Source organism: Chiloscyllium punctatum, chromosome 36 (assembly GCF_047496795.1).
Source record: "Chiloscyllium punctatum isolate Juve2018m chromosome 36, sChiPun1.3, whole genome shotgun sequence".
Lineage (NCBI taxonomy): Eukaryota > Metazoa > Chordata > Chondrichthyes > Orectolobiformes > Hemiscylliidae > Chiloscyllium > Chiloscyllium punctatum.
In genome coordinates this window covers 61,286,602-61,348,991 of record NC_092774.1, presented here as the reverse complement: position 1 = coordinate 61,348,991, position 62,390 = coordinate 61,286,602, and the positions used below count along the sequence as shown (strand labels likewise).

Sequence of the window (62,390 nt, the reverse complement as noted above, 5' to 3'; positions counted from 1 at the left end):
CTTACATCAGGACCAGTAGTCAGAGACACGTACAGCATGGAAACAGACCCTTCGGTCCAACTTGTCCATGCTGACCTGATATCCTATATTAATCTAGTCCCATTTGACAACACCTGACCCACATACTCTGGCAGCTCATTTCATATAAGTGCCACCCTCTGCAGGAAGATGTCGTCCCTTTTTATATTATTCGCCTCTCACCCTAAACCTATGCCCTCTAGTTCTGGACTCCCCCAGCCCAGGGAAAAGACCTTGTCTATTACCCTGTCCATGCCCCTCATGATTTTGTAACCGCTATTAGGTCACTTCTCTGCCTCCGATGCTCCAGTGAAAACAACCCCACGTTATTCAGCCGCTCCCTGCAGCTCAAACCCTCCAACCCCCAGCAACATTCATGTAAATCTTTTCTCATAGATAAGTCACTCTTTAAGTAATGAAGAAGGGTTAATACCCAAAACGCTGACTACTCCACATCCTGGTGCTGCCTGGCTTGCTGTATTCTCCCAACCCCCGGCTTGCCAACCTCGGGTTGCAATATGTAGTGGCTCAGTGGTTACACCTGCAGCCTCACAGTGCCAGGGACCCAGGTTTTATTCCAGCCTTGGGTGGCAGTCTGTGAGGAGTGTGCACATTCTCCCAATGTCTGCGTGGGTTTTCTCTGGGTGGTCCTGTTTTCTTCCATAAACCAAAGATGTGCAGGTCTTGTGGATTGGCCATGCTTAATTGCCCATAGAGTTAGGTACATTAGTCAGAGGGAAATGGGTCTGGATGGGTTACACTTCGGAGGGTCGGTGTGGACTTGTTTGGACAAATGGCCTGTTTCCACACTGTAGCTAATCTCATCCAATACTTTTGTTACGACCGAATGGCAGAGAAGGCCAAACTTCTTCTCCGATGGTTTTGCGGTCTTAGGTTTCTCTGGATCATTTCATTGGCAATGTGCAGTCCCGGGCTCAATGAGCAACAGTGTCCACTGAAGGCAAAGTTCATAGAATCATAGCACACCCACAATGTGGAAAAACAGGTCCTTCAGCCGAACACATCTGCACTGATCTTCCGAAGACTAACCCACTCAGATCCATTTTCCTACCCTCCATAAATTGCACACAGAACCCCAAGGGTGGAATTATTCTTGAGTTCCTGGTGCCATGAGGCAGCAGTGCTAACCCTGAGCTACCTTGGGGTTGAGTTTGTGGGGTGTAGGGGAGGCAATTGCATTCCAGCAGAAAACAATAACAGCCCACCTACTCTCCCACTGCACCCACTGTCAGAACTGGCAGCAGATTCAGTCCTGGGGGGTGACCGAAGGCAGCGTCACTGGTGGGATCTGATTGCTGGGAGCGCTGGTGCCCCCGCTAGTACTTCGGCAAGTTGCAGGAAAACATGAACCTCTTCCCACACTCGGACCAGCTGAAGGGTCTCTCCCCAGGGTGGACACACTGGTGCTTCAGCAGGGCGGAGGAATTGCTGAAGGCCTTCCCACACTTAGGGCAGCAGAATGGCCTCCCCTCCTCCGCCACTTTCCCCCCCCCCTCTAACCCCCGTGTGGTCCAGCTGGTGATTCAGCAGTGTGGAGGAGTGGGTAAAAACCTTCCCACATTCGGGGCAGGAGAACGGCTTCTCCCGGTGTGGATAGACTGGTGCCTCAGCAGGGCCGAGGAATTGCTGAAGGCCTTCCTGCACATAGGGCAACTGAACGACCTCTCTACCATTTGGACACACCAATGGGCCAGTACGTCGGAGGAAAGAGCAATGCCCCTCCTGCAGTTGGGGCAGAAGAACGGCCTCTCAGTGTGGACCCACTGGTGTCTCAACAGGTGGGAAGAACTGCTGAAGGCCATCTCGCACTTGGGGTCGGAGAACAGCCTTCCCCGGTGTGGACCAACTGGTCCGTCAGCAGGGCAGAGGAATCACTGAAGGCCTTCCCACACTCAGGGCAGCAGAAGGGCCTCTTCCCCTCTGTGGACCCATTGGTGCTTCAGAACCCTTTCAAATTTCACAATATCCTTCTGATTGGATGGACACCAGAATTGCACACAATATTCTAAAAGTGGTCTCACCAATGTCCTGCGCAGCCACAGCATAACTGCGCAACTCCAATTCAGGCAGCATCCAAGCAGCTTCGAAATCGACGTTTCGGGCAAAAGACCTTCGTCAGGAATAAAGGCAGTGAGCCTGAAGCATGGAGAGATAAGCTTATCTCTCCATGCTTCAGGCTCACTGCCTTTATTCCTGACGAAGGGCTTTTGCCCGAAACGTCGATTTCGAAGCTACTTGGATGCTGCCTGAACTGCTGTGCTCTTCCAGCACCACTAATCCAGAATCTGGTTTCCAGCATCTGCAGTCATTATTTTTACCTTCCCAACTCTAATACTCAGTCAGAGGATTGGGAACGCTTTCAAAACCCACAAAAAAACAAACAGGAAAGAATGGAGGGACAAACCGGATTTTTGAGAGTGAGCTTGGAAGCATCACTGGGAAATCGGCGGAATGGGTTTATTGGGGATGCGTTCTCCTTAAATACACTATATACGTATTTCTCTTGTGGTCTTCGTAGCTTTTCTGTGCTGCAGTGTGTAGTGGCTCGTTGAAATAATGTCCTGATGCAGGTTCGTTTGTGGGTGTTGGGATGATTGCTTCTGTGGTTAAGTATTTGGTTTGTGTGTGTTGTTTTTATGTAGATGCTAGTTTGAAGTTCCCCATTGACTGTTCGCTCTACTGTGACATCTAAGAATGCAGTTTATTGTTGTTCTCCTCTGTTTCAAACTAGGAGGCCCCCTCAGGCCATAGTCTCACTACTTGGAGCACCAATATACAGACTAGTCAAAGGCCTCCACTGAGGACTAAAACACCAAGTCGAAGATTTATGCTACTCCATTTACTCCATCCAAGAATTCCCGAACACCAAAGACACGAAGATAGAAGAGGATGGAATAATGTTGTCCTCTGACATAACAGCCCTGTTCACATCCATTAACATCAACGTGGCCAAAGAAAACTGAAGACACTACTCGAAGAACTAATGACAAAAACACAGAACCAACTTCAGCAGCAAAGATAGCACTGTCAACCTCGTGGAACTGTGCCTTACCACCCACTTCATATTCAGGAGCAAGCACTACAAACAAATCAACGAAATACCCATGAAACACTTCTGTCATCAAAAAATGAAACAAATTAGAGGAAACCTACAACACCATCAACAATCTCCAGGCGACTGACTGTGTGGAGTTTGCACGTTCTCCCCGTGTCTGCGTGGGTTTCCTCCGGGTGCTCCGGTTTCCTCCCACAATCCAAAGATGTGCAGGTCAGGTGAATTGGCCATGCTAAATTGCCCGTAGTGTTAGGTAAGGGGTAGATGTAGATGTAGATGTAGATGTAGGGGTATGGGTGGGTTACGCATCGGCGGGGCGGTGTGGACTTGTTGGGCCGAAGGGTCTGTTTCCACACTGTAAGTAATCTAATCTAATCTAATCCTGGCATAAAATTCACAAAAGAGGAGAACAACAACAAAGTGCCATTCTGGATGTCACAGTAGAGCGAACAGTCAATGATAAATTCAAAACAGCCTCTGCAGGAAAGCAACACACGTGAACCAAGTACTTAGCTACAGAAATAATCATTCCGACACATACAAACAAATCTGAACGAGGGCACTATTTCAACGAACCTCAACGCAGTGCAGCACCCAGTGACGACGAAGACCAAGAAGTAACTCGACAGCGCATTTAAGGAGAATAGGCAGCCAAAAAAACACACTGCAAATTGCTTCTTTGACCGGGAATCGAACCCAGGCCGCAGCGGGGAAAGCGCCGAATCCTAACCACTAGACCACCAGGGAGACGGTCGCGACGTTTGACAGCTCTACTGAAAATTGCTTCCCAGCCCGGAAATCGAACCCGTGTCACGGTCGTTAGAAGGCTTCCACAAAAGTTGTTTCTTGTATCCATTGCTCCCGATGCGGTCTCCTCTACATTGGGGAGACTGGAGCCCCGTCGCAGAGTCAAGTCACAGCGTTTGAGGGAGCATTTCCAGGACACCTGCAACAATCAACCCCATCGCCCTGTGGCCCAACATTTCAACCTCCCCTCCCACTCTGCCAGGGACATGCAGGTCCTGGGCCTCCTCCATCGCCCCTCCCTCCCCACCCGATGTCTGGGGGAAGAACGCCCCAACTTCTGCCTCGGATACATTCAACCCCAGGACATCAATGTGGACTGCACCAGTTTCCTCATTTCCCTTCCCCCCACCTTACCTGAGTTCCAACCTTCCAGCTCAGCGCTGTCCTCAGGACCTGTCAATCTCCCTTTCCACCTATCCGCTCCACCCTCCTCTCTGACCTGTCACCTACGTCCCCAACCCCATTCACCTATTGTACTCTTTGCTACCTTTGGCCCAGCACCCCTCAATTTATCTCGCCACCCCGGAAGCGTCCTGCCTCTATTCCTGATGAAGGACTTTTGCCCTAAACGTCGATTTTCTTGCTCCTCGGAAGCTGTCTGACCTGCTGTGCTTTTCTAGCACCACTCTGATCTAAACTCTGGTTTCCAGCATCTACAGTCCTCACTTTTGCCTACCCAATAAACCCAGTGTGCCGATTTCACGTCATCAAACTGACACAAGTAGACACAACGTCTGCAGAAACCCTAGCACATGACTTTACATTAAAGAAATCTGGGAAATGGTGTCCAGACAAATCAACCCTCTCAGCATCGTGGTAGCCCACAAACCGACCAACACACTTAAACAGCGGCGAATGAACCTGAAATACCCGATACAAACAACCAGCAAACGAATGTTATTTACAAAATACCATACAAGGAAATATATGCATGAACTCTGCCACACAGGTCTCTGTGGCAAGAAATGCTGGGATGAGATAAGGAAGATTTTTTTCAGCCAAAACGAATCGGCACTGACTGAACAGCCGTTTAAAATCAAGGCTGTCAGCCCAGGATGGAAGATCCGAAGGGATGGACAGTTTTCTTATTTCCTGAAGATTTACAAAGCTGAGACTGGGTTTTGGTGTTTGTTTCCTTTCCTTTCCCAAGAGCCGCAGTGGTTGGGGCGGTGGGTTGGGGAAAGTGAAATGTGCCCGTGAGCAGCGTGTGGGGCTATTTCAGCTTCCCCTCCTCTGACAGCGCTGTGACTTGACTCTGATGTTCTCAGGGACACTTACTGACGCGAGACAATGAAAAGAGTCTCGTTCCTGCAGATCAGGAATTCAAACAATATGTCGGCTTCAGGACAATGAGAAAGATGAATTGGGGTGTGTGAAGAAGCTGTGAGCTGCATTTCAAACAGGTAGGTGGAGTCAGATGCGTCATCCATTGCGCCCCTGGCAATGTGCGGACCTGACGCCGCCATGGGTCAGAGTTCTGAGATTAACACGGACATGCGCAGCAATGGGAACATTCACAAGAGGAACAGCCAAAGATAATCACCGTCACTGCTTCCCTTCCATAGTCCCAACTTTGTGAAGCAGTATCTTTCACTGGCAAATAAAACACATTAATCCTCAGGTGCCTGCTTAACTTCGATCAGGACTTCACGCCCCTCACTGTTCTAGTCTCACTTCCAAACTCTTGGCTCATCACCTCAAAAGCAACTCTGTGGGTATCTGCTTGTTCCACCCTGACAGGCAGTGGGCTACAGATTCCCGACCAGTCCCAATGTGATTGTAATACTTCAACCCCTCCACTGATTTGCATTTTTAAAAAAACCGTGGAGCAATCTCCCTTTCTTTCTGACGACAGTTCTCAACTGTAGTCGGCAGGGTTCACACCTGCGTGGGGAAACCGCAATTGATTTCATGTCCATCGCATTCACCACTTCGGCCCACCAAAACAGAATCACACTGACAGCTTCATTTCCGAGGTCTCTCTGCCTGTGGAGCTGAGAAAGAGTGAATCATTGCAGAGTTTGTTTGAATCCAATCACTTCACAGGTTTCGAAAGGGTTAAATATCTGCAAATGGCGAGTCTCGGTGTTTTATCCCGAAAGATGAAATGGACGTTCAGTCAAAAACAGAAATTGCAGGAGCAACTCAGCAGGTCAGGCAGCATCTGTGGAAAGAGAATCAGAGACAACATTTCAGAACTCGTTTTTTTCCTCATCCAAGTACAGCCAAACCTGCTGAGTTTTTCCAGTAGTTTCTCTTTCTGTCTCGGATTCTCAGCATCCGCAGTTCTTTACGTTAGAAACACAATCAATTCAGAAACCCCTTTGTGCTGCCTCAGTGGAAAAGATTTCCGTTTGGGAAACATTTTCCTGAAACCATTAAAAACGTGCACTTTCGCAGCCAAGAAAGCGGTAGGAGCGAGAACAAGAAACACTCCGTCCCTGAGTGGTCTCTAACCACCAACCTTTCGATTAACAGCCGAACGCGCTGACCAATTGCGCCACAGAGACAGGTCCAAGAGCTGCCCGCACAGTGTCTTTGAGGAACCTACTAATCAATTCATAATTCAACCTGCCCCGCCCAAAATTACCATTGTCTTCTATCAGTTTTACTTTTCCATAATAAAGCCTTTGACATTCATTATGGAGACATGGGGACAGCCTGATCCCACCATCTGCAGGCACATCCATGTCACGAGGAACGAGCTCTCCGACACCGGGGCCATCGCCCTCCGAGCCTTTCAGTGTTTTGCCTCTTCCCGAATTTTCTCATTGGCCCCGAGCCGAGAAGGGGTTTGAATTCCTGATGTGCAGAGAATTCTTTCAATGTCTCGGGTCAGTTCATGTCCCGAGAATATCAGAGTCAATCAGCCTCTTAAACAAGGGGACAGTGTCTGGACTGTCTCTGCTCAGTCCGTCAGTTCATCCTTCATTCTCCTCTAATTCCACTTCCCAAAAAGTTTCGAAAGATTCACAAAGCTGGAGACTGGGATTTATGTTTTACCTCCTGAACATTTTTCCACCTGCTAACTGACGATATTTTGCCAAAACCTCTTCCCCATTGTAACATTTGCATCATGTCCAGGGATGAGGAATTTCCATTTTGTGGAGATATTCCCAAGTTTGGGAATGTTCTCTTTGGAGCAAAGAAGGTTAACTGGAGATTTCCAGAGGCTGTTGTCAATGATGGGAGAAGACGTGGTGGGAATGGGCAGATTAATGATCAGAAGAACCTATTGCCACTGACTAGGTTCATTTCCCAGAGGACAGGGATTGAAGTTCTTTAATGGAAAGCAGCATATGTGTCGAACAAACACAGGGAATACTGCAGAAAGCCAAGGGGTCGAGCAGCATCTGTGGAAAGGTAAACAGAGCCGACGTTTTGAGTGGTGCTACGGTTTTTGTTCAGAACTCAGTCTTTTACCTCTTCCCGAAGTTGGTCCAGGTCTGTGTCTCAATTGACAAACACATGGCAAGTGCAGTGCCGCAATGTGAAGTTATAAACATTGCTATTTACAAAAAAAGCAGTGCATTGTTTAAATGGTGATATATTGGAATGTGGAGAAAGTGAGGACTAGAGGTGAAAGTCGAAAAATGTGGCATTGGAAAAGCACAACAGGTCAGGCAGCATCTGAGGAGCAGGACAGGGAACGTTTCAGGCACAAGCCCTTCATCAGGAATGATGTATGGATGTACTAAGGGGTCTCAGAGTCCCTCCACACCAGTCAATACCAGTTGTCGGGCAGATGCAGCAGTCAATGAGCAAGGCAAGTGGTATATTACGAAGAGGAATTGAGTTCAGAAGTGGGGTCATTGAACATATTTAAGGCTAAGTTCATCTGAGTTTTGAACAACAAAGAAGTGGATGGTTATGGGGGAGGTAAGAAAATGGTTTTAAGACCAGTGCAGGTCAGTCACAGGGTCAGACAGCACTGAACAGACCCTTCATCCAACTAGTCCATGCTGAGTATGTTCTCAAACTAAACTCGCCCCACCTACCAGTGTTTGGCCCATAACCCTTCCATCTTTCCTATTCATGTACTTATCCAAATGTCTTTTGAACGTCGTAACTATACGTGTATAAAATCATGAGGGGCATGGATAGGATAAATAGACAGAATCTTTTCCCTGGGGTGGGTGAGTCCAGAACGAGAGGACATGGGTTTCGCGTTAGAGGGGAAAGATACAAAAGAGATCTAAGGGGCAACTTTTTCACGCAGAGGATGGTACGTTTATTGAATGATCTGCCAGATGAAGTGGTGAAGGCTAATACGATTGCAACATTTGAAAGGCATTTGGATAGGTTTTGTGAATCGGAAGGGTTTGGAGGGATATGGGGCCGTGTGCTGTCAGGTGGGACTCGATTGGGTTGGGATAGTTGGTCGGCATGGACAAGTTGGACCAAACAGTCTGTTTCTGTGCTGTACATCTCGATCTCAATGTTGAACATACTCTGTGACCTGGCCTCCACAGTTTTCTGTGACAGTAGATTCCATAGATTCAGCAATTTCTGGCTCAAGAAATTTCTCCTAATCTCCATTCTCCCTTTATGCTGAGGCTATGCCCATGGGTGTTAGTTTCTCCTCCCAATGAAAACATCTTCCCAATGTCCACTCTGTCCAGACCGTTCAACGTTCTGTACGTTTCAGTTAGAACCCCCTTGAATGTGGGCCTGTTAATCAGCATGAACCAAACCCTTCAGGATGAGGACAGCAGGGATTGGATTCAACAAAGTGAGAATGGAGGGTGAGAGTGTGGGATGGAGATTTTCAGCTTTTAGGGAATAAGAGAGGAAAGAAAGTTTAATATAAATTATAGTTGATCAGATGAGCCGATGGGCCAAGTAGTAGTGGATGGAGTTTAATTTAGACAAATATGAGCTGTTGCATTTTGATGAGGCAACTCAGGGAAGGACCAATGTGGTTAATGGTAAATTAATGGAATTCTGTGCTCAAGGAAGCAGTAGAGGCAGCTTCATTAAGACACTGTTGGATGGGTTTTTTTGCGTGGCAAGGGAATTAAGGGTAGTTGGGATTTATGCAATTAGGAGGAGCTGAGACGATTGATCGATCCGCCATGATTTTAATGAATGGCGGGCCAAATGGGCTACTCCTTCTGTTACTTTGAAACGACACCCTGCGTTTCCCATGGCCAACCCACCTAACCTGCACGTCCCTGGACACTGGGCAATTTAGCATGGCCAGTCCAAATCAAGGCCAGTGAGCAATGTAGTGATGTGGAAACCAAACACCAGAGAATGAGAGAAAGGGACAAGGAGAATAAATGTACTAGCAATCAAAACTGGATTCTCACCATCACAAAAAATAAAACTATAAGCTGCATTGTAAAAAAAAGCGAATTAATTGACTGCACACATTGAAGAGAATAATTATGATCTGAGACTCCTTACAGAGATATGGCTTCAGAATGACAAGGATTGGATCCAGAATTTTGAGGGGATACGTGGCATTCAATTCGAGTGAGAGGCTCAGTAAAGATAGAGGGTGGGCACTGCTAATCAAAGCACTGATAACATGGTAGTCCGGTGTCAGCTCGGATTTCAGGTCCTGATTTCTCTGTCCTCTTCTCCCTGTTCCCACAGAGTAAGATGTTGTCTGTTCTCAGCTCAGCTGGCTTTCTGCTGAAACTTTGAACCCCTTTTACACCTTCCAGAGCAATGAAACATTCAGTTCATCAAGGTGTAATCCAAAATATTCTCAGCCTGACAACCATCCAGACTGAGAGAGTCATCGGAGCAGGGAATAAAACAAGAAAAATGAAACAAAATTAGACATAAATGCACATTTGTTGCTTAAAGTGTGTTCATTAGATAGTAAACCAGAATTAGGGGTCTCCCAGGATTCTTATCATCCCGCCCCTTGAGGAATTCTCTCTCCCTAACAACATTTACATCAACAGAAATAAAGCATCTGTTATCAAATAGACATAGATAGATACAGCACGGAAATAGACTTTTTGATCCAACCCATCCATGCTGACAAGATGTCCTATATAAATCTAGTGTCCCATTTGCCAGCATTTGGCCCATATCCCTCCAAACCTATCCTATTCACACACCCATCCAGATGCCCTTTAAATGTTGTAATTGTACCAGCTTCCACCACGTCCTTGAGCCTATTTACCCTATCCATGCCCCTCATGATTTTATAAATGTCCATAAGATCACCCCTCAGCCTCCGACACTCCAGGGAAGCAGCCCCATCGTATTCAGGCTCTCCTTATACCACAAACCCTCCAACCCTGGCGACATCCTTGTCAATCTTTTCTGCACAGTTTCAAGTCTCACAACGTTGTTCCTATCCAACAGTGGGGAGACCAGAATCGAATGCAATAATCCAAAAGTGGGCGAACCAATGTCCTGTACAGCTACAACATGACCTTCCAACTCCTATACCCAATGCATTCAATGAGCCAAATGGCTTATTTCTGCACTGCAGCGATTTAACGATTTGATTTTGTACTAGAGTCAATTGCAGTCACTGTCTCTGGTTTATGGTGTGTCAGGGTGGGATCACTGGTACCAGAATTGCATGCAATACTCCAGTCGCAACATGACCTCACGACTCCTGCACCCAGTGCATTGACCAATAAGGTCAGGCATATCAAACACATTCTTCACTATTCTGTCTATGTGCGACTCCCCTTTCAAGGAACTATGAACTTACGATCGAATCATACAGCATGATCATGGACTTTTGGTCCAACCAGTTCATGCCAACCATAATCTCAAACTAATTCAGTCTCTCCTGCCTGCTGTTGGCCTGTATCCCTCCAAACCTTTCCTATTCATGTACTAAAACAAATGTATTTTTGTACCCGCATCCATTGCTTCCTGAGGAGGTTCATTCCACACATCAACCACTCTCTGTGTAAAATTAGTATTTGAATGGCAAGGATGAAGTTGAATTGAAATGGTTCATTAAAATAAACAGCTTCTACCAAACCCCCTACAGCAGGTATGGCAGCAACTCCAACTCTGGAGTCTCTCAAATCGGTATTTCCATGGAGTGGAGGGGAGAGTAAAGTGTTGGATTCACAGAGGTGGGCGTCTTCTGAGAGTGTAAAGCTAAAATTAAACCCCGTGCTTTGCTTGAACTCAAACCGCATTGACGTGGAGGAGAGCGAAAGGAGTTTGAAAAGTGTCCTCCCCTCCCCATGTGCCTCATCTGCAGGGCAGCGCAGTCGCAGTGCGACCCCCCCTCCCCCCATTGTGGACGTCACAATGTGGAGGTAGCCCTGTCAATTTCAGAGAGAAACTCCATCCCTCTGGGCAACATCTGGGAGCAAAACAATGTCTCCCCTTTTCCATTCCTCATCCTGGGAGGGGGAGAGAGAGAGGCGTGGGGGTGGGGGTGGGTGTGGAGTGAGGTGGAGACTGTTCATTTGTAGCAACTGGAGTGACTCCATGGAGGGACCAGGCTCTCCAAAGGTGCTCAGATGCTCTCTGTCCCTCTCAAAGGTATTTTCCTTGTGTATTCCCTCAGTTTGGCACCCAAAGAGTTTGTACCCGGAAAAGGTTACTTCTTTCCTCATGCTCAGAATTATAAGGGTAGTTTCTCTTGGAACTGAGCAGTATTTAAGGGATTGGCACATTGATTTCAAATGTAGACATATATTGCTTCATATGGTGTATATCTAATATTGTTGGCTATTATAAAATCTTTGTGGCTATAATTGTTCACCTTCTAATGCAGTAATACAGTCACGTTCTATATTTCTTGTCTTTTTTTATTTACTTGGACAGCAGGAAGTCATTCATTAACTTCACTGACTTTCTTTTCCCAAGCAGCCTTGACATTTCATTATCATATTCTTGTTTCAGCTCCATTTCCAGCACCTTTGTCGATAGCTTGTTCCAGGTTATTGCGATCTAAATTAAGTTTTCCTCTATACACACTTAAGGCTATCTTGTTGCATGAGGGTTTTCCGTGTCCTGCATAATATATGGCCAGCACTCATCTAGTGATCGACAGGAATTGCCACCGATGTCATATTCATTTAACAGTACTGACAGTGATCACTCAATTTGTGATTTTTTTTTGCAGGAAGACATGCAGAAAGAAATCTGAAAACAAATGATACATTATTTTCTGACAGAGCCACTTGAATCAATGGGGCTGAATATCAGCAGCCATTCAATTCGAGAAGAAATGTTTACTTTTGTCTGTATGAGAGATTTTGAACACTGGTATGGCAGGAATAAGACTGAGACACCCGAGTGAGGGAGATTGAGTACGCTGTCTGTGAAAAATGTGTCAAACAATTTACTCAGCTTGGGGGATCAAAATCTCACCCTCACAGTCGGGAGAGACGATGTATCCATTCTGTTTTTAATGTCAAACCCAGCACGACACAAAGAATGCTCCCCTCATGGGGAAACCATGGAAACATGGGGACTGTGGGAAAGGGCTCCCTTCCCCATTGGAGCTAGACACCCACAGATGCGTTCTCACTGGGGAGAAGCCGTTCTCCTGCTCAGTATGCGGGAAGGGATTCAGTTGGCTGTGCAGACTGCAGACACACCAACGAGTTCACACCAGGGAGAGGCCGTTCATCTGCCGCCATTGTGGGAAATGATTCATTCAGTCGTTCCACCTGCAGATACACCAGCAGGTACACACCAGAGAGAGGCTATTCACCTGCTCTCTGTATGGGCAGCGATTCATCGATGCATCCCACCTCCTGAAACACCAGTGGGTTCACATGGGGGAGAGGCCATTCACCTGCTCTGAGTGCAGGAAGGGATTTGTCGATTCTTACACCCTGCTGACCCACCAGCAGATCCACATCGGAGAGACGCCGTTCACCTGCCCGAAGTGCGAGACTGCAAAATGTGCAGTCATGTGGGCAACTTGTGGAGGCACCAGCCGATCCATGCAAGGGAGAGGCCATTCACATGCTTTGTGTGCGGGAAGGGGTTCAGTCAGACATCTACACTGCAATCGACATAAGGGTCCATATCATGGAGAGGGCGTTCATCTGCTATCAGTGTGGAAAGTGCTTCACCCGCTCCTCCCACCAGCGAGTTCTGGAATTTTTTGAGGATGTAGCTCTGAAGATGGACAAGGGAGATCCAGTGGACATAGTCTACCTGGACTTTCAGAAAGCCTTGGATGAAGTCCCACATAGGAAATGATTCATTCAGTCCCACACAGTGAGCAAAATTAGGGCGCATGGTATTGGGGCCAAAGTACTGACTTGGATTGAAAATTGGTTGGCTGACAGGAAACAAAGAGTAGTGATAAATGGCTCCCTTTCGGAATGGCAGGCAGTGACCAGTTGGGTACCGCAGGGATCAGTGCTGTGAACGCAGCTTTTTACAATATACATTAATGATATAGAAGATGGTATTAATAGTAATATTAGCAAATTTGCTGATGATACAAAGCTGGGTGGCAGGATGAAATGTGAGGAGGATGTTAGGAGATTAAAGGGTGACCTAGACAGGTTAGGTGAGTGGACAGATGCATGGCAGATGCAGTTTAATATGGATAAATATATGGTTATCCACTTTAGTGGCAAGAACATGAAGGCAGATTACTACCTAAATGGAGTCAAGTTAGGTAAAGGGGCAGTACAAAGAGATCTGGGCTTTCTGGTACACCAGTCAAAGAAGGCAAGCATGCAGGTACAGTAAGTAGTGAAGAAAGCCAATAGCATAGTGGCCTGGAATATTGTGTGCAGTTCTGGTCTCCAAATTTGAGGAAAGACATCCTGGCTATTGAGGGAGTGCAGCGTAGGTTCACGAGGTCAATTCCTTGAATGGCGAGACTATCTTATGTTGAAAGATTGAAGCGACTGGGCTTGTATACCCTTGCGTTGAGAAGACTGAGAGGGGATCTGATTGAGACATATAAGATTATTAAAGGATTGGACACTCTGGAGGCAGGAAACATGTTTCCACTGATGGGTGAGTCCCGAACCAGAGGACACAGCTTAAAAATAAGGGGTAGGCCATTTAGGACAATGTTGAGGAGAACCTTCTTCACCAGAGAGTGGTAGGTGTGTGGAATGCTCTGCCCCAGAAGGCAGTGGAGGCCCAGTCTTTGTATTCGTTTAAGAAAGAGTTGGATAGAGCTCTCAAGGATTGTGGAATCAAGGGTTATGGAGATAAAGCAGGAACAGGATACTGATTGAGGATGATCAGCCATGATTATAATGAATGGTCGCGTAGGCTCAAAGGGCAGAATGACCTACTCTTGTACATATTGTTTATTGTCTATTGAGTTCATGTGCCATTGCAGGGGGATTGAAGGAGCGACGGCTGAGTGCCATTATCGACTGAACTATCAACCCAGTTCCGGGAATTCCCGGGGTTTGAATCACGCCAAGGCAGATGGTGGGATTGGAATCCGGTCAGAAATTTGGAGTTCTGAATCTAAGAATGAAACCAGTTTTGGGGGGAGAAACTGCCATCTAATTCACTCATGTCCCTTTTAGGAAAGGAAACTGCCATTGTGGGAAAGGATTCACTCAGTCATCTCAACTGCATCCTTTGTCCGGTCTGGCCTACACCTGACTCCAGACCCACAGCAGCATGGTTGACTCTTGACTGCCCCCCTCCATGGCAAATGAGTGGGAGTAACTTAAATGGATACAGTGTGTGGGTTGAAATTGCTGAGTGAGACAATACTTCCTTCAGCTTAAGGCTCTCCCAAGGACCAATTATAAAGGGACAACTCGGTGCTGACTAACAGTAAAGCAAGTGGAGTTGGGAGGAGTATGTGAGCTTTGAGCTGTTTTTAAAAAAACGCTTCTTTTCATACACATTTTTTTGCTGGGGAGATCTGAAGCTGTAACAAAGTTAGGTGACAATAAAGGTTACTTGAACTTAACCCCAGTCTCAGACTGTCAGTGAAACCTATGAGATCCAATAGGTTTTTGTTTTAAAGCTGCTCAATTCTTTCAACCTCTTGCACTAAGTTTCAGAAGGAGCAGTGAATGAGTAGCTAATATCGCTAGAAATTGTAAAGTTTTCATCTCTGCAGGTATTGCATCGTTTCATTCACATTGTAAGGTTTACTGGCAGCACCTGGAAGTGTGGGATGTATTCACGAGAAACAAATTTAAAAATCATTCAACACCAGGTTATAGTCCAACATGTTGATTTGGAAGCACTAACTTTCGGAACACTGCTCCTTCATCAGGTGTTTGTGGAGCAGGATCATTGGAGAATCTATAGCAAAAGATCGCAGGTTTATGCAACAGAAATGATGATATAGAACAAACTCAGATTGTTGTGAAGTCTTTCATCTTTTAGAATGGGATGCAGGTTTTGGTTCATTAATATGTAAATCCCAGAACTTGTTTGAAGACACATTCTCGAGACAACTTAAGGTTTGTATCCCAATCTTGATTAGGAATTTATAAAATCTCACATGGATTGACTGCCTGTAGATTGTATTTGGCTCAAAAAGCGCACAATGTATCTGCAAATACAAATCACACCAAAGCCTTATATGTAAGTGTGCATGCATGAGAGTATGTGTGAGTGTGTGCGTGCTGGATAAAGTGTGTGAGTGATAAGAGGATCATACTGTTCTGGCTGAGATATTGAGAGACCCTGGTGTACGTAATTACGAATGCAATTATTTTGGTCACAGAATTGGACAATCATTTTGCAACAAAGTGATCTACTTTGATAAGGAGGTAGTGTTCATTTCTAGGGTAAGTGAACAGTTTGTAGATCAGGGAGATGAAGTTCCAGACACTTGGGAAGGGCTAGAAATGAATTTGATAAATAAGACAAAGAACTGTGGATGCTGGGAATCTGAAACAAAAACTGAGAACACTGGAAAATCTCAGCAGGACTGGAAGCATCTGTGGAGAGAAAGCAGAGTTAAACTTTCGAGTCCAACAACTCCTCTTCAGGATTCTGAAACAGCTTGTGAGAACCCCTGAAGTCATCTGCCCAGCTCTAAGACCATAATACACAGGAGCAGGATGAAGCCATTTGGTTCATCGAGTCTGCTCCACCAGTCGATCATGGCTGATATATTTCTCCATCCCATTCTGCTGCCTTCTCCTCATAACCCTTGACCCCTTACTAATCAAGAACCTATCTCTGTCTTAAATGCCCTCAATGACTTGGCATCCTCAACCCTTCTCCTATTGGAAACATCATCTCCACGCCCACACTATCCAGTCAGAGAGTAGCACAGCGCTGCCTGATCCACTGTGATCTCCAGCATTTGTTGTTTTCAGGAAGGATTCCAGCATCTACAACAACGCGCTTTTAAATTTTGTACCCAGTTGGTTAGCTCTCCCTGGATCCCGTGAGATTTAACCTTACTCAACAATCCACTGTGCTGAACAATTAACAAAGTTCCCAGCCCCCACCTCTTTCTGCACACATGGGCAGCACGATGGATCAGTGGTTCGCTCTGCTGCCTTACAGCGACAGGGAACGGCTTTCGATTCCAGCCTTGGGGCGACTGTCTGTGTGGAGTTTGCATATTCTCCCTGCCGTGTCTGCTGGGTTTCCTCCAGGTGCTCTGGTTTCCTCCCAAAATCTAAAGATGTGCAGTTTCGGGAGAAGTGGCCAGACTAAATGGGCCCAGAGTGTGCAGTAAGTGTAGTGGAATGGGATAGGGGAATGTGTCAACATGGGTTACGCATTGGATGGTCGATGTGGACTTGTTGGGCTGAATGGCGTGTTTCCACATTGCAGGAATTCTACGTGGCATTCCCCCAACTCCAGAGTCTCAGCACTCTTGGCTTTTCCCATGGACAGTGTGGGGGAGGGAAACAATGTTTTACACGGGAGTAAGGTTCCGTGAGTGTGAAGCTAAAAGTAAACGCAGTGCATTGCTTGAGTTGTTTTCCCCGGTATACCAGAGGCTGAGGGGTAATCTTACAGACGTTTATAGAATCATGAGGGGCATGGATAGGATAAATAGACAAGGTCATTTCCCTGTGATGGGAAAAGTCCAGAACAGGACGATATTATGTTTGGGGTGAGGGAGGCAAGTGTAAGGAATGATCTGCCGGAGGAAGTGGTGGATGTAGGTCCAATTATAACATTTAAAAGGCATCTGGATGAGTATATGAATAGGAAGAGTTCAGAGGGATATGGTCAAGTGCTGGTAAATGAGACGAGATTAATTTAGGCTATCTGGTCGGCATGGATGAGTTGGACTGAAGGACCTGTTTCTGTGCTGTGTATCTCTGTGACCCTGGCTTGCCTGGAATGTTTGCCCTGCCTGTATGTTCAGTTTCTGTCTGGTGTCGGTGACAATGCCTTGATATCACATTTCCTCCATCTCCCCACTTCCACCTCCCCAGCTGTTAACCATTTCGTGTCTGGTCGTTTCTCAAGAAGCTGCATTGAAGGTTCATCCTGAATTGCCACTTTGTTTGGTTCCCAAAATCAGACTTACTCACTCCTCGATGTCGTGAAAGATACTAACTCTCAGGTGGAGGTATCCAAAATTCAGAGGTGTCTATCTTGATGTTTTCAGTTTTCGGTCTCTGTAAGATCCTGTATCAGGACCGTCGGGAGGATTAGTTTGAGCGGAGTGAGAATAGAGGGGTGAGAAGGGGTGGGATGGTGCTTTCAATTTTGTCGAAAAAGAAAAGAATGTTCTGCAGAAAGTAGAATGGCTTGTTTGGAATTTCTAACCTGGACTGACAGTAATGACCTTTGTAATCTCTTTTTACAGATTATTTGAAGATCTGAAGATGGACGTTTCAATATCAATAGATGAAGAGCTTTGCCTGAAACATTGACTCTGCTGCTCCTCAGATGCTGCCTGATCTGCTGTGGTTTGACTCTGACTCTCCAGCATTTGCAGTCCTCAATTTCACGTCAATGTCTGGCAGTCACTGAATCCATTGGGACGATAACAATTTTCGACTATGATTCTGTGAGAAGGAACCAAGCTTTTTGGTTCCTCTTTCAGTACGTTTTCAGTATCAGTGAGACTGGAAGAGAGACCTGACTGTTGCAGCACTCTGATTGTGGAGCCAGTAAAAGCTATACGGACTGGGAAGAGGAATTCACGGCAGGGAGGTGCTGTACACGCGTTTGTGTGCAGCTGAAGCTTCGGTCATGGAGAAACCCAAGGAATCCCGTCCCGTGGAGAAACCATGAATATGTGGGAACTGTGGGAAAGGCTTCCGTTTCCCATCTGAACTGGAGACTCATGGGCGCAGTAACACCGGGGTGAGACTGTTCTCCTGCCCTGAGTGCGGGATGACCTTCAGCAATTCCTCTGTACTGCAGAGGCACCAGGGGGTCCACACAGGCGAGAGGCCATTCTCCTGCCCCGAATGCGGGAAGGCCTTCAGCTATTCCTCCTTCCGACTGACCCACCGCCGGGTCCACATATTAGAGAAGCCCTTCAGCTGCTCTAAGTACGGGAAGGCCTTCAACGATACCTCTGCCCTGCTGAACCACCAGCGGGTCCACACCGGGGAGAGCCCGTTCTCCTGCCTCAAATGTGGGAAGGGCTTTAGCCAGGCATCCCACCTTCGGGTCCATACGGGGGAGAGGCCCTTCCCCTGCCCAGAGTGGGGGAAGGCCTTCAGCAATTCCTTCCACCTGCTGAGGCACAGGTGGGGCCATACCGGGGAGAGGCCGTTCACCTGCCCCGAGTGGAAGCGGAGGTTCTCATCATTCTGCACCTTGCAGAAGCACCAGCGGACACACCAGTGCTCCCAACAATCTGTTTCTGCTGGTGAAACTGCTGTGGGTCACTGCGAGGACTGAAACCCTGCACATTCTGACAGTGCTTATAATGGGAGAGTCAGTCGGATTTTTTTGTTTTATGCTGTCGTGCTCCACCACCCCTGCAACTTTGCTTCCAGTGGGAGCTGCTGCTCATTGAGACCAGGCGCTGTTCTCTTCAGTTTTTTTTGTCCAGTTAAACAATTATTGACTCTGACTAGGAACAAGCTCCAGTCTGTAATAAATAGCTGAATACTCCAGGGTGTCCATTCGCATTCATCAGTGACTTAGAAATTAAATTTATGGTTATGTGCCTGTGAAGAACTCATCATTGAAGGATTGCCCAACGGCTTGGCAAGCCATTGTTGGAAACTGTTTGCTTGAATTGATAATTTTAAAAATTCTCTTCCTTAATTTACCCTTCAAGTTTCTGCCTCTGAGATGGTGGAGGACTTGATCAAAGGGATTAAATCATTGCTATTAACTGGATTATCTTGTTTAACTTTGCCTGAGTAAATTTGTGGTATTCGTAATTGTTTGTTTTTGTTTAAATTATAATTCTGGTGTGCAAGATCTGTTCATCAAGTGTGGTTCTCTTGATGAAACTGCTGTGGGTAACTCCCAGTACTGAGCCCCTGTGATTTCTGACAGTGTGTGTGAAGTGGGAGAGTCAGTGGGCTTTTTTGTTTTATGCCCTTGCCCCACCTAGCCCCGCCGCCAACTGATTCCATTGGGCGTTGCTGCTTGTTGAGCCCAGGAGCTGTTCTCTCGAGATTCTACTGTCCAGTTAAAGAATTGTTGGCTCTTTCTGGGAATGAGTCCCAGCCTGTAAAAAAATGGCTGAATACTTTGGGGTGTCTATTCACATTCAGTAGTGACTTTTAAATTAGATTTACAGTTACGTGTCTGTGAAACAGTCATAGTCCAACGATTGCACAAAGGTTTGGCAATATATTGTTGGAAACTGTTTGCTTGAATTGGTAAGTTAAAAATTTTTTTTGCTTAATTTTCCACTTAAGTTTCAGTCTCTGAGATGGTGGGGTACTTGATCAAAGGGTTTGAATCATTGCTATTAATTAGATTATCTTCTTTAACTTTGCCCTAGAAAATTTGCCATAGTTATAATTGTTGGTTTTTGTTTAAATTATAATGTTGATGTGCAACATCTGTTCTTCATCAAGTCAGGTTCAGAACAGTTGAGAAATTGAGGGATATTGCATGTTTTAATTTCACTGTGTTGTGAATCTAGTGGCAGTGACAGTCATTTGTATTGGGTTGATTTCCCTTAGTTGTAGTGTCTTCCACCCCAACTATTCACTATGGTAGTGAGTTCCGCAGTCTCACCACACTCTGAGGTTTTTCATGAAATCCTTAGTAGAGAATTGTAAGGGGAAATGTTGACGAGGGCAGAATATCGGGTCTTAACTGCAAAAGCCAGGAAGACATTCGACAAAGTAAAATCATGACTATGTAGGGACAAATAAGGAACTTTGACAGCAATGAAGAGGTCACACGTCAGAGTTCAAGATAATGGTCGTGACAAAAAGAAAAAGTACTCTGCAGATATTGGATATTGTAATTAAGCAAGTTTCTAGATGCTGCAGTTGGTTGAATACGATAAGGTAAAAGATGAAATAACCAAAACTACGAATGTAATTTGATGTCGGTCACCAGAAAACAAGTGTATTCTGTTGATTGATATAGGCCAATTGCATGCAAGTAGGCCATTCAGGCCATCGAGTCAACATTGACTGACCATCCTACCCAGACCCAGTTCGTTACCCAATCCCTGTAACCCTGCATCTCCCATGGTCAGTCTACCCTCAACTGCACGTCCTTTGGACTGTGAAGGAGGCCAGAGCACCAGAGGAAACCCACGCAGACACAAGGGGAGAATGTGCAAACTCCACACAGACAGTCGGCCCGAAGGTGGGATCAAATCAAGGTCACTGATGCCGTGAGGCAGCAGTGCTAACCACCGCGCCACCACCACATGCTGCTCTTTAAAGAAGTGAATTTCAAAGACTCGAGAACACTTGTGAGAAAAACAAAACTTTCCTATCTTAAATGAGAGACTAGTCTCTGGCTAGAATTGAGTTGACATTACATTTACATTAAGTCCTCTCCAGATGATATACAGCTCCATCGGATCATCTGTTTCTTCTAAACTCAAACTGATACAAGCCCAGCCTGACATCCCCTTGTCCCCGCTTATAAGTTGAGTAAATGAGCGACCCTCGACCTCACTGGCATGACAAAGGATGCCCTCAATCCAAGTTGATCTTAACTGTCTAACCTCTTGACCCCCACGCCACAATGTGGTCAGCCGCAACTCAGCCCTGAACGAGAGCAGAGGAACTGAATACACACCAGTGAGGTGGATATTGCATTCCCAGAGAATATTGTTCAAGTGTGAATTTTGTTCAGCTCACATTCGGATCACTGCAGGGACTATGACTCCTGTAATTTAAATGTCTTTGATCCCAATAACAGTCTAGTTTTGTTGTACATTTTGTGTGTTTTATCTGTGTTTCACCACATGATTTTATGTTGCTGTCATTCCCATTGGGATGTGTGAATTCAGTACCAGATAATACTTCAGTTCTGAATTTTCCTTGAGGATTGTGTAGGACGTACTAAGTGTCAGTCAGATTGGAAGAAGGTCTACTGTTTATTTAAGCCTTTGCTGTCCTTCTCCTGGGACTGTATGAATGGGGAAGTGTAGAGGAAGTTTTACTCTGTATCTAACCCAATGCAGTTTCTGTCTTGGCAGTGTTTGTTGGGGACAGTGTTGAGGTAGCTTCACTTGAAATTTAAGAGTAGAGGAAGCTTTATTCTGATTGTCATCCCATGCTGTCCTTGTCCTGGGAGGTTTAGATGGCATCTATAATTGAAGTGAATGCAGACTTGGCTGTGGGAGTGGAGGGTACTTCTACCTGAGCACACCCATCTTTAAGATTACTGTGCTGATCAAGACAATCTCAGACACCTTTATTCACTTTTCCAACCAACCACAGGGTGGTTAAGGATGGGTATAAATGCTAGCATTGCCAGCGATACCCACACCCCATGCATGAATAAATACTTTATGTTTAAAAGTTACATTCACGTTCCAAACCCTCTAATGTATGATTACTTACATGGAAAATTCCTGTCTGCTAGAATTTCATTTTAAAACATAGGATTGTGTCAACCATGTAGAAATATAACAAGAACAACAAATGGAGAAGTTAACAGGTAATGAGCAGGACCAGAATGCTGAGTCAGCCTGACCCCGAAGGCTGAGAGAGTTCTCCGAGATGTTGAAGTTACACCAGTGCCTTTTACTCTTGCAGCTTCCCCAAAAGTTTGTCCCTGATGTAAGATCATTCAATGACCCGAAGTATGAACTGTTTTATCTCCATAGCTGGTGCCAGACTTGCTGAGTAATTCCAACCCTTCTGCTCTTCCCTTTTATGGGATTTGAGCTTCCCTAAGTCAATGTAATGAAGAACTGCAGATGCTGGAGATCTGAAAAACAAAAGTGCATCAAATGCTGGAGAAACTCAATAGGACTGGCAGCACATGTGGATAGAGAAGCAGAGTTAGCATTTCAAGTGCTGTGACCCTTCTTCACAACTGTTCTGGACTCAGGCCAGGATATTGTCTTTGTTTCTTTCTCTCTCTCTCCACCGGTGTTGCCAGACTGGCTGAGTTTCTCCAGCAATTTCTGTTATGACACTTTCATAAGGTTGATGTTTGTTATCCATCCCGAAGTGCAAGGTATCTTGCTTGTGCCAATTCAGAGGGCAGTTTAAGAGTCAACCACATTGCTGTGGGGCTGGAGTCACATGTAAGACTGACCATGCAAGGATGGCAGTTTCCCTCCTGAAAGGACATTGGTGAACATGGGATTTATGACAATTGTCGTCAGTGCCATCGATACCATACTGAGACTAACTTTGTGTTCCCCATTTATGATTTGAATTATTCACATCTCACCTCTTGCTGTGGTGGGATTTGAACTCATGTTCCCTGGATTACTCATCCTGTGACATTATGACTACACTGTTGTTTCCCATTCTTTGCTATTTTGTGTTTGCTGTGCACGTCTTTGTCCTCTGATGTTTGGGAAATTGAACCTGTTTAAAAGATTGCCCTAAACCTGTACCTTTGACCTAATCTTTGGTCACCTGTCCTAATCTGTGCTCCGGTCTTGTGATTTTTAAAGGAATTCTCATTATGTTCATTTGAAGCACTTTGAGATAGTTAACTGTACCACAGGTATTATTTGATTGCTGCTTGTGTCCCTATCTTAATATCTGAAAGTACAGGGTCATATTTTAAATGTAGAAGACAAAAATGAGGATGATTTCTTTTCTTTCTGAGGGTTGTGTGTCTTCTTCAAAAGGCAGTGGATTCAAGATCATTAAGACAGAGGTAGATAGGTTCTTGATAACCAAGTGGATGAAAGATTGTCGGGGATGTGTTGGAATGTAGAGTTGAGGTTGAATTCAGATCAGCCATGATCTTATTGAATGTTGCAGCAAGCTCAAAGTGCCGATTGGCCTACTCCCGCCCCTTTTATGTTTGTATCAAGCAGTCTGTGTCTCCCCTCTTATAGCTATGAACTGGGTCATTCCTTTCCAATATTGCCCCTTGTAGACAGTTAATTTCACACCAGATGGCCCCCTATTAGGAGCAGGCACATTGTAGCAATTGCAGTATTTCTTGTGTTAATTTTGTTGCTTCTTACTCAGTGTTGCTGAGAATCTTCTAAATAAAAACCAAAACACTTGTATTATTATCGCACGAATGGAAGTGTAGGTTTGGATGTATCATTGTTGAATTAGCCATTCCCATCTTTTCCAGAATTCTGTGTTTAAAGCCCTCGAGTCTGGTTTCCACCCCTGAAACAGTTCTTATCAAGGTCATATGTGACATCCTTTGAAACGGTGATAGCGATAAACATTCCCTCGTCGACCTGCGGACAGCCTTGATCAGAGTTAATGACAGTACTGACCCTCTCCAGCATCACTCTATTCTCTGGGAGGGTCTGGTTTTAGCGTCTTCCATTCTGATTTGTTTTAACGTAGCTGCTGGTGTTGGCATCTATACTGATGATATCCAACTGTGCCTGAACACCACTTCTCTCCCGACTCCTCTATCATTCATAATTTACAAATAATTTCATCTGAATGCCTGCCCAATTTCCAGCATTGGATAACCGTAGACATTCCCTTAGTTAAATATTGTGAAGTGTGAAGCCATCGTTTTAGTCCCCAAGTTCGACCTGAGCCCCCGTCCCCCCCGCCCCCGTCCCCACCCCAGTAACTCTGTTGACATCCTTCATATCACTTGAAAACTAGGATCGATAGATTTTTGAAGAGTCGGGGGATGAACAGTTACAGGAAAAGGGCAGGAAAGTGAATGTGGGAATGCCAGATCACCCAGAATCCTACTGAATGGAGAAGCAGGTTCAAGGGTGCTGAATGGCATATTCCTGTTCCTATTTCTTATGGTTCCCGAGCCGTTACCTCTGATACAGAACACTGACTTCAGTGTGTGCCATTACTGAGAGTGCTGATGTTCCCTTGTGTAATATCAACAACTTAGCAGCTGCTAAAACCTCTTGCTCCTTTATTACCTCCAAAGACAATATGCCAATGTGTTCAGGGGAGGCTATGGCCGACTTTATTGTCACCAGACTATTCACCCAGGTAATGTTCCGGGGACTTGGATTCACAACCTGCCACGGCAGACGGTGGAATCTGAATTCAATATAAATCTGGAATTAAGAGTCTAATGATGAAATCGTTGTGGTTTGTTGTAAAAACTTATCTGGTTTCCTGCTGTCCGAACCTAGTCTGATCTACGTGTGATTCAGATCCACTGTCAGCTGGTGGAATCTTCACTGCACTTTCAATCAAAACCTCCACTATAACCTCCCTACTTTTATACTCCATTTAAAGGCCAATCTCCCTTCTGCCTTCCCTATTAGTCACTGTGCTCCCAGAAGCAGGATTGTGGATCAGTTTAAAGTAGGTTCTATATCTCTGATTACATCGGTACAAAAGGCAGTGAAGAAAGGTTTCAGCACACTGGCTTTCATCAGTTCGGGAATTGAGTAGAGAAGTTGGCAAGTTATGTTGCAGGAATACAGGACGTTGATGAGGCTGCACCTGGAATATTGTGATCAGGTTTGGTCCCCTTGGTGTTCTGACTTCTGACTTCTTCAACTCTGGGTTTGTGTTGAACTTGATGGGATACTTTGTCCAACTCAGCATGTTTAAACAGTATCTCTCAGAGGGATTCATCTGAAACTTTTCAGGAGGTGAGCTCAACAAGATTGAACTATTCAAAGTTACTTGGACTCTATTTAAAACTTACATCAGGACCAGTAGTCAGAGACACATACAGCATGGAAACAGACCCTTCGGTCCAACTTGTCCATGCTGACCTGATATCCTATATTAATCTAGTCCCAGTTGACAGCACCTGACCCATATACTCTGGCACCTTATTTCATATATGTACCACCCTCTGAATGAAGAAGTTGTCCCTTTAATATATTTCGCCTCTCACCCTAAACCTATGCCCTCTAGTTCTGGACTCCCCCATCCCAGGGAAAAGACCTTGTGTATTACCCTGTCCATGCCCCTCATGATTTTGTAACCTCTATTAAGTCACTCCTCTGCCTCCGATGCTCCAGTGAAAAGAGTCCCAGCCTATTCAGCCTCTCCCTGTAGCTCAAACCCTCCAACCCCCAGTAACATTCCTGTAAATCGTTTCTCATGGAGAAGTCAACGTTTCAGTTCTGAAGAAGGGTTAATACCCAAAACGCTGACTTCTCCACATCCTGGTGCTGCCTGGCTTGCTGTATTCGCCCAGCCTCCTGCTTGCCTACTTCGGGTTGCAATATGTAGTGGCTCAGTGTTTACCACTGCAGCGTCACAGCGCCAGGGACCCAGGATTGATTCCAGCCTTGGCTGACTGTCTGTTAGGAGTTTGCACATTGTCGCAGTGTCTGCGTGGGTTTTCACTGGGCGATCCTGTTTTCTTCCATAGTCCAAAGATGTTCAGGTCATGTCGATTGGTCATGCTTAATTGCCCATAGGGTTAGGTATATTAGTCAGAGGGAAATGGGTCTGGATGGGTTACTCTTCGGAGGGTCGATGTGGACTTGTTGGGACAAATGGCCTGGTTCCACACTGTAGCTAATCTCATCTGCACGACTTTGTCACTAACGAATGGCAGAGTCGACTCGACGGGCCGAATGGCCGAACTTCAGCTCCGATGGTCTTGCGGTCTTAGGTTTCTCTGGATCATTTCATTTGGCAATGCGCAGTCCCTGGCTCAATGAGCAGCAGCTTCCAATGAAAACAAAGCTCATATAATGGTTGAACTCCTCCAGAGTGGAAACAGGTCCTTCAGCCCAACACATCTGCACTGATTCTCCGAAGGGCAACCTACTCAGATCCATTTTCCTTACCTACATAAATTGCACACAGACCTCCAAGGGTAGAAGTATTCCTGGGTTCCTGGTGCCATGAGGCAGCAGTGCTAACCCTGAGCCACCATGAGGTTGTGGTTTCGGGGGGTGGGGGAGGCAATTGCAGTCCAGCAGAAAACGAAAACAGCCCACCTACTCTCCCACTGCACCCACTGTCAGATCTGGCAGGAGGTTCAGTCCTGGGGGATGACTAAAGGCAGCGTCACTGGTGGGATCTGATTGCTGGGAGCGCTGGTGCCCCCGCTGGTGCTTCCGCGAGTTGCAGGAAAACATGAACCTCTTCCCACACTCGGGCCAGCTGAAGGGCCTCTCCCCCGTGTGGACACACTGGTGCTTCAGCAGGGCGGAGGAATTGCTGAGGATTTCCAGCATTCAGGGCAGCCGAAAGGCCTCCCCCCTCCACCCCCCCATTCCCCCATGTGAACCAGCTGGTGCTTCAGCAGTGTGGAGGAGCGGGTAAAGCCCTTTCCACACTCGGGCAGGAGAAAGGCTTCTCCCCGGTGTGGACGGACTGGTGCATCAGCAGGGCTGAGGAATTGCTGAAGGCTTTCCTGCACTTAGGCAACTGAACGACCTCTCCCCCATGTGGACCCACCAATGGGCCAGCAGGTCGGAGGAAAGAGCAATGCCCTTCCTGCACTCGGGGCAGAAGAACGGCCCCTCCTCAGTGTGGACCCACTGGTGTCTCAGCAGGTGGGAAGAACTGCAGAAGGCCATCTCGCACTTGGGGCCGGAGAACAGCCTTCCCTGGTGTGGACCAACTGGTGCGTCAGCAGGACAGAGGAATCACTGAAGGCCTTCCCACACTCAGGGCAGCAGAAGGGCGTCTTCATCTCTGTGGACCAAGTGGTGCTTCAGAACCCTCTCAAATTTCACAATATCCGTGTGATAGGAGGGAGACCAGAATTGTACACAATATTCCAAAAGTGATCTAACCAATGTCCTGTACAGCCACAACATAACCTCCAAACTCCAATTCTCAGTCAGAGCTTTCAAAACCCACACAAAACAAACAGGAAAGGATGGAGGGATAAACCGAATTTTTGAGAGTCAGCTTGAAAGCATCAATGAGAAACCAGCGGACTGGGTTTATTGGGTAGCCGTTCTCCTTAAATACACTGTATACGTATTTCTCTTGTGCTCTTCGTAGTTTCTCTGTGCTGCAGTGTGTCGTGGCTCGTTGAAATAATGTCCTGATGCAGCTTCGTTTGTGGGTGTTGGGATGATTGCTTCTGTGGTTAAGTATTTGGTTTGTGTGTGTTGTTTTTCTGTAGATGCTAGTTTGAAGTTCCCCATTGACTGTTCGCTCTACTGTGACATCTAGGAATGGCACTTTGTTGTTGTTCTCCTCCCCTTCAAACCAGGAGCCCCCACTTAGACCATAGTCTCACGACTTGGAACACCAATATACAGACTTGTCAAAGGCCTACACTGAGGACTAAAACACCAAGTGGAAGATTCACTCCACTCCATTTACTCCATCCAAGAATTCCTGAACACCAAAGACACTAAGATAGAAGAGGATGGAATAATGTTGTCCTTTGATATAACAGCCCTGTTCAATCCATTAACATCAACGTGGCCAAAGAAAACTGAAGACACTACTCGAAGAACCAAAGACACAAACACAGCACCAACTTCATCAGCATAGATAACACTGTCAAGCTCGTGGATCTGTGCCTTATCACCCACTTCATATTCAATAACAAGCCCTACAAACAAATCAACGAAATACCCATGATACCACCGGCAACATCAGAATTCCTAGCAGAAGCAATAATGCAGAGACTCGAACAAATAGCCCTTCCAATGATCCAACCCAAACTTTGAGTCCCCTACAGCGATGACACATTTGTCATCAAAAAAATGAAACGAATTAGAGGAAACCTAGAACACCATCAACAATATCCTTACTGGCATAAATTTCACAAAAGAGAACAACAACAAAGTGCCATTTCTAGATGTCACAGTACAGCGAACAGTCAATGGTAAATTCAAAACAGCGTCTACAGGAAAACAACGCACGCGAACCAAGAACTTAACTACAGAAGCAATCACCACTACACATACAAACAAATCTGCATCAGGACATTATTTCAACGAGCCACTACACACTGCCGCACCCAGGAACTACGAAGACCAATAAAAAAACTCTACAGACCATTGTCGAAGAACGGGTAGCCCTTAAACCTCCTGAAAACAGCTTCCCTGACCGGGAATCGAACCCGGGCCGCGGCGGTGAGAGCGCCGAATCCTAACCATTAGACGACCGGGGAGATGAAGAGGTCGCCTGATAGCTCTACTAAAAATTACTTCCCTACCCGGAAATCGAATCCGGGCCGTGGTCGGTCGAAGGCTTTGTCATTTCTTTTATCCATTGCTCCCGATCCGGTCTCCTCTACATTGGGGAGACTGGAGAGTCCTCGCAGAGTCAAGTCACAGCGCTTGAGGGAACATCTCTAGGACACCGGCACCAATCAACCCCATCGCCCTATGGCCCAACATTTCAAACCCCCTCCCACTCTGCCGAGGACATGCAGTTCCTGGGCCTCCTCCATCGCCGCTCCCTCCCCACCCGATGCCTGGAGGATGAACGTCTCATCTTCCGCTTGGGGTAAATTCAACCCCAAGCCATCAATGTGAACTTCATCAGTTTCCTCATTTCCCCTCCACCTTACCTCAATTCCAACCTTCCAGCTCAGCGCTGTCCTCATGACCTCGCCGACCTGCCAATCTCCCTTCCCACCTATCCGCTCCATCCTCCTCTCTGATCTGTCACCTCCATCCCCATCCCCATTCACCTATTATACATTTTGCTACCTTCGGCCCAGCACACCCCACCCCCAATTTATCGCTCCACCCTGGAGAGGTCCTGCCTCTATTCCTGATGAAGGGCTTTTGCCCGAAACGTCGATTTTCCTGCTCCTCGGAAGCTGTCTGACCTGGTGTGCTTTTCCAGCATCAATCTGATCTAAACTCTGGTTTCCAGCATCTGCAGTCCTCACTTTTGCCTACCCAATAAACCCAATGTGCCGATTTCACATCAACATACTGACACAAGCAGACACAACGTCTGTAGAAACCCTAGCCACATTACTTTACATTAAAGACATCTGGGAAATGATGTCCAGACAACTCAACCCTCTCAGCATCATGGTAGCCCACAAATTTACCAACACATTTAAACAGCGGCTAATGAACCTGAAATACCCGATACAAACAACCGGAAAAGTTTCTTATTTACAAAATACCATACAAGGAAACATATACATGAACTCTGCCACACAGGTCTCTGTGGCAAGAAATGCTGGGATGAGATAAGGAATTTTTTTTTCAGCCAAAACGAATCGGCACTGACAGGACAGCCATTTAAAATCAACGCTGTCAGCCCAGGATGGAAGACCCGAAGGGATGGACAGTTTTCTTATTTCCTGAAGATTTACAAAGCTGAGACTGGGTTTTGGTGTTTGTTCCCTTTCCACTCCCAAGAGCCGCAGTGGTTGGGGTGGTGTGTTGGGGAAAGTGAAATGTGCCCGTGACCAGTGTGTGGGGTCTTTCAGCTTCCCCTCCTCTGACGGCGCTGTGACTTGACTCTGATGTTCTCAGGGACATTTACTGACACGAGACAGTGAAAAGATTCTCATTCCTGCACATTAGGAATTGTGCCAATACGCCGATTTCAGGACAATGAGGAAGATTAATTGGGATGTGTGAAGAAGCTGTGAGCTGCATTTGAAACAAGTAGGTGGAGTCAGATACGTCATCCATTGCCCCCATGGTCCTGAGAGTACCGAACGCCACCATGTTCAGAGCTCTGACGTTAACACGGACATGAGCAGCAATGGGAACATTCACAATGTGAACAACCAAAGATAATCACTGTCACAGATTCCCTTCCACAGGCCCAACTTTGTGAAGCAGTATCTTTCACTGGCAAAGGAAACACCCTTGTCTTCAGGTGCCTGCTTCATTTCGATCACGATTTCCGCTGATATCTGCTTGTTCCATCCTGACAGACAGTGGGTTGCAGATTCTCATCGTTACCAATGTGAGTGAAATATTTCCCAACTCCACTGATTTGAATCTTAAATAAGAAACCGGGGAACAGTCTCCCTATGTTTTTGACGACATTTCTCAACTGCAGTCGGCAGGGTTCACACCTGCGTGGGGAAACCGCAATGGATCTCAAGTCCATCGCATTAACCACTCGGTCCACCAGTACAGAACCACACTGACAGCTTCATTTCCCAGGTCTCTCTGCTTGTGGAGCTTAGAAAAAGTAAATCACTGCTGAGTTTTTTGAATCCATACACTTCACAGGTTTCGATACGGTTGAATATTTGCATTTGGCAAGTCTAGGTGTTTCATCCCGAAAGATGAAATGGGCTTTCAGTTAAAACAAAAACTGAAATTGCAGGAGCAACTCAGCAGGTCAGGCAGCATCTGTGGAAAGAGAAGAAGAGACAAGATTTCATACCTTCTTCTGAACTTTGCCTTCTCCCACAGGTACTACCAAACCTGCTGAGTTTCTCCAGCAGGTTCTCTTTCTGTCTCGGATTCTCAGTATCCGCACTCCTTGACGTTGGACATTGAATCAGTTCAGAAACCCCTTTGTATTTCCTCAGTGGAGACGATTTCCGTTTGGGAAACATTTTCCTGACCCAATTAAATAGACGCTACTTTGCAGCTAAGAAAGCAGTCGGAGTGAAATCACCTTGGGTGGTTTCAAAACACCAACCTTGCACTTAATAGCCAAGCACGCTGACAAAAAGCACCACAATGACAGGCATTTGGGTAGCGTCCACAATCTCTTCAAGGAAGCTAGTACTGAATTAATACGTAATTCAGTTTGCCGAGCCATCAGTTTTATTTTCCCATAATAAAGCCTGGGACATACATTGTGGAGACATAGGGACAGTCCGATCTCATCCTCTGCAGGCACATCCATGTCACTAGGAACTAGCTCTCCTACACTGGGGCCATCGCCTTCGAATCTTTCAGTGTTTTAGCCTGTTCCCGAGCTTTCGGATTGGCCCGGAGCCGAGAAGAGGTTTGAATGCCTGATGTGCAGGAACTGCAATTTCGCTGAAATTTGAAAACTTTCAACGTTCAAACTTTAACAACGTCCTCACTGAAATAATTTGCGAAAACCTGGAAGAAATTCTTCCAAACTTAGCTGGATCATTTCGGTTTGGAGGATCTTGATCTTAAATTAGAAAGAGGCTGTTGAATGTGGACATGTGTTCCCCACGTTAACTGAAAGTGGTTGGCCAATGCTTCCCGATGCAGGGCTGCCTGACCCACCGGGCGGTCTCTTTCCTAAACTGTTCCCGGCGCTTCCGGCCGCACCGTGAAGTCATAAGGCAAGCCCCCAGCGATGGCCTGCAGCTGTTGTGACTCAATAATGATGCTGGTCCGGGAAAATGATTATAAATCAGTTCATGGGTCACGTGGTACTGAATCATTCAACGGAACTTTCTTCAAACTTCAGGGATTTATATGTGGGAGGAGGTAAATGGGCAGGTGTTATACCTCAGTCCACTCTTTCTTCACTTTCATCATCTCCCATAGTCCCAATAGTCCCAAGGCATCCATCTCCCATTGTCCCAAGGCACTTTCCCCTGTAACCGCCAAATGTGTAACACTTGCCCATTTACCTGCTCCCTCTTGAATAACCAAGGACTCAAATATACCTGCCAGATGAAGCAGCACTTTACCAGTACTTTTGCCACAACCTAGTCTACTGCATTCACTGCTCGCACAGTGTCGTTTCTCCAATGTAGCATGAAGCATAAACTGGGTGACTCTTTGCAGAACATTTCGGCTCTGTCGCAAAAAAGGCCCTGACCTTCCGGATGCCTGCCACTTTAACACATCACCCTGTTCCCTGACCAACATCTCTGTCTCAGGTTTGCAGCAGTGTTCCAGCTCCAGATGGAAGAGCAACACCTCATTTTCCACTTGGAGCCCCTACTGCCCTCCGGTCTTCAATATCGAGTTCCATAACTTTAGGGCCTGAACTCCCCCATGTCTTTGACTCCTACCACACACACACAAACACACGACTCCGTGTTATCTCATAGTCTGCTGTGACATACTACTTATTGTTAGCTACTAACAGTCTCCATTAACAGTTGTTCACCCTCCCACGCAGATCGTTATTCACTCCTATGTCCTTCCTATTGGTCTCTCTCTGAGCTGACGGCAAACAGAGCAATGTACATTGGAGACTCTGAGGCAGCTGAAACTTTCTCAGAGTGAAATACATTCCAAATTGTTTCAAGAATTGCAAGCAGCAAAGAGTTTCCAGAACATTTGCTTGTCATTCTGTCTCCGGAGCACTGATGTTTGTCTCATCCACAGGAACTGGGCAATCTCCACTGGCGTATAATTAAACCATTTTGTTTCTACTTGCACGTTGTTGTGGAGGGAGGGCAGAGTCCATTCGCTCTTCTGCTGTCTCTCTCTCTCGCTGAAAGCCTTGGGGTGAGAGGTGTCAATTACGTTAATACGGGGATTATGAACAGCTTTGATTGTAAACTTGCTCCAAAGTTCTGTTTTCGGAAAGATAGAAAGATGCTGTGCTGGTGGGAGAGAATGGTTTCTCAGCTGGGTTATGGTCCCAACACGCACCCGTTGTGCCATTCTCCTGCATTGCACGTCAGCTTTTCCAGATAAGTCTTCAGCTTTTCATCTGGCGTGTGGCATGCACGTTTGAGAATGACGTCAGAAGAGGTTCACTGATGTCGTGTCATATGCTGTTGTGGAGACATATCGCCGATGTTGAAAAATAAACTGTCTAAATTCCCACATTCTGTTTTTCGATCTGTGATTTCACTCAGAATCAAAAATGTTCAAAACTCGCAAAGTTCAATCGTTAACAAAGTGCTCATAGGAACAATTAGCGAACATCGAGAAGAAATTCTTCCAAATTTACCTGGAGAATTTCGCTTTGAGGGGTTTTGAACTTTAAGTAAAAGGAATGGAAGTTTGCCTCGAGGCTGTTTAATGTGGAGATGTGTTCTCCATGTAAACTGGTCGTAGTTGACCATCCCAGTGCTTCCTGATGCAGGGCTGCCTGGCCCACAGTGAGGTTTACTCGTAGCAACTGGAGTGAATCCAGAGAGGGAGCAGACTCTGCAAAGGTGCTCAAATACTTTTTTTCTCTCTTATCGGTATTTTCCTTGTGTATTCCCTCAGTACGTCACGTCTGCAGTTTGCACCATGGAAAATGATTGCTTCTTTCCTCATGTTCATAATTAAAAGTGTAGTTTCTCATGGGACTGAGCCGCATTGAAAGGATTGTCATGTTGATATATATATGTATATTATATATAAAAAATCTAGGTTAAATTAGATTCTCTACAGTGTGGAAACAGGTCCTTCGGCCCAGCTCGTCCACGCCAACCCTGCGAAGGGTAACCCACCATTTCTTTATAATTAATGCACCTAACACTATGGGCAATTTAGCATGGCCAATTCACCTGACCTGTGGGAGGAAACCGGAGCACCCGGAAGAAACCCACGCAGACACAAGGAGAATGTTCAAACTCCACACAGGCAGTTGTCAGAGGCTGGAGCACAACCTGGGACCCCGGTGCTGCGAGGCAGCAGCGCTAACCACTAAGCCACCGTACTGCCTCAAACGCATTGCTTCATATGGTGTATCTGTGATATTGTTGGCTGTTGTAACAGTTTGTTTGCAATTATTATTCACGTTTTCATGTAGTAATGGAATTACGTCCTTTTTCATCATTTTGATTTAATCCGAAGACAGGAAGTCATTTAGCAAGTTTACTGGCTTTCTTTTCTCAAGCAGCCTTGACATTTCATTTTTATAACCTTGATTCAGTTCCATTTCCAGCATCTTTGTAGGCAGTTTATTCCATGTTTTGAAGTTTCCCTCGAAACACACCTAAGCCTATTTTAATGCATGAGGGTTTTAAGGTTTCTGTGTGCCGGGTAATATGTGATCAGCAGGCATCTGGCAATTTACAGGAATTGCCACCTTTGTTATGTTCATTTAACTGTGCTGACAGTGATCACTTTTTTGTGATTTATTTTGCAGGAAGATGTGCAGAAAGAAATCTGAAAGCAAATGATCCATCAACTTCTGACAGAGCCACTTGATTCATTGGGACTTGAATATCAGCAGCCATTCCAATCGAGAAGATATGTTTGCTTTAGTCTGCTTGAGACACTTTGGACACTGGTGTGGCAGAAAGAATACTGAGACACCGAGTGAGGAAGATTCAGTGCGCTGACTGTGAAAAGTGCTTCAAACCATTTACTCAGCTTGGGGAATTAAAATCACACCCCTCACTGTGGGAAAGACTATGTCCCCGCTCTGTTTGTAATTTCGAACCCAGAGCAACACAAGGAAAGCGCCACCCCATGAGGAAACCGTGGAAATGTGGGGACTGTGGGAAAGGATTCCATTCCCCATCCGTGCTGGAAACCACAGACGCATTCACAACGGGGTGAGGCCGTCACCTGCTCAGTGTGCAGGAAGGGGTTCAGTCAGAGAGAAGCCATTCACGTGCCCCATGTGCAGGGGAGAGTTCACTCAGTCAGCTGCACTGCTGACCCACCAGTGGGTCCACACTGGAGAGAGGCCATTCACCTGCTGTCAGTTCCAAAAGGGTTTCACCTGCTTCTCCCACCTGAGGAGGCACCATCGAGTTTACGTGCCAATGCAAGAGGATTGATGGAGCAATGGCCGAGTGCGACGATCAACCCAGCACTGGGGCGTCTCATGTTCGAATCCCACTGCGGTAGATTGCAGAATTGGAATTCGGTCCATAATCTTCGACTTCATAATCTAAGAATGAAACCACTTTTCGGGGGAAAAACACCATCTGATTCACTCATGTCCTTTTTAGTGAAGGAAACTGCCATTGCGGGAAAGGGTTCACTCAGTCATCCCAGCTGCATGTTTTACCCGGCTGTACCAGGGAATCCAGTAACAAACGGACAACTCAGCTGACCAACAAAGAAAGTGGGGTGGGGGAGTGGGTGCAATATGATCTGGAGTTGTTTTCTTTAAAAACTATTTTTTTTAGGCCTTTTCCCTGGGGAAATCTGAAGCTGTAACAAAATAGAGTCGTAGTAAAGGTTACCTGAACTTACCGCCCGGCTTAGACTCTGTGAGGTCCAACAGGTTTTTGTTTTAAAGCTGCTCATTTCTTTCAGCCTCCAGCACTAATGTCATGTCTCAGAAGGACCAGTGAATGAGTAGCTAATATTGTTACAAATTGTATATTTTTTCAGGACTTCAGGTTCATTGTTTCATTGGCATTGCAAAGTTTACTGGCAACAGTGGGAGGTTTGGGCTGTATTCACTGGAAACAAAGTTTTAAAATCTCACAAACACCAGGGTATATTCGAACAGGTTTATTTGGAAGCACTAGGTTTCGAAGTGCTGCTCCTTCTTCAGGTAGCTGTGGTGTGGAATCAAAAGATGCAGAATATATCGCAAAAACATTATAGTGTCATTCAACATAATTGAACACTGGTCCACATTTCGCTGAAAAATTAAAGTTCTCTCAGCAATTAGAACCCTTGAGTTCTCCCACGCAGGCTGCGTGTATTCACGGGGATTCTCAATGCATGTTGATATTTGAAATCATTTCCAGCAGACAAACATTTCCCCTCCTGGATTCAAACACTGCTGATATTCAGGCCCTGACTAAATTTCTTGTCCATGCCTGAAAAGCAAATCCTCCTCTTCTAATAACTTGAGAAAACAGATCACTGCTGTCAGTGCAGGGCAGAAAATATGATGAGAGAATTTTGGTTTGCATTGAACAGCCTTCTCTTTCTTCTACCCGAAATCTCTGTCTCTCAATTCCTAAACCTTTCAATGGATTCCAACCCAAATTCATCCTTCCATTTCCTGCCTTCCCCCAGCTCCCCTCTCCTGAAAGTGCTGACCCTCTGTTCAGTTTCTCAGCCACATCTCGCCATCCTTAGTATATAGCCCACATCTTTATTTAGTTTTTAAAACAGAAAGGCAGTGGTTTGCTGATGCCAGGATGTAAGGGTGACTGCACTTACACAGTGTTCCAGACTCGTCTCTCGTCTCATTCAGAAAGGTCTGCAGTGCACATGTGCAGAGAAGGGGATGCTGGGAGTGGGTGGGATGCATTCTCACCTCCCCATCCAATCATCCCCATCGCGTCCCATGTCCATTCCCTCACCGCCACCCATAGCATCCCCTGTCCATTCTCTCTCTCTACCCTTACCTACCAGTCCCTTCTCTCTCTCTCCCACACATGCCACTCTCCCCACCCCGTCCATTCTATCTCTGCACCCTCTGCCCTCTGTCCAGTCCCTCATCCACCCTCTGTCCCCATCCATTCCCTTTATCGCTCCACCCTCTGCCTCCCCCAATCCAGTCCCTTCCCTTACACTCATTTTCTCTCACCTCCCACACGCTGCCCCCATCCATTCCTTCTCTCCCCCACATTCTCCCGCCATTCATTGTTGCTCTCTTTCTCCACCCTCTACCCCGTCCATTCTCAGCCCAACCTTTGCCCCGTCCATTCTCTCCCCACCCACTTCCCCCGTCCTTTCTCTCCCCACCCACTTCCCCGGTCCATTATCTCCCCACCCATTGACCCCTGTCCATTCTCTCCCCACCCACTGCCCCGTGTCCATTCTGTCCTGATCCACTGCTCCTCGTCCAATCTCTCCCCACCCATTGCCCCCGTCCATTCTCTCCCACCACAGGCCGCCGTCCATTTTCTCCCCACCCACTGCCCCGTCCATTCTCTCTCCCCACACTCTGCAACCAATTTCTTTCACTTCACACTCTGCAACTCCGCATTCTCTCTCTCCTCCCCAATCCTCTTCACCACATTCTCTCTCTCTGCTCCCACCCTGTGTACCCCCATGCATTCTCTACCCCCGATGCTCTGCTCTCCTGCCCATTTTCCCTCTTTCTCTTCCCCCAGTCTCTGCGCCCCCGGTCAAATCTCTCTCTGAGTACTCTCCCCCGTCCTTTCTCGTGCCTCGAGCCCTCTTTGATCGCTGTATCAACCCCTTCTAATGATAGAGAGAGAGAATGGATGGTGATGGCGACCTGGGGTGGGGGTGGGGAAGGGAAGCGTGAGAAATGGCTAACCTTTAACATCGAGAATACCTAAAATGATGTATTCAGAAACATCAGTAATGTCTGAAAGCACATTCAAATGTTTAAAAAAATGCTCCAGACATCTTTCTGAAACTTGCATTGAAATCTGCGCAGTTAGGCCACAATTGAGGACAGCCTGTAAACTTGGAATGGCCTATTCCTAGTCTTGTGAAATTGGTTCAGAATATGTAGAAATACAGTCATAGAGTTGCAGAGAACAGAAACAAACCTTTCGATCCACGCCGACAACATTTCCTAAATTAACCTAGTGATCCATTTGCCAGCATTTGGCCCATATCTCTCTCAGCCCTTCCTATTCATACCTCCATCCAGATGCCTTTTAAATGTTGTAATCCTACCAGCCTCGACCACTGCTTCTGGCAGCTTATTCCAAACGCATGTCACGCTCTGCGTGAAAAAGTTACCCCGTTTGGTCCCTTTTAAACCTTTTCCCTCTCAGCCTAAACACCTCCAGTTTTGGACTTCCTCCACCCTGGGGAATAGATATACAAACGTTGAGCTGCCAAACAAAATCATACAGTCACAGAGATGTCCAGCATGGAAACAGACCCTTTAGTCTAACCCATCCATGCCGACCAGATATCACAACCCAATCTAGTCCCACCTGCCAGCACCCAGCCCATATCCCTCCAAACTCTTCCTATTCATATTCCCATCCAAATGCCTCTTAAATGTGGCAATTGTACCAGCCTCCACCGTTTCCTCTGGCAGCTCATTCCATACACGTACCACCCTCTGCGTGATTCAGTTGCTCCTTCGCTCTCATTTCTATCTTTCCCCTCTCACCCTAAACCTATGCCCTCTAGTTCTGAACTCCCCGATCCCAGAGAAAAACCTTTGCCTATTTATTCTATCCATGCCCCTCATAATTTTGTAAACATCTATAAGGTCACCACTCAGCCTCTGATGCGCCAGGGAAAACAGCCCCAGTCTGTTCAGCCTCTCCCTCCAACCCTGGCAATATCCTTGTAAATCTTTCTGAACCCTTTCAAGTTTCACAACATCTTTCCGACAGGAAGGAGACCAGAATTGCACGCAATATTCCAACAGTGGCCTAACCAATGCCCTGTACAGCCGCAACATGACCGCCCAAATGCTATACTCAATACACTGACCAATAAAGTAAAGCATACCAAACGCCTTCTTCACTATACTGTCTACCTGCGACTCCAATTTTAAGGAGCTATGAACCTGCACTCCAAGGTCTCTTTGTGTTCAGCAACACTCCCTAGGACCTGACGATTAATTGTATAAGTCCTGCTAAGATTTGCTTTCCCAAAATGCAGCACCTCACATTTATTTGAATTAAACTCCATCTGCCACTTCTTAGCTCCTTGGCCCATCTGGTCCAGATCCTGTTGTAATCTGAGGTAACCCTCTTTGCTGTCCACTACACCTCCAATTTTGGTGTCATCTGAAAACTTACTAACTTACCTTTTATACTCGCATCCAAATCATTTATGTAAATGACAAAAAGCAGAGGGCCCAGCACTGATCCTTGTGGCACTCCACTGATCACAGGCCTCCAGCCGGAAAAAAGCAGCCCTCTACCACCACCCTCTGCCTTCTACCTTTGAGCCAGTTCTGTATCCAAATGGCTCGTTTTCCCTGAGATCTAAACTTGCTAATCAATTTCCCATGGGGAATCTTGTCGAACGCCTTACTGATGCCCAGATAGATCACATCTACTGCTCTGCCCTCATCAATCTTCTTTGTTACTTCTTCAAAAAACTCAATCAAGTTTCTGAGACATGAATTCCGATGCACAAAGCCATGTTGACGATCCCGAATCAGTCCTTGAATTTCCAAATACATGTACATCCTGCCCCTCAGGATTCCCTACAACAACTTTCCCACCACCGTGGTCAGGCTCACCGGTCTATAGTTCCCTGGACTGTCTTTACCGCCCTTCTTAAACAGTGGCACCACATTTGCCAACCTCCAGTCTTCCGGCACCTCACCTGTGACTATCGATGATACAAATAACTCAGCAAGAGGCCCAGCAATCACTTCTCTAGCTTCCCACAGAGTTCTTGGTTACACCTGATCAGGTCCTGGGGATTTATCCATCTTTAACCGTTTCAAGACATCCAGCACTTCTTTCTCTGTAATCTGGACATTTTGCAAGGTGTCACCATCTATTTCCCTTCAGTCGATATCTTCCATATTCTTTTCCACAGTAAATACTGATGCAAAATATTCATTTAGTGTCTCCCCCATTGTCTGTGGCTCCACACAAAGGCCGGCTTTCTGATCTTTGAGGGCCCCTATTCTCTGAGGAGAAAGTGAGGACTGCAGATGCTGGCGATCAGAGCTGAAAATGTGTTGCTGGAAAAGTGCAGCAGGTCAGGAAGCATCCAAGGAACAGGAGAATCGACGTTTCTGGCATAAGCCCTTCTTCAGGATGCACAGTTGGGCCACAACCAAGGATAGGCTGTAAGAGTGAATGAGTGAATAAAAGACAAATCCCATCTCGCCCATGAGGAGAAAGTGAGAACTGCAGATGCTGGAGATCAGAGTCGAGAGTGTGGTGTTGAAAAAGCACAGCAGGTCAGGCAACATCCAAGGAGCAGGAAAATCAACGTTTCAGACAAAAGCCCTTCACCTTGCCCTCTCCAGTGTGTGTTGGGAAACTGCTTAACTGCTAAATCATGTCTCGTGGCCCAGCAGAGGCTGATAACAAGTTTGGAACACACAAGAATGACCTCAGCTGAAACCTTGGATTCATGTCTCACGACAGGAGACCCAGCTACACAATACATACAAACCCTATCTCTCTCTCTCTCTCTCACACACACACACACACACACACACACAACACACACACGTACTCACACGGTCGAACAGACCCTCTCTGATCGACAGGCTCTCTCTCAGACACACATTGATACACCCCTCACACTCTCATTCATGCACTCACCTTCTCACACAATTATACTCCATCACACACACACTTTACCCAGCATGCGCGCACAAACACACAGGCGCTCTGTCTCATGAATTCACTCACATGTAGAAGTCTTTGGGGTGAATTGCATTTGCAGGATTATATGTTTGGAAATAGAAAAAATCTGACTCAAGACTGGGATACAGACAGACTCTAACCTCACAGCTCTCATGCGTTGTCTGACCTGAGGTGTCACCTCCCTTTATAAAACATTAAGTTACCTGGAGAATGTTACTAAAAAGAAATTCTGGGATTTACAGTTTAATGAACCGAAATCTGCAACCCATTTTAAAAGATTAAAGACTTCACAGGTTTCTTCAATATATCATTTCTGTTGCATGACACTATAATCTTTTACTATATATTCTGTGTCTTACCATCCCACTCAACAGCGAGCTGATGAAGGAACAGCGCTCCAAAACCTAGTGCTTCCAAACAAACCTGTTGGACTCTACCCTGGTGTTTCTGTCATTTTAAAACTTTGTTTCAAGTGAATACAGCACGCACCTCCCACTGTTGCCAGTAAACTTTGCAATGCCAATGAAACAATAAACCTGTAGTCCTAAAAAATTTACAATTTCGAACAATACCATCTACTCATTCACTGTTCCTTCTGAGACACGACATTGGAAACTCGGTGCTGGTGGCTGAAAGAAATGAGAAGCTGTTGGATCTCCCAGCTTTCAATGAGAGTTTAAGCCTGACTGTAATTTCCGGTAACCTTTACTGCGACCCAACTTTGTTGCAGCTTCAGATCTCCACATCACAAGGCGTACAAAAAGTAGCTTTTCTTAAAACAAAAACACCTCAACCTCAAAGTGCACACACTCACCCCCACTCCTCCAACCACACTTTTATTTTTATTGGTCAGTTGAGTTGTCCCTTTGTAACTGGATCCTTCGTACAGCCGGGTAAAGCATGCAGCTGGGACGACTGAGTGAATCCTATTCCCCAACGGCAGTTTCTATCATTGAAAAGGACATGAGTGAATCAGGTGGGTTTTTGCCCTCTGAAAATGGTTTCATCCTTAGATTCTGAAGTTCAGATTACTGACCGAATCCCAATTCTGCCATCTGCCGCGACGGGATTCGAACCTGGGATTCCCCAGAGCTGGGTTGTCAGCGGCGCTCGGCCATCGCTCCTTCCATCCCCCCTGCGATGGCACGTGAACGCGCTGGTGCCTCCGCAGGTGGGAGGAGCAGGTGCTGACAGCAGGTGAACGGCCTCTCTCCGGTGTGGACCCACTGGTGGGTCAGCAGTGCAGCTGACTGAGTGAACCCCCTCCCGTACATGGGGCACGTGAATGGCTTCTCTCACTTGTGGACCCACTCGTGCGTCTCCAGATGGCTGATCCGACTGAAGCCCTTCCTGCACACTGAGCTGGTGAATGGCCTCTCCCCGCTGTGAAGACATCTGTGGGTTTCCAACACGGATGGGGAAGGGAATCCTTTCCCTCAGTCCCCACATTTCCACAGTTTCCCCATTGGGGGAGCTTTCCTTGTGTTGGTCTGGGTTTGAAATTACAATCAGAACGAGGACATAGTCTATCCCCACCGTCAGGGATGAGACTTTGATTCCCCCAAGCTGAGTAAATGGTGTAAAGCACTTTTCACAGTCAGCACACTGAATCTCCCTCACTCGGTGTCTCAGTATACTTCCTGCCACACTAGTGTCCAAAATCTCTCAAGCAAACAAAAGCAACTATGTCTTCTTGATTGGAATGGCTGCTGATATTCAAGTCCCAATGAATCAAGCGTCTCTGTCAGAAGTTGATGTATCATTTGTTTTCAGATTTCTTTCGGGCACGTCTTCCTGCGAAAAAAAAAACACAAAATTAGTGGTCATTTTCAGTACACTTAAACGAACATAACATAGGTGGCAGTTCGTGTAGTTTGCCAGATGCCTGCTGATCACATAATACCCAGCACACAGAAACCTGAAATCCCTCATGCAGCCAGATAGGCTCAGGTGTGTTTAGAGGAAACTTCATTCAAATATAATCTAATCTTAAACTAAATACGTGTACATATATATATCAATATGCCAATCCATTCAATGCGGCTCAGTTCCATGAGAAACTACAATTTTAATTGTGAACATGAGGAAAAAAGCAATCATTTTCCAGGGTGCAAACTGCATACGTGACAAACTGAGGGAATACACAAGGAAAATACCTAAAAGGGAGATAGAAAGTATTTGAGCACCTTTGCAGAATCTGCTCCCTCTCTGGATTCACTCCAGTTGCTACAAATAAACCTCCCTGGGGGTCAGGCAGCCCTGCATCGGGAAGCACTGGGATGGTCAACTACGACCAGTTTACATGGAGAACACATTTCCACATGAAACAGCCTCGAGGCAAACGTCTCTTCCTTCCACTTAAAGTTCAAGACCCCTCAAAGCGAAATTCCCCAGGTACGTTTGGAAGAATTTCTTCCAGGTGTTCACTAATCATTTCTATGAGCACTTTGTTAAAGTTTGAATATTGTGAGTTTTGAAAATTAGTGATTCTGAGCGAAATCACAGTTCGAAAAACAGAATGTGGGAATTTAGACAGAGTTTATTTTTGCACATCGACGATATGTCGGCACAACAGCATATGACACGACAGCAGTGAAGATCTTCTGACGTCATTCTCAAACGTGCCTGCCACACGCCAGATGAAAAGCTGAATACTTCTCTGGAAAAACTGCCGAGCAATGCAGGAGAATGGCACAAAGGGTGCGTGTTGGGACCGTAACCCAAAAGAGAAACCATTGTCTCCTATTCATTCAACGTCGTCTTTAGCAGCTTTCCCGTATAACGGCGCTCTGTTCTGCACCTTGCCTTCACATCCGCTTCCCAAAAAAGCTTCGACATCAATATTTCACAATGATATACTGGCCCAATGTGTACAGTTGAGCTGACAACCTCTGAGGGGTCTCCTGTTCTCTGTATCCTATGTTGAGGAGGGCAATGCTTGTCACTGGCCACTCGGGTGTCAGAGAAAAGCTTCGAAACAGTGGAGGGAGCCCGGTTCCTGGGGACGGGACAAACAGCAGCAGGGAGACAGAATGAGAAGCAGCTGTTCTGGAAACTCTTTGTCACGAGCAATTCTGAGAGCAATGTCAAATGTATTTCACACTAAGCAAGTCTCAGCTGGCTCAAGAGGTGTGTGGTGGATGAGGAATGAACCGTTCTTTGGCTTGTTGGTCTAGGGGCATAATTTTCCCAGAGAGTCTTTAACTGTGCAGACTTGTGTGCGGTCGGGGATTCAAATCCCAGACGAGGCTGCGTCTCTTAACTTGATTTGTGCCAAAATGCCCGATTAATTTTCTCAAAAAGCACATTCGTGAAACGTGGTTGTGCTGCCTGGAGTACGAATGGGGCAGAAAACAGGGAAGCGAAATGGTTGGAGATCGCGTTGAACAGGTTCACGTGAGTGGTGCGGTGTGTGAGGAATGTCAGCAATAAAGGTAGATTGAAAAATTGGGCCAGCTCTCCTCGGAGAACCGAAGTTTTCCAAGTCAGTAGGAGCCTAGAAACAGGAAATAATGCTGTGAAAATGCTCCCATGCCTGAAAGGATCAAGAGTGATTCGGCAGAGATTTAAAGTCACGAAGACGAGCGAATGCAGTAGACGAGGTTGCGGAAAATGTGCAGGTAAAGTGCTGCTTCACCAGAAAGGTATGTTCGAGCCTGGAAGGATATTCAGGAGGGAGCAGGTAAATTGTGCTTCTGAGTAAAAACAGAATGTGGCAATTTAGACAGAGTTAATATATGCTTGTCGGCGATATGTCTGCCGGTGCGTGATGGGAGCATAAGCCAGAAGGGAAACCATCTTCCCTGAGGGTACTCTGTTCAGCATCTTGCCTTTCAAACTACTTCCTGAGTGTCTAAATGCCCAGTATCATACCGATACTGTCGCGAAACTCACACCGTTCAAATTACGTGCTTTTGGAGGTCTGAGTGGTCTTCTCCTGTTCTTCGTCGGTTTCCTATGAACTGAATCGCAAAACCACTTCTCTGAGATGCCAATGAACTGATAACATTGAAACGCATACCTTGTGGTTTCGTGCCTTCCCTGCAGTCGTTCGCCAAGTCCGTTCCGACGTGAATGACAAGACGATCCGCATGTCAGAAACCGCATCCCGGGGACAGAATGACAAGCAGATGTTCTGCAAACTCTTTGCTGCTTGCAATTCTTGGAGAAAAGTGGAATGTATTTCACACTGAGCAAGTTTCAGTTGGCTCAGAGTCTCCAGTGTACGCTGCTCTCTTTCCCGCCAGCTCAGAGAGAGAACAATAGGAGGGACAAAGGAGTGAATAACGATCCGTGTGAGAGGGTGAATAACTGTTAATGGAGACCGTTAGTGGCTAACAATAAGTAGTGTGTCATAGCAGACAATGTGATCACAAGGACTCGTATGTGTGTGGTAGGGGTCAAGGACATGGGGGATTTCAGGCCCTAAAGTCATGGAACTCGATCTGGAAGACCGGAGGGCTGTAGTGTTTTGAAGTGGAATATGAGGCGTTGTTCTTCCGTCTGGAGCTGAGCTTTGCTGGAGCACCGCTGCAAGCCTGAGACAGAGATGTTGGCCCGGGAACAGGGTGGCGTGTTAAAGTGGCAGGAAAATAGAAGCTCAGGGCCTTTTTTTGCGGGCGGAACTGAGATGTTCTGCGAAGCAGTCATCCAGTTTATACTTCGTGCTCCGTTGGGGAAATGACACTCTGAGCAGCGAATGCTTTAGACGAGGTTGCGGCAAATGTGCAGGTAAAGTGCTGCTTCACCTGGAAGGTTATGTTCGAGCCTGGAAGGATATGCAGGAGGGAGCAGGTAAATTGTGCTTCTGAGTGAAATCACGGTTCGTAAAAACAGAATGTTGCAATTTACACAGAGTTGATATTTGCTTGTCGGCGATATGTCTGCCGGTGCGTGATGGGAGCATAACCCAGAAGGGAAACCATCTTCCCTATTCACTCAATGTCGTCTTTACCAGCTTTCCCGTAGAACGGCGCACTGCTGTGCACCTCGCCTTCTGATCTGCTTCCCAAAAAACTTCGACGTAAATATTTCACATTGATACACAGGCCCAGTATGCAGAGTTGAGATGACACACTCGTGGAGGTCTACGGGGTTTTCTTCTGTTCTCTGTACCCTATGTTGAGGAGGGCAATACTTGTCACTGGTCACTCCGGTGTCAGAGAAAAGTTTAGAAAGAAAACGGTTTAATTTTCTGCCAGTAGAGAGGGCCCGTTTCCTGGGGACGGGCAAACGGCAGCAGAGAGACAGAATGCGAAGCAGCTGTTCATACAGTCATAGAGATGTACAGCATGGAAACAGACCCTTCGGTCCAACCCGTCCATGCCGACCAGATATCCCACCCCAATCTAGTCCCACCTGCCAGCACCCAGTCCATATATCTCCAAACCCTTCCTATTCATATACCCATCCAAACGCCTCTTAAATGTTGCAATTGTACCAGCCTCCGCCACTTTCTCTGGCAGCTCATTCCATACACGCACCACCCCCTGCGTGAAACAGTTGCCCCTTCGGTCTCTTTTATATCTTTCCCCTCTCACCCTTAACCTATGCCCTCGAGGTCTTGACTCCCCGACCCCAGGGAAAAGACTTTGCCTATTTATCCTATCCATGCCCCTCATACTTTTGTAAACCTCCATAAAGTCACCCTTCAACCTCCGACGTTCCAGAGAAAACAGCCCCAGCCTGTTCAATGTCAACTGGTTCAAGAGGTAGGCCGGGGGCAGGGGCGCCAGCGCGCCAACCGGGGGGCTCGTTGGTCTAGCAGTATGATTCTCGCTTTGGGTCTTCGTCGACGCAGACGTGCGAGAGATCCCTGGTTCCAATCGCGGACGAGCCCGCGTTTCATGACTTATGCGAAAGTGCCTATTTAATTTTCTCAAAAAGCACCTTCGTAAAACGAGGTTGGGCTCCCTGGTTGGGCATCCCTCTGGTCCCAATGTCGAATTCAATAATTCTAGGGCGGGAAATCCATAGTATCCTCGTCCCTTCCACACACACCAAGCCTTGTTATCACGAAGTCTGTCATTGCATACTACCTAATGTTAGCCACAAACAGTCTCCATTCACCTCCCACGCACATCGTTGTCAACTCCCTTTCCTGTCCAACAGTTCTTCCCTCGCTTTGGGCTCTATCCTGATCTATCATTTACTGCATCCGCCTTCCTCCCACAATATCTCCTGCAAATAAACCAAAGTTTTCCCGATCACCATCAGTTCTGTGGAAGGTTCACCGGCAACTCCTGTTTTTTTTTGTTTCTGATATACAGCATCCGCAATTCTTTCACCTTTTTATTGAGGTAGAGTTGGAAATTGTTTCGACAGGCAGGAGGAGAGAGGGGAGAGACAGAACAGACATAAACTGTTGATCTCCGCTGTTATTAATCACGTAAAATCATTGTCGTGCGATCACTTTCCTTAAGCATGAACAGAAGCGATGGGTCATCCGTGAGCTTGTGGCGCAAGGGTAGCGCATCTGACTCCACATCAGAAGGTTACGTATTCCAATCACATCAGGCTCACTGACTTCGACTTCTTACATTTCAAATCAAGAAAGGAGCACGTTCATTCCGGATATCTGTTGAGGCAAATCTTCTTTATGGAAACTTTCGAACACACGTGAAGCTTTGCTGTCAGTTTGATTTGTGAACACGGTGTCAGGGAGGTGGTGTGCCCATTGTTTAGGTAAATGCTCAGCTCCCCCAGTTCATCACGGGATTTAAACAGAGCCGCCTCCCTCTGGGCAGCCGCTTCGTTCAGTTGGTGACAGCGCGGTGTGAATAACATAATACCGATATTTTTACAACATAATCCAGAGATTCCCAGCTTAATGTTTCAATCTATCAGGAGAGTGACCGCGAGTTCAGATAGAAATGTTTCCCACCAACAGCAAGTCCTTTCCTCTCACTGGACACAGTTAAAATTATCTTTATTCAACAGAAGGAGCGGAAACTACAGTCTGACGGCCTCTCTCCATATTAACGGTGAGCCTGAATTTTATAAACGGTGTCAGTAAAATCCAATGGCAGACACTGATTTGGATCAATCGATTTTTTTTTTGCCAAGTGTAACTCACCGAGAGGATGTTGCTGTGTGAAACAGCGTGGGGAATTACTGCAGGGCCTCCTGCGCATGGAACACTCCGCAACTGATGTGTTTCACCTTCACCAATTTATTCCTATCTCGGAGAAGAGAGGTTTGATGATTCGGATCATAGCAGCCAGACAGAGAACAGGAGAAGTGCACTCAGCCCTTCACAAGCTTATCACCACAGATGGGTCATCGTGGCACGTGTATCAGTATGGGATAGTAATCTGCATCTACTAACTGGAAGCACAGCAAATTGGAGTGCTGGTGGGACTGTCACACAGGAGAAAATGGCTTCGACCTATCAACTGGAGTGGCTCCCAATGCGTAACTCCGCTCACCTCAACTGCATAACTAAACAAATTACTCAGTGATTCAAAGGATTACTCGGTTTTGAATCTGCATTGTGGCATGTACCTTCAATAATGTTGTCAAAACACCTTCATTGCTGTGATGGAATATCCTGTTGGGCAGAATATACCCGTTGTCAAATTTTCCACGTTCTGTTGGTCCAACTCCGATTTCACTCAGAATCACGAAATGTGTGACAGCACAGACTGAGACCATGCAGCCCACCTTAGCTCCCCATGGTAGGCTTATGCGGAAAGTCAGGAGGCATGGGATAGAGGGAAATTTGGCCAATTGGATAGAAAACTCGTCTTCACTGGCAACTGGGGTGGTACCAGGGGACTGGAGAGTAGCGAATGTTGTGCCCCTGTTCAAAAAAGGGAATAGGGATAACCCCGGGAATTACAGGCCAGTTAGTCTTACTTCTGTGGTAGGCAAAGTAATGGAAAGGGTACTGAGGGATAGGATTTACGAGTATCTGGAAAGACACTGCTTGATTAGGGACAGCCAGCACGGATTTGTGAAGGGTAGGTCTTGCCTTACAAGTCTTATTGAATTCTTCGAGGAGGTGACCAAGCATGTGGATGAGGGTAGAGCAGTGGATGTAGTGTACATGGATTTTAGTAAGGCATTTGATAAGGTTCCCCATGGTAGGCTTATGCGGAAAGTCAGGAGGCATGGGATAGAGGGAATTTGGCCAATTGGATAGAAAACTGGCTAACCGGTCGAAGTCAGAGAGTGGTGGTAGATGGTAAATATTCAGCATGGCGTCCAGTTACAAGTGGAGTTCCGCAGGGATCAGTTCTGGGTCCTCTGCTGTTTGTAATTTTTATTAATGACTTAGAGGAGGGAGTCGAAGGGTGGGTCAGTAAATTTGCAGATGATACAAAGATAGGTGGAGTTGTGGACAGTGAGGAGGGCTGTTGTCGGCTGCAGAGGGACTTAGATATGATGCAGAGCTGGGCTGAGGAGTGGCAGATGGAGTTCAACCCTGCCAAGTGTGAGGTTGTCCATTTTGGAAGAACAAATAAGAATGCGGAATACAGGGTTAATGGTAGGGTTCTTGGTCAGGTGGAGGAACAGAGGGATCTTGGGGTCTATGTACATAGATCTTTGAAGGTTGCCACTCAGGTGGATAGAGTTTGTAAGAAGGCCTATGGAGTATTATCGTTCATTAGCAGAGGGATTGAATTCAAGAGTCGTGAGGTGATGTTGCAGCTGTACAGGACTTTGGTTAGGCCACATTTGGAGTACTGTGTGCAGTTCTGGTCGCCTCACTTTAGGAAAGATGTGGAAGCTTTGGAGAGTGTGCAGAGAAGATTTACCAGGATGTTGCCTGGAATGAAGTGTAGGTCATACGAGGATAGGTTGAGAGTTCTCGGCCTTTTCTCGTTGGAACGGCGAAGGATGAGGGGTGACTTGATAGAGGTTTATAAGATGATCAGAGGAATAGATAGAGTAGACAGTCAGAAACTTTTTCCCCGGGTACAACAGAGTGTTACAAGGGGACATAAATTTAAGGTGAAGGGTGGAAGGTATGGGAGATGTCAGGGGTGGGTTCTTTACCCAGAGAGTGGTGGGGGCATGGAATGCGCTGCCCGAGGGAGTGGTAGAGTCAGATTCATTGGCGACCTTTAAGCGGCATTTGGATAGGTACATGGATGGGTGCTTAATCTAGGATAGAAGTTCGGCACAACATCGTGGGCCGAAGGGCCTGTTCTGTGCTGTATTGTTCTATGTTCTATGTTCTATTAGCTCTGCTGGTTCAACACAATATGTAAATAAGTGTCTCATTCTGTCGCCTTCTCCCTGTAAATCTGCACATTGTTACATTGAACATGCCCACCGAATTCCCTTTTGTGTCCATTGAATCTACCCCTTGATCACTGTCATACAGGAACTTACTGACCCCACTCCCTGTGCTTAAACGGTCTTCCTAATGTCACTTTTGCTTATTTTCCTGATGACTTTCAATCTCTGCCAAATCGTTCTTGATCCTTTTCGGCCTGGGAGCATTTTCATTGCATTATTTCCTCTGTCTAAAACCCTCCTTACGTGGAAAATTCAATCAGACCAGCTTTCAGCCCTCTGTTCACCAAAGAGAACTGCCCCAACTTTCCAATCTACCTTCATGACTGACATTCCTCATGCACGGCACCATTCATTTCAACCAATTCAGTGCTGTCTGCAATGACTTCACTTCCCCGCTTCCTGAAGTAACACCCTCAGGATTGAGCGTAATACAGGTGGAGGATTCATTCGAATTACGCGGGCAAAAACTCTGCAATACTTGTTTTCACTTTGAGCAAGTGTTTCCCTTCGCCGTGTTCACTGCAATGGTACCTCTGTCCCATTCCTAATTCAGGCAGTCCGATCTGATTTAACGAAGCGGCTTTTTGAGAAAACTGACCCGGCATTTTTGCTCAGGTCAATTTAAGAAATTAAGGTTCTCCTGGGATTGGAGCCCGGCACCTCCCACACGTCTGTATAAGCTAGAAAACCCAAAGCTCGCATCATACCCCGAGACCAACGAGCCAAATACCATGTGAGTGCTCGCCTCCAAAAGCAACTGGGAGTTGCTCAGTACGAAATACATTGTACATTGCTCCCAGAATTATAAGCAGCAAAGAGTTTCAAGACCATCCGCTTCTCTTTCTGTCTCCCTGCTCCCAGGACGCTGCTGTTTGTCCCGTCCCAAGGAGCCAGGCTGTCTCCACTGGTGGATAATTGAACCATTTCGTTTCTACTAACAAGCTGTGCTGGTGGAAGGCAGAGCCCATTCACTCTTCTGCTCTCTCTCACTATTACGTGAATCAGTAGAAGTCAGTTACAGTCATGTGTAGGAAATGGGCAACTTTGAACTTGTTCCAAAGGTCCTGTTAACGGAGAGATAGAAAGATGCTGTGCTGTCGGGACAGAGAGAAATGGACACCGGAGACTCTTCCTTCAGGTAAATTGATATGAGTGCATTTTTGTGCAGCCTGTTTGGTGTTCAGAATTTGTCTTGACACAGCAATCCTGCAGAAAGTCTTTTGTTACACGGCTGTTGGTTTCTTTACTGCAGGAAATGGACAAAAACAGCAAGTCATGTGTTTCAACTTCACCGGTTCATTGCCATCTGAGAAGCTGCTCAAGGAGACACGTTCGAAACTGGTGTCAAAGACCTCCACTGCTGTCGTGTAATATGCTGTTTCACAGACGTATGGAGACGGTGTAAATATAAACTTTTTTCGCACTTCCCACATTTTGTTGGTCGAACTGTGATTTCACTCTGAATCACAGCATGTGTCACAGCGCAGACGGACGCCATGCGGCCCACCTTCACTCTGCTGGTTCGACAAAGTAAGTAAACGTGTGTCTCTATTCGTATCATTCACTTACCTTCTCTGTGTATTTCTGCATATTGTTACTTGAAATATGATCAGGCACCTCCACTAATTCTCCCCCCACATCGGCACGCCTTCCGATTTTGTAAAGTTGATCCTGCAGCCCAAAACACTGCCAAATAAATTAATTGTTTGAATCAATCGAGGAACGGACTCCTCCAGATTGGCCAAGAACAAAAGGACGTCATCAGCATGATGTTAAAGATCAGCCATTTCAGAAAGTCATTTAAATATAGGACTTTTCTAAAATTAGGTGTGAATTCTGTCTGTGTCCCAATATCGAGTCAGACTGGCATTGTTGTCCAAAAAGCTCTGCATTTAAATGAAGTTCTTGAAGGTAATTTAAAACAAGTTCTGGGATTAATGTACCAAAGAACAGAAGCCCATTCTAACATATGAAAGATTTAATCTAAAATTGTTTAGTGAAGGACATCTCCATGACCGTGGACTCCTTTGGCTATAAATTCTGTGATCATGATCTTATTGTCCACGACCACCTGATGAAAGAGCAGCACTCTGAAATGGAGTGATCAGTAAAAATGTCTCATTTGGATTCCCCAAGGTTAGAAATGGAAGCATATCTCTCCAAGGTTACAGTTTGATTTGCCCTTTCAACACTCTTGAAATGTAAGGTGTTCCATTGTAGTGTTCAATTCTGATCCATTAAAGTCAGTATCCAGTCTCATCTGAGTGCAGAACCCAATCAACTGACGGAACAAACAAAAACTTCTCGGTTTGCTTTTTAGATGTGACATTTTCTCTCCCTCCCTCTCTGGTGACCCAGCAGGACTACCAGAGCTGGAAGTACCACTCTCGAAATACGATTCCTGACCTACAGTTTTCTTGTGCTGCTGAACATAAGGATTTAAAAACTGCGATTTCCCCACGCAGGTGTGAAGCCTGCCGACTACAAAATGAGAAATGTCGTCAAAAAGAAAGAGAGACTGTTCCCCGGTTTCTTTTTTCAGATTCAAATCAGTGGAAGGTGAAAGATATTTCACTCATGTTAGGACTGGTCGGGAATCTGCAACCTACTGCCTGTCAGGGTGGTACAAGCAGATATCCACAGAGCTGCTTTTGAGGCAATGAGTCAAGTATTTGGAAATAAGACGAGAACAGTGAGGGGCGTGAAGTCGTGATCGAAATGAAGCAGCCACCTGAGGATTAATATGTTTTATTTGCCAGTGAAAGATACTGCTTCCCAAAGTTGTACTATGGAAGGGAAGCAGTGACTGTGATTATCTTTGGTTGTTCACATTGTGAATGTTCCCATTGCTGCGCATGTCCGTGTTAATGTCAGAACTCTGCAGCATGGCGGTGTCAGATCCGCACAGGGCCGGGGCCGCAATGGATGACGCATCTGACTCCAGCTCCCTGTTTGAAATGCAGCTCACAGCTTCTTCACACACCCCAAATAATCTTTCTCATTGTCGTGAAGCGGGCATAAGGTTTGAATTCCCGATCTGCGGGAATGAGACTCTTTTAACTGTCTCGCGTCGGTAAGTGTCCCTGAGAACATCAGAGTCAAGTCACAGCTCTGTAAGAGGAGAGGAAGCTGAAAGAGACCCACACGCTGCTCATGGGCACATTTCACTTTCCGCAACTCACCGCCCCAACCACTGCGGCTCCTGGGAGTGGAAAGGGAACAAACACCAAAACCCAGTCTCAGCTTTGTAAATCTTCAGGAAATAAGAAAAATGTTCATCCCTTCGGACCTTCCATCCTGGGCTGACAGGGGTGATTTTAAATGGCTGTCCAGTCAGTGTCGATTCGTTTTGGCTGAAAATATCTTCCTTATCTCATCCCAGCCTCTAGGTTGGAGAGGTAAATTGGGGATGGGGGGTGTGCTGGGGCGAAGGTAGCAAAGAGTAAAATAGGTGAATGGTGGTGGGTATGGAGGTGATAGGTCACAGAGGAGAGTGGAGCGGATAGGTGGGAAGGGAGCTTGGCAAGTAGGACAGGTCATGAGGTCAGTGTTGAGCTGGAAGTTTAAAACTGAAGTAAGGTGCGGGGAGGGGAAATGAGGAAACTGGTGAAGTCCACATTGATGCCCTGGGGTTGAAGTGTTCTGAGGTGGAAGATGAGGTGTTCTTCCTCCAGGCGTCGGGTGGGGAGGGAGTGGCGTTGAAGCAGGCCCAGGACGTGTATGTCCTTGGTAGAGTGGGGGAGGGGGGGGTTGAAATGTTGGGCATAGGACGATGGGGTTGATTGGTACCGGTGTCCCGGAGATGTGACTTGACTCTCCAGTCTCCCCAAAGTTGTAGAGATCGCATCGGGAGCAATGGATACAAAAAATTACATTCGTGGATGTACAGGTGAAAGTCGTCTCACCATCGCGGCACGGATTCGATTCCCGGGCAGCGAAGCAATTCTCAGTAGAGCTACCGAGGGGCACGCATGTCTCCCTGGTGGTCTAGTGGTTAGGATTCGGCGCTCGCACCGCCGCGGCCCGGGTTCGATTCCCGGTTAGGGAAGCAATCGTTTCCGTGTCTGTTGGCTACTAAATCTTCTTAAATGCGCTGTACAGTTATTCACTGATCTTCATAGTTCCTGGGTGCTGCAGTGTGTCGTGGATTGTTGAAATAGCATCCTGATGCAGATTTGTTTGTATGTGCAGGGATGCTTGCTTCTGTAGTAAAGTACTTGTTTCGCGTGTGTTGCTTTCCTGTAGAGGCTGTTTTGAATTTACCATTGACTGTTCGCTCTACTGTGACATCTAGAAATAACACCTTGTTGTTGTTCTCCTCTTTTGTGAATTTTATGACAGTCAGGATATTATTGATGGTGTTGTATGTTTCTTCTAATTGGTTTCATTTTCTGATGACAAAAGTATCATTGCTGTAGCGGACCCAAAGTTTGGATTGGGTCGTTGAAAGGGCTGTTTGTTCGAGTCTCTGCGTTATTACTTCTGCTAGGAATCCTGATACTGGTGGTTTCGTTGATTTGTTTGTAGGGCTTGTAACTGAATATGAAGTGGGTGGTAAGGCACAGCTCCACGAGCGTGATAGTGTTATCTTTGCTGATGAAGTTGGTGCTGTTTGGTGTTTGTGTCTTTGGTTCTTCGAGTCGTGTCTTCAGTTTTCTTTGGCCACGTGAATGTTAATGGATGTGAACAGGGCTGTTATGTCAAAGGACAACATTATTCCATCCTCTTCTACCTTGGTGTCTTTGGTGTTCAAGAGTTCTTGGATAGAGTAACTGGAATGGTGCGAATCTTCGACTTGGTGTTTTAGTCGTCTGTGGGGGTCTTTGACTAGTCTGTATATTGGTGTTCCAAGTGGTGAGACTATGGCCTGAGGGGGGCTCCTGGTTTGAAGAGGAGGAGAACAGCAACAAAGTGCCATTCCTAGATGTCACAGTAGAGCGAACAGTCAATTGGGAACTTCAAACGAGCGTCTACAGAAAAATAACACACACAAACCAAGTACTTAATCACAGAAGCAATCATCCCAACACCCACAAACGAAGCTGCAGCAGGACATTATTTCAACGAGCCAGTACACACTGCAGCACAGAGAAACGACGAAGAGCAGAAGAGAAAGACGTATATCGTGTATTTAAGGAGAAAGGGTACCCAATAAACCCAGTCCGCCAATTTCTCATTGATGCTTTCAAGCTCACTCTCAAAAATTCGGTTTGTCCTTCCATCCTGTCCTATTTTATTTTGTGGGTTTTGAAAACTTTCCCAATCCTCTGAATGAGTGTTGGAGTTGGGAAGTTATGTTGTGGCTGTACAGGGCATTGGAATATTGTGGAATAATTTTGGAATATTGTGTGCAATTCTGGTCTCCCTCCTATCAGAAGGATAATGTGAAATTTGAAAGGGTTGTGAAGCACCAATGGGTCCACATAGGGGAGAGGCCCTTCTGCTGTCCTGAGTGCGGGAAGGGATTAAGTGATTCCTCTGCAATGCTGACGGACCAGTTGGCCCACGCCAGGGACGGCTGTTCTCCGGCCCGAAGTGCGAGATGGCCTTCTGCAGTTCTTCCCACCTGCTGAGACACCAGTGGGTCCACGCCGAGGAGAGACCGTCCTTCTGCCCCGAGTGCAGGAAGGGCTTTGCTCTTTCCTCTGACCTGCTGGCCCACTGGTGGGTCCACATGAGGGAGAGTTCGTTCAGTTGCCCTAAGTGAAGGAAGGCCTTCAGCAATTCCTCAGCCCTGCTTAACCACCAATCCGTCCACACTGGAGAGAAGCCATTTTCCTGCCCCGAGTGCGGGAAGGGCTTTACCCGCCCCTCCGCCCTGTTGAAGCACCAGTGTGTCCACAGCGGGGAGAGGCCCTTCAGCTGGCCCGAGTGTGGGAAGTGATTCATGTTTTCCATCAACTTGTGGAAGCACCAGCGGGGGCACCAACACTACCAGCAATCAGATCCCACCGGTGTTCTGCCTTGGGTCACCCCATGGACTAAACCTCCTGACACTTCTGACAGTGGGTGCAGTGGAAGAGTAGGTGAGCTGTTTTTGTTTTCTGCTGGACTGCAATTGCCTCCACCAGACCCCACAACCACAACCTCACGGTGGCTCAGTGGCGTCAAGGTGACTCAGTGCGTAGCACTGCTGCCTCATGGCACCAGGAACTCAGGATGAATTCTACCCTTGGGGGTCTGCGTGCAATTTGTGGAGGATAGGAAAATGGATCTGACTGGGTTACTCTTCGGAGGATCAGTGCAGATATGTTGGGCTGAAGGACCTGTTTCCACACTGTAGGAGTTCTTCGATCCTATGAGCTTTGCTTTGAGAGGACACTGCTGCTCATTGAGCTCGGGACTGCACATTGGCAATGAAATGATCCAGAGAAACCTTAGACCGCAAGATCATCGGAGCAGAAGTTCGGCCATTCGGCCCTTCGAGTCTACTCTGCCATTCGTTAGAGTAAAAAAAAATTTCAGATGAGATTCACTACAGTGTGGAAACAGGCCATTTGTCCCGATAAGTCCAGAAGTGACCCTCTGAAGAGTAACGCCCCCAGACCCATTTCTCTCTGACTAATGCACATAACTCTATGCGCAATACAGCATGGCCAATTCACATGACCTGCACATCTTTGGACAGGACCACCCAGAGAAAACCCACGCAGACACTGGGAGAATGTGCAAACTCCTCACAGACAGCTAGCCAAGGCTGGAATCAAACCTGGGTCCCTGGCGCTGTGAGGCTGAGCCACGACATGTTGCAACCCGAAGTAGGCAAGCAGGAGGTTGGGAGAATACAGCAAGCCAGGCAGCACCAGGATGTGGAGTAGTCAGCGTTTTGGGTATTAACCATTCTTCAGGACTGAAACGTTACTTCTCTATGAGAATCGATTTATGGAATGTTGCTGGGGGTGAGAGGGTTTGAGCGACAGGGAGAGTCTGAATAGGCTGGGGCTGTTATCACAAGAGCATCAGAGGCAGAGGAGTGACCGAATAGAGGTTACAAATTCATGAGAGGCATGGACAGGGTAATAGACAAGGTATTTTCCCTGGGATGGGGGAGCCCAGAACTAGAGGGCATAGGTTTAGGGTAAGAGGCGAAATATATAAAGAGACAACTTCTTCATGCAGAGGGTGGTACTTATATGAAATGAGCTGCCAGAGTATATCGGTCAGGTGCTGTCAAATGTGAGTAGATAAATTTAGGATTTCAGGTCAGCATGGAAAAGTTGGACCAAAGGGTCTGTTTCCACGCTGTATGTGTCTCTGACTACTGGTCCTGATGAAAGTTTAAAATAAAGTCCAAGTAACTTTGAATAGTTCAATCTTGTGGCGCTTACCTCCTCAAATGTTTCAAATGAATCCCTCTGAGCGATACTGTTTAAACATGCTGGGTTGGACAAAGTATCCCATCAAGGTCAACACAAACTCAAAGTTGAAGAAGTCAGAAGTCAGAACACCAAGGGGACCAAAACTGATCACAATATTCCAGGTGCAGCTTCCTCAACATCCTGTATAACTACAACATAACTTGCCAACATCTGTACTCAATTCCCGAACTGATGAAGGTTAGTGTGCTGAAACCTTTCTTCACTGCCTTATGTACGGATGTAATCAGAGACATAGGACCTACTTTAATCTGATCCACAATCCTGCTTCTGGGAACATAGGGACGGCAAAAGGGAGATTGGTCTTTAAATGGAGTATAAAAGTAGAGAGGTTATCGTGGAGGTTTTGATTGAAAGGGCAGTGAAGATTCAACCATCTGACAGTTGATCTGAATCACATGTAGATCAGACCAGTTTCCGACAGCAGGAAACCAGATAAGTTTTTACAACAAACCACAACGATTTCATCATTAGGCTCTTAATTCCAGATTTATATTGAATTCAGATTTCACCATCTGCCGTGGCAGGTTTTGAATGCAGGTCCCCAGAACATTACCTGGGTGAATAGTCTGGTGACAATAAAGTCGGCCATCACCTCCCCTGAACACATTGGCATATTGTGTTTAGAGGTAACTAAGGAGCAAGAGGTTTCAGCAGCTGCTAAGTTGTTGATATTACACAAGGGAACATCAGCACTCTCAGTAATGGCACACACTGAAGTCAGTGTCCTGTATCAGAGGTAAGGGCTCGGGAACGATAAGAAATAGGAACAGGAATATGCCATTCAGCCCCTTGAGCCTGCTTCTCCATTCAGTAGGATTCTGGGTGATCTGGCATTCCCCACATTCACTTTCCTGCCCTTTTCCTGTAACTGTTCATCCCCCGACTCTTCACGAATCTCTCAATCCTAGTTTTAAATGTGACATGAAGGCTGTCAACAGAGTTGCTGGGGTGGGGGGGGGGGGAACGGGGGCTCAGGTCGAACTTGGGGACTAAAACAATGACTTCACGCTTCACAATATTTAACTAAGGGAATATCTATGGTTATCCAATGCTGGAAATTGGGCAGACATTCAGATAAATTATTGGTAAATTATGAATCATAGAGGAGTTGGGAGAGAAGTGGTGTTCAGGCACAGTTGGATATCATCAGTATAGATGCCAACACCAGCAGCTACGGTTAAACAAATCAGAACGGAAGACGCTAAAAGCAGACCCTCCCAGAGGATACAGTGATGCTGGAGACGGTCAGTACTGTCATTAACCTTGATCAAGGCTGTCCGCAGGTCGACGAGGGAATGTTTATCCCTGTCACCGTTACAAAGGATGTCAAACATGACCTTGATAAGAACTGTTTCAGGTGTGGAAACCAGACTCGAGGGCTTTAAACACAGAATTCTGGAAAAGATGGGAATGGCTAATTCAACAATGTTACATCCAAACCAACACTTCCATTGGTGCGATAATAATAGAAGTGGTTTGGTTTTTATTTCGAAGATTCTCAGCAACACTGAGTAAGAAGCAACAAAATTAACACAAGAAATACTGCAATTGCTACAATGTGCCTGCTCCCAATAGGGGGCCATCTGGTGTTCAATTAACTGTCTACAAGGGGCAATATTGGAAAGGAATGACCCAGTTCTTCATAGCTATAAGAGGGGAGACACAGACTGCTTAATACAAACATATAATGGGCGGGAGTAGGTCACTCGGCACTTCGAGCCTGCTGCAACATTCAATAAAATCATGGCTGATCTGAATTCAACCTCAACTCTACATTCCAACACATCCCCGACAATCTTTCATCCACTTGGTTATCAAGAACCTATCTACCTCTGCCTTAAAGATTTTGAATCCATTGCCTTTTGAAGAAGACACACAACCCTCAGAAAGAAAAGAAATCATCCTCATTTTTGTCTTCTACATTTAAAATATGACCCTGTACTTTCAGATATTAAGATAGGGACACAAGCTGCATTCAAATAATACCTGTGGTACAGTTAACTATCTCAAAGTGCTTCACATGAACATAATGAGAATTCTTTTAAAAATCACAACTTCGGAGCACAGATTAGGACAGGTGACCAAAGACTTGGTCAAAGGGGCAAATTTAGGGCAATCTTTTAAACAGGTTCAATTTCACAAACATCAGAGGACAAAGACGTGAACAGCAAACACAAAATAGCAAAGAATGGGAAACAACAGTGTAGTCATAATGTCACAGGGTGAGTAATGTTCAACATCTGGGAGAACTCTCTCAGCCTTGGGGGTCAGGCTGACTCAGCATTCTGGTCCTGCTCATTACCTGTTAAATTCTCAATTTGTTGTTCTTGTTATATTTCTACATGGTTGACACATTCCTATGTTTTAAAATGAAATTCCAGCAGACAGGAATTTTCCATGTAAGTAATCATACATTAGAGGGTTTGGAACGTGAATGTAACTTTTAAACAGAAAGTATTTATTCATGCATGGGGTGTGGGCATCGCTGGCAATGCCAGCATTTATACCCATCCTTAACCACTCTGTGGTTGGTTGGAAAAGTGCATGAAGGTGTCTGAGATTGTCTTGATCAGCACAGCAATCTCAAAGATGGGTGTGCTCAGGTAGAAGTACCCTCCACTCCCACAGCCAAGTCTGCATTCACTTCAATTCTCGATGCCATCTAAACCTCCCAGGACAAGGACAGCATGGGATGACAATCAGAATAAAGCTTCCTCTACTCTTCAATTTCAAGTGAAGCTACCTCAACACTGTCCCCAACAAACACTGTCAAGACAGAAACAGCATTGGGTTAGATACAGAGTAAAACTTCCTCTACACTTCCCCATTCATACAGTCCCAGTACATTGACAGCAGAGGGTTAAATAAACAGTGGAGCTTCTTCCATTCTGACTGGCACTTAGTACGTTCTACACCAATCCTCAAGGGAAATTCAGAGTTGAAGTATTATCTGGTACTGAATTCACACATCCTAATGGGAATGACAGCAACAGAAAATCATGAAGTGAAACACAGATAAAACACACACAATGTCCAACAAAACTAGACTGTTATTTGGATCAAAGACATTTAAATGACAGGAGACATAGTCCCTGCAGTGATCCGACTGTGAGCTGAACAACATTCTCATGTGAATAATATTCTGTGGGAATGCAATGTCCACCTCACTGCTGTCTGGTCAGTTCCTCTGCTCTCGTTCAGGGCTGAGTTGTGGCTGACCACATTGTGGCGTGGGGGTCAAGAGGTTACACAGTTAAGGTCAACTTGGAATGAGGTCATTCTTTGTCATGCCGGTGAGGTATAGGGTCGCTCATTTACTCAACTTATAATCGGGGACAAGGGGATGTCAGGCTGGGCTTGTATCAGTTTGAGTTTAGAAGAAATAGATGATCCGATGCAGCTGTATAACATCTGGAGAGGACTTAATGTAAATGTAATGTCAACTCAATTCTAGCCAGAGACTAGTCTCTCATTTAAGACAGGAGAGTTTTGTTTTTCTCACAAGTGTTCTCGAGTCTTTGAAATTCACTTTTTAAGATAGCAGCATGTGGTGGTGGCACGGTGGTTAGCACTGCTGCCTCACGGCTTCAGTGACCTGGGTTTGATCCCACTCTCGGGCCGACTGTCTGTGTGGAGTTTCCGCATTCTCCCCTTGTGTCTGCGTGGGTTTCCTCTGATGCTCTAGCCTCCTTCACAGTCCAAAGGACGTGCAGTTGAGGGTAGATTGACCATGGAAGATGCAGGGTTACAGGGATTGGGTAACGAACTGGGTCTGGGTGGGACGGTCAGTCAATGTTGACTCGATGGTCTGAATGGCCTACTTGCACGCAATTGGCCTATATCAATCAACAGTATACACTTGCTTTCTGGTGACCGACATCAAATTACATTCGTGGTTTTGGTTATTTCATCTTTTACCTTATCGTATTCAACCAACTACAGCATCTAGAAACTTGCTTAATTACTATATCCAATATCTGAAGAGTACTTTTTCTTTTTGTCACGACCATTATCTTGAACTCTGACGTGTGACCTCTTCATTGCTGTCAAAGTTCCTTATTTGTCCCGACATAGTCATGATTTTACTTTGTCGAATGTCTTCCTGCCTTTTGCAGTTAAGACCCGATATTCTGCCCTCGTCAACATTTTCCTTTACAATTCTCTACTAAGGATTTCATGAAAAACCTCAGAGTGTGGTGAGACTGTGGAACTCACCACCATAGTGAATAGTTGGGGTGGAAGACACTACAACGAAGGGTAAGCAACCCAATACAAATGAATGTCACTGCCACTAGATACACAACACAGTGAAATTAAAACATGCAATATCCCTCAATTTCTCAACTGTTCCGAACCAGACTTGATGAAGAACAGATCTTGCACATCAACATGGTAATTTAAACAAAAACCAACAATTATAAATATGGCAAATTTTCTAGGGCAAAGTTAAAGAAGATAATCTAATTAATAGCAATGATTCAAACCCTTTGATCAAATTCCCCCACCATCTCAGAGACTGAAACTTAAGCGGAAAATTAAGAAATAATTTTTTTTTTAACTGACCAATTCAAGCAAACAGTTTCCAACAATGTATTGCCAAACCTTTGTGCAATCCTTGGACTATGACTGTTTCACAGACACGTAACTGTAAATCTAATTTAAAAGTCACTACTGAATGTGAATAGACACCCCAAAGTATTCAGCCATTTTTTTACAGGCTGGGACTCATTCCCAGCAAGAGCCAACAATTCTTTAACTGGACAGTAGAATCTCGAGAGAACAGCTCCTGGGCTCAACAAGCAGCAACGCCCAATGGAATCAGTTGGCAGCGGGGCTAGGTGGGGCAAGGGCATAAAACAAAAAAGCCCACTGACACTCCCACTTCACACACACTGTCAGAAATCACAGGGGCTCAGTACTGGGAGTGACCCACAGCAGTTTTATCAAGAGAACCACACTTGATGAACAGATCTTGCACACCAGAATTATAATTTAAACAAAAACAAACAATTACGAATACCACAAATTTACTCAGGCAAAGTTAAACAAGATAATCCAGTTAATAGCAATGATTTAATCCCTTTGATCAAGTCCTCCACCATCTCAGAGGCAGAAACTTAAAGGGTAAATTAAGGAAGAGAATTTTTAAAATTATCAATTCAAGCAAACACTTTCCAACAATGGATTGCCAAGCCGTTAGGCAATCCTTCAATGATGAGTTGTTCACAGGCACATAACCGTAAATACAATTTCTAAGTCACTGCTGAATGCGAATGGACACCCTGAAGTATTCAGCTATTTCTTACAGACTGGAGCTCGTTCGTAGTCAGAGTCAAGAATTGTTTAACTGGATAAAAAAAAACTGAAGAGAACAGCGCCTGGCCTCAATGAGCAACTGCTCCCACTGGAAGCAAAGTTGCAGGGGTGGGGGAGCACAACGGCATAAAACAAAAAAATCCGACTGACTCTCCCATTATAAGCACTGTCTGAATGTGCAGGGGTTCAGTCCTCTCAGTGACCCACAGCAGTTTCACCAGCAGAATCAGATTGTTGGGAGAACTGGT

General features: G+C 46.0%; 2 non-coding genes across 2 annotated transcripts; one reads left to right on the top strand and one right to left on the bottom strand.

The window, feature by feature from the left end:
- Positions 1–28,285: 28,285 nt before the first annotated feature.
- trnae-cuc (transfer RNA glutamic acid (anticodon CUC)) lies at positions 28,286–28,357 on the bottom strand. Its single transcript has one exon. It is a non-coding gene; the product is annotated as a tRNA-Glu (tRNA).
- Positions 28,358–53,423: 25,066 nt separating this feature from the next.
- trnaa-cgc (transfer RNA alanine (anticodon CGC)) lies at positions 53,424–53,495 on the top strand. Its single transcript has one exon. It is a non-coding gene; the product is annotated as a tRNA-Ala (tRNA).
- The last annotated feature ends 8,895 nt before the right edge of the window (positions 53,496–62,390 follow it).